This window comes from Neophocaena asiaeorientalis, unplaced genomic scaffold, assembly GCF_003031525.2.
Source record: "Neophocaena asiaeorientalis asiaeorientalis breed wild unplaced genomic scaffold, Neophocaena_asiaeorientalis_V1.1 scaffold336, whole genome shotgun sequence".
Taxonomy (NCBI): domain Eukaryota; kingdom Metazoa; phylum Chordata; class Mammalia; order Artiodactyla; family Phocoenidae; genus Neophocaena; species Neophocaena asiaeorientalis.
In genome coordinates, this window is record NW_020174788.1 from 1998302 (window position 1) to 2070390 (window position 72089).

Consider the following 72089-nt stretch of genomic DNA (forward strand, 5'->3'; position numbering starts at 1 on the left):
TGCTGTGTTTTGGTAGATTTTGAGAAGTATGGGTGTTTGCTCTTCTCTAAATGTTTGATGGAATTCACCTGTGAAGCCATCTGGTCCTGGGCTTTTGTTTTGGAAGATTTTAAATCACAGATTCAATTTCAGTGCTTGTGATTGTTCTGTTTATATTTTCTGTTTCTTCCTGGCTCAGTCTCGGAAGGTTGTGCTTTTCTAAGAATGTGTCCAATTCTTCCAGGTTATCCATTTTATTTGCACATAGTTACTTGTAGTAATCTCTCATGATCCTTTGTATTTCTGCAGTGTCAGTTGTTACTTCTTTTTCGTTTCTAATTCTGTTGATTTGAGTCTTCTCTCTTTTTTTCTTGATGAGTCTGGCTAATGGTTTATTAATTTTTTTATCTTCTCAAAGAACCAGCTTTTAGTTTTATTTATCTTTGCTGTTGTTTCCCACATTTCTTTTGTCACTTATTTCTGATCTGATCTTTTTGATTTCTTTCCTTCTGCTAACTTTGGGTTTTTTTTGTTCTTCTTTCTCTAATTACCTTAGGTTAGGTTGTTTGAGATTTTCTTGTTTCCTGAGGTAGGAATGTACTGCTATAAACTTCCTTCTTAGAACTGCTTTTGCTGCATCCCATAGGTTTTTGGTCATCGTGTTTTCATTGTCATTTGTTTCTAGGTATTTTTTGATTTCCTCTTTGATTTTTGCAGGGATCTCTTGGTTATTTATTAGTGTATTGTTTAGCCTCCATGTTTTTGTGTTTTTTACATTTTTCCCTGTAATTGATATCTATTCACATAGTGTTTGTTCTGAAAAGATACTTGATATGATTTTAATTTTCTTAAATTTGCCAAGGCTCGATTTGTGACCCAAGATATGATCTATCCTAGAGAATGTTCCATGAGCACTTGAGAAGAAAGTGTATTCTGTTGTTTTGGATGGAATATCCTATAAATATCAGTTAAGTCTTTCTGGTCTAGTGTGTCATTTAAAGCTTGTGTTTCCTTATTTATTTTCATTTTGGATGATCTGTCCATTGGTGAAAGTGGGAGCTAACTTTGGGTTTTTTTTGTTCTTCTTTCTCTAATTACCTTAGGTTAGGTTGTTTGAGATTTTCTTGTTTCCTGAGGTAGGAATGTACTGCTATAAACTTCCTTCTTAGAACTGCTTTTGCTGCATCCCATAGGTTTTTGGTCATCGTGTTTTCATTGTCATTTGTTTCTAGGTATTTTTTGATTTCCTCTTTGATTTTTGCAGGGATCTCTTGGTTATTTATTAGTGTATTGTTTAGCCTCCATGTTTTTGTGTTTTTTACATTTTTCCCTGTAATTGATATCTATTCACATAGTGTTTGTTCTGAAAAGATACTTGATATGATTTTAATTTTCTTAAATTTGCCAAGGCTCGATTTGTGACCCAAGATATGATCTATCCTAGAGAATGTTCCATGAGCACTTGAGAAGAAAGTGTATTCTGTTGTTTTGGATGGAATATCCTATAAATATCAGTTAAGTCTTTCTGGTCTAGTGTGTCATTTAAAGCTTGTGTTTCCTTATTTATTTTCATTTTGGATGATCTGTCCATTGGTGAAAGTGGGGCATTAAAGTCCCCTACTATTATGTTGGTCCTGTTGATTTCCCCTTATATGGCTGTTAGGTTTTACCTTATGTACTTTGTTGCTCCTATGTTGGGTCCATAAATATATACAATTGTTTTATCTTCTTCTTGGATTGATCCCTTGATTATTATGTAGTGTCCATCTTTATCTCTTGTCATTGTGTTTATTTTCAAGTCTATTTTGTCTGATATGAGAATTGCTACTCCAGGTTTCTTTTGATTTCCATTTGCATGGAATATCTTTTTTCAACCCCTCACTTTCAGTCTGTATGTGTCCCTAGGTCTGAAGTAGGTCTCTTGTAGACAGCATATATACTGGTCTTGCTTTGGGATCCATTCAGCCAGTCTATGTTTTTTGGTTGTAAAATTTAATCCATTTATATTTAAGGTAATTATTGAAATGTATGTTCCTATTACCACTTTCCTAAATGTTTTTTTGTGTGTGTTATTGTAGGTCTTTTCCTTCTCTTATATTTCCTGCGTAGAGAAGTTCCTTTAGCATTTGTTTAAAAGCTGGTTTGGTGGTGCTGAATTCTCTTAGCTTTTGCTTGTGTGTAAAGGTTTTAATTTCTCCATTGAATCTGAATGAGATCCTTGTTGGGTACAGTAATCTTGGTTGTAGGTTTTCCCTTTCATCACTATAAATATGTCCTGCCACTCCCTTCTGGCTTGCAGAGTTTCTGCTGAAAGATCAGCTGTTAACATTATGGGGAGTCCCTTGCATGTTATTTTTCCCTTGCTGCTTTTAATATTTTTCTTTGTATTTAATTTTTGATAGTTTGACTGATATGTGTCTTGTCATGTTGCTCCTTGGGTTTATCCTGCCTGGGACTCTCTGTGCTTCCTGGACTTGCCTGACTATTTCTTTCCCATGTTTGGGAAATTTCAACTGTAATCTGTTCAAATACTTTCTCAGACACTTTCTTTTTCTCTTCTTCTTCTGGGACCCATATAATTCAAATGTTGATGTGTATAATGTTGTCCCAGAAGTCTCTGAGACTGTCCTCAATTCTTTTCATTCTTTTTTCTTTATTTCGCTGTGCGGTAGTTATTTCCACTCTTTTATCTTCCAGGTCATTTATCTGTTCTTCTGCTTCAGTTATTCTGCTATTGATTCCTTCTAGAGAATTTTTAATTTCATTTATTGTGTTGTTCATCATTGCTTGTTTGCTCTTTAGTTCTTCTAGGTCCCTGTTAAACCTTTCTTGTATTTCTCCATTCCATTTCCAAGATTTTGTTTCATCTTTACTTTCATTACTCTGAATTCTGTTTCAGGTAGACTGCCTATTTCCTCTTCATTTGCTTGGTCTGGGGAGTTTTTACCTTTCCCCTTCATCTGCTGCATAATTCTCTGTCTTCTCATTCCGTTTAACTTGATGTGTTTGGTGTCTCCTTTAAGCAGGCTGCAGGTTCCTAGTTCCCATTGTTTTTGGTGTCTGCCCCCAGTTGTTGAGGTTGGTTCAGTGGCTTGTGTAGGCTTCCTGGGCGAGGGGACTGGTGCCTGTGTTCTGGTGGGTGGGGCTGAATCTTGTCTTTCTGGTGGGCAGGGCTACATCCAGTGGTGTCTTTTGGGGTGTCTGTGAACTTAGTATGATTTTAGGCAGCCTCTCTGCTAGTTAGCGGGGTTGTGTTCCTGTCTCGCTAATTGTTTAGCATGGGGCATCCAGCACTGGAGCTTGCTGGCCGTTGGGTGGAGCTCGTCTTAGCGTTTAGATGGAGATCTCTGAGAGAGCTCTCACTGATTGATATTACATGGAGCCAGAAGGTGTCTGGTGATCCAATGTTCTGAACTCAGCTCTCCCACCTCGAAGGCTCAAGCTGGAGCACCAAGACCCTGTCAGCCACACAGCTCAGAAGGAAAGGGAGAAAAAAGAAGGAAAAAAATGAGTTAGAAAAAAATTTTTTTTATTTATTAAAAAAAAATTAAAAAGAGAGCAACCAAACCAATAAACAAATCCACCAATGGTAACACATGCTAAAAACCAAACTAGGAGAGACCTAAAAATCAGAAAGAAATCAGTCACAGAGAGCAAACCCAAGTCTACTGTTGCTCCCAAAGTCCAGTGCGTCGATATTGGGATGATTCGTTGTCTATTCAGGTATTCCTCAGATGCAGGGTACATCAAGTTGACTGTGGAGATTTAATCTGCTGCTCCTGAGGCTGCTGGGAGAGACTTCCCTTTCTTGTCTTTGTTCACACGGCTCCTGAGGTTCAGCTTTGGTTTTGGCCCCGCCTCTGCATGTAGGTCTCCCACAGACGTGTGTTCCCCACCTAGACAAGAAGGGGTTAAAGCAGTGGCTGATTCGGGCACTCTTGCTCACTCAGGCCATGGGAAGGGAGGGGTACCGTAGTGATAATTCTCTATAGTGTTTCTGAGTGTATCTCTTTGTATAGCGTTTTAGTGGTTTCTCTATGTATTGCATTATGCGTGCATAACTTATCACAGTCTACTTGTGTCATTATTTTACCAGTTTGAGTGAAGTGTACAAACTTGAACTTCCTTAACCTTCTTCTTTTCTAATATAATTGTCTGAAATATTTCCTCTATGTAAGTTAAGAACAACAGCAGATAGTGTTATACATTTTGTTCAACCTTAAACATGATTTGTAAAACAACAGAAGAAGTGAAGCCTGTTGTATTCACCAGTATTTTTGCTTATCATCTTTCCTTTCTCTGATATTCTAATATACCTTCATTTATTACTTCCTTTTTGTTTAGACAACTTTGTAAGTTATCCTTTTAGGGTAGGTCTCCTAGCAACAGATTCTCTTTCATCTGAGACTGTCTTTATTTTCCCCCTTGGTCCTGGAAGTATTTTTGGCAGACACAGAATTCATGTTTGACAGCTGTTTTCTTTTATCACTTCAAAATATTGTACCACTTTTTTGGGCCTCCATGCTGTCAGATGATAAATTTTGTCACTAAAATTGGTGTTTCTCCATAAATAAACATCATACCTCTCTAGCTGCTTTCAAGATTTTTTTCTTTGTAATTTCAGAAATTTGACCATGATTTTTCTTGGTGTGGAATTACTTTTTAATTTCCCTTGTTTGAGGCTTTCTCAGATTCTTAGAGAATTATTTTTCAATCTATTTTCTCTCTGTTACTCAGATTGGGTAAATTAATCTGTCATCAAGTTCTCTCCTTCTCTCCTCTGTTATCTCCACTCTAATATTGAGCCCATCCATCTAGGTTTTATTTCAGTTATTTTATTTGTCATATTTTTCAATCCCCTGATTGACATTTGACTCATTTTTGTAATTTCCATTTCTTTGCTCTTAGTTCTAGACATTTTTAGGGACAAGGATACTTTTTAAAATGATGACCATTTACTTATTAAGTATTTCAGTGTACATCTCTAAAATATAAAATAAACTTTGTGTGTAATTACCATTATTGCACCTAAGATATTAGTGGTAACTCTTTAAAATCAGTGCATATTTCTTTAATGATCTCTCTCAAGTACCTGTTTATAATTGAGTGATTCAAACCAATATATATTCAAGTAAGACCCTTAGGTTACATTTTGTTGTTTTGTCTTTTAAGTTTCTTGTCATCTAGAACAGTGACTTCTCCCTTTTTCATGCCTCTGACCTGTTGAAAAACTAGATGGCTTGTTCTGTGAGATGTCTCACATTGTGGGCTTTTCAGATTGTTTCATTCCCTATAAACTGGAAGTTAGAGCCAAATGCTTGATTAGATCCAATTTCAATATTTTTCTTAAAAAATAGGAAGGCAAATTGTATTATTTTGAGGGGCGTTTGAAGAAAATGGTAACTTTAACATTGCCATGGAAGACTATGTATGTAAATAGTACAAATAATTATTCTATTTATTAAAGTAAAAAATATACTTCATAAATCATGTTCTTAAAGTGCTATTTCTCATAGCTAAAAATTTGGAGGGATTACCTAACTATCCAGTAAAGGAGACTTATTTAAATGAATTATGACATATCCTTACAGTGTACAGCCAATCCTGAAGACATTAAAAAATATGCATAAAAGAGGGCTTAAATTAAAATTTGAGACTATGAAACATGTTCATGGTGTGGTAACTGATAAAAGCTGGTCACCAGGGCATATATATGCTCTGGGTGATTATGATTGGCAGGATCTACAGCACAACACTATCAGTTAGTGGTGGGATCATAAGCTACTTGTCCTGTTCTCCTTTGTAGGAAATAAAGGAAAGAGAGATACCTAATGATCACGCATTGCTTTGTAATAATGCTAATATTAAATTAACGCAAATTATCTTCAAAAAGCATCCCAGAAATAGAATGGTATAAAGAGGATGTAAAACTCTGTGGCTTCCTCAGCTCCTTCATACCACCTTCTTCATAGATGGAGCGCCTGGCTGGGTTCAGTGTGTTTTTATATTAGAAGCCCAGAAACCTGGGAAAGGAGGCAAAAGGCACATTAGATACAACATGTAAAACAGCGTGTATCTGCTTCTTTTCAACCCAGAGATTCAGGGAGCCCTCAGCACATGAATGCCCACCCCGTGACTGAGACACACTGGACGGTCACCCTAGGCACAGTCCAGACTGTGTCATGAGGGTACCCTTCCCCCATGCCATGGTAAGGGGCATCAGAGGCCAGCTAGGCCACAGCTGTGAAAGAGGATGTGACTTCCAGCACCTTGCTATTTCCCCTTTGGGCTTCTTGTCCTTATGTAGCCACCCCACCTTTCCCACTTCTTATTTCCAAAGAACTTCCTCCTCCCAGACCTCTCACCATTCCCGCGTTGGCTCTTACTGTATTTTTATTGGGAGCGTTTGTTTGAGGTGAGGTGGTAACCCGGTGTCCAGGCTCTAACCCGCCAGTAAAGTCTAGCTCTACCACCTGTTGGCATGTGTCTTTAGGCAAGGAATGAACAATTCTCAGACTTAGTTTCTCCAAAGTATCATTAGAAACGCAAAGTGTGGACTTGAAGGTTTTCCAAATATTTAATATAGCTGTTTTGCTAGGTTTCCAATGGCAGGATTTGGGGCTGAAGCTGAGGAAGTTTTTTCCTACTCTCCTTTCTTCCCTCTACTTTCCAACTATGTATTTAGCAGAGAACAGTATTAAAGTAATTTATAGGATATATGTTTTCCCTTGAACTGTTATGTAAAGTTTAACACAGCTAAAAGAAATCAAAGGAACAGATAGCAATTCTTTTTTCTCTTTGCTTATACACACTCCGCCGTTTATCAAAGGGAAATTTTCATCAGCTGAATGCATTCCAACGTGTTTCTTTGTACTTTGTTTAGTTTTAATAGAAGTGCCGTTACGAAAAATTCCTTTATTTCTATAGAGGTTTACATTTCACAATAGATTTTCACATACTTTATTGGATAGTGTTTTTTCTTAAGTTCTGCTGTGTGCTTTATTGAGGTGTAATTTACATACAATAAGATGCACTCATCTTAAGCATATATCATATTGGCAACTGCATACAATTACGTAAACACCACCACATTCAAGATGCAGACACTTCCATCACACCAGTGAGTTCCCCTGTACCTCTGTGCAGGCAATACCTGTCCCCTCCCCATACTTCCAGCCTCAACTGATCAATTACTGATCTACTGATCTGCTGTCTCTGCTGTCTGTCACATGGTTTTTCTTTTTTTTCAGTCTAGATTTTTCACCGGGCATAATATTTTTGAGATTCATGTTGCACGTATTGGTAGTTTATTCTTTTTTATTTTATTGATGATTAGCATTTTAGAATTTTAGAATATATGAATAGTTCAGTTTTTGGCTACTGAGAATAATGCTGTGGGCATTTATGCATAAGTCTTTGTGTGGACGTGTTTTCATTTCTCTTGGGTAAATACCTAAGAGTGGAATTGCTGAGCCTCACAGCAAACGTATGTTTAACTTATTACTAATTGTTTGTGGGAGGATGTTTTGATATCACAAAAACTCTGTGCCAGAGGAAGACAGCTCTTCCTACTTTACAGGTAAGGACTGAGGCATGAACAAAGTTTGGTGATTTACTCTGACTTTTCTATTAGGCTTGTGACATGCTAAGACTGGGCCATGTGTCTCCAGTACTCACTTGTCTTTGGTTTGTTTTCTTTCTTTTTGAATCTTTTGCTTTAATACAAGAATATAAGCTAATTGTTACACAAAATTTGAAAATATAGATTATGAAGGGAAAAGGAACCAAAAATCGCCTGTTCCCTCTGCTCAGAGGAGGGCATTGTTAACATCTTTTATATCACTTCAGGCTTGTGTCTGTGTATGTGTGTGTTTCTTCTTAGAAAATGGGTTAAGACTGTGCATAACCATTTGTATCTCCATTGTCACACTCAATCATGAGTCATTTTCCTCACTTCTATCATGGAGATCATTTTACATCAATAAGGATACACCTGTAACATTCCTGTAAATGGTTGCTGAATCTTTATGTGGATGATTCAGTCTAACTCTTCATTTCAATGGCATGTTCCACTCAGGTTATTTTCAGTTTTGTGTTATTACTAGCAATAGTCTTGCATTTGTTTTTAATAATTTATTTGTATCTCCACCTATTTCTAAACCATATTTTTGCATTTTGAGATGGTCATTTGATTTAAGATTTACTGTTCTTCAAAAGCATAACTTTGGTTTTTTTCCAAGTTACACTGGAGATGTTGGTAAGGGTATTGGACCTGCTGTATCGGTGGAGGCATGGAGCTCATCTAAGTGAAAAAATATACCTGTTATTCAAGATACTCCAGTGATGGGTTTTGTATTTTGTCACAAATATTTTTTTATTTGAATATGAAGGAAAAAAAAGTCTTACCTCACAAAAGAGGAACGTTGAGTAAAATTTTGGCAGGAAAGGGTCTGAAAGAACAAGCTTTCTTCAACAATGCAACTCCAGAGGTTTCACTTCTCCATCTGCCTCTTCTCTTCCCAAGCTAGAAAACTCTTAAAATACATAGACCCTGTTGAAAAGCGCTTCAGTATTAGAGTGGGGGTAGAGCTGATGAAAGGGAAGGAGCCAGTTCAGTAACCAGCCTCAATGACAGCAATAAAAATAATCCAGTTCTCTCCCCAAGCATCCATTCTCAAATTGTCTCTGTGCAGTCACATGTACTAAACTTATTCCTCTTGAGTTTCCCATAAAGAATAACTCTTCTCAAAGGGAACCCTCTTGCACTGTTGGTGGGAATGTAAATTGATACAGCCACTATGGAGAACAGTATGGAGGTTCCTTAAAAAACTAAAAATAGAATTACCATATGATCCAGCAATCCCACTACTGGGCATATACCCAGAGAAAACCATAATTCAAAAAGACACATGTTGGGACTTCCCTGGTGGCCCAGGGGTTAAGGATCCACCTGCCAATGCAGGGGACATGGTTTCAAGCCCTAGTCTGGGAAGATCCCACATGCCACGGAGCAACTAAGCCTGTGTGCCACAACTACTGAAGCCCATGCACCTAGAGCCCGTACTCCGCAACAAGAGAAACCACTGCAACGAGAAGCCCACGCACCACAACGAAGACCCAACACAGCCAAAAATAAAAAAGGACACATGCACCCTAATGTTCATTGCAGCGCTACAATAGCCAGGTCGTGGAAGCAACCTAAATGCCCATCGACAGATGAATGGATAAAGAAGATGTGGTACATATATACAATGGAATATTACTCAGCCATAAAAAAGAACGAAATTGGGTCATTTGTTGAGACATGGATGGATCTAGAGACTGTCATACAGAGTGAAGTAAGTCAGAAAGAGAAAAACAGATATCATATATTAACACATATATGTGGAACCTAGAAAAATGGTACAGAGAAACCAGTTTGCAGGGCAGAAATTGAGACACAGATGTAGAGAACAAACGTATGGACACCAAAGGGGGAAAGTGGCGGGGGGGTGGGGGTGGGGGTGTGATGAATTGGGTGATTAGGATTGACATGTATACACTGATGTGTATAAAATTGATGACTAGTGAGAACCTGCTGTATAAAAAAAGAAATAAAATTAAATTAAAAAAAAGAAAGAATAACTCTTCTCAAAGTCTCTTTGCCAGAAAAAACAATAGAATAGGAAAGTCAATTGAGGAGATTAATTTGCACTTAAAATTATTTTTTCACTCCCAAGTTTCATTTTCTGAAAGGAATATTTTCAGAGACTTGAAGTAGAAGGAAGTTTGGATATCATTTAGTACAGTCTCCTCGTTTTATAGATGAGGAGGTAGGTGAAGATGTATTGTTTAGGTTTCATTCTGATCTTAGTTTTCTTTTTTGCTCTAAAGTTTCAGTTGTTCAGTTCTTGTATTATGCAACTCTTCTTGAAAAGGGTTGTTGCCCCAGTAACTCCTTGATACACAATGACTGACCTGGGTTTTTCTAACAAAAAGGTATTTTCTTTCTTCAAGGGATGAAGTTCGAACCCATCAGGATTATTTCTATTTGAGGAATGAACTAATCAACTTCCCTCAATTAATCCACTACATTTCCCTATTTCTTTGACCTTTCTTGTGTCACTCTTCCTGATATAGAAGAAGAAATAGCCTTATTCCTACAAAGCCATACTTTTCATGTGTGTTCTTTTTCCCCCTTTTGTTTCATAAATTAAAAAAAAAGTAAACCATGTTAATTGAATGCAAAATAGAAAGTAGCTAAGATGCCAACAGCAATTCCTATCTCAGCAATAATTGTCTAGAAAATATAAGATATAAATCACATTAGGTATATAAAGTATAATGTAGTCATTAACCTAATCAAGGATGCACAAAACCTGTATGAAGAAAAATTTTAAACTCTGTCGTGGAACACAAGAAAACCTGATGTACTACGTTCATGGACTGAATGACTTAATATTTATTAAGATATCATTTCTTCCTTAATCAATCAGGTCATTCAAGCTTATCAATAAAACTCTAACAGGATCTTTTTTTCCTCCAATTTTATTGGGATACAATTAACAGATAGTATTGTATTCGTTTTAAATGTACAACATGATGATTAGATATTTGTATATATCGTGAAATGATTACCACAATAAGTTAAGTTAATATGCATCACCTTACATTGTTAGAATTTATTTCTTGTGATGAGAACTCTTAAGATTTACTCTTTTAGCAACTTTCAGCTATACAATATTGTTAAATTTGGTCACCATGTTGTACATTACATCCTCAGAACTGATTTATCTTATACCTGGAAGTTTGGACTTCTGACCACTTTTACCCATTTTGCCCACCACCCACCTTAACAGGATCATTTTTAGTACTCAACCATTGAATCTAGAATTTTCATGGAAGTATAAAATATAAAATAGTTTAAAAAAAATTTTTAATAAGACCGAAGGAAGTGGGAGAGTTTAGAGTCACCCTTCTTAATATTAAGTCCTGATACAAAGCTGATATAAAAAAGAATGTACAACACCACCAACAACAAGAACAAGAAACCCAAGTGCATCAGAGTAAACAGCATAGAACACAAACACATTCACACATATTTACCTATTTGTCTAATATTCTACATAGCTTATGATAGAGATGGCATCACCAATCATTGAAGAAAGAATGGACATTTAGCAGAAGTAGTGAGAAAACTAGCTTACTATATAGAAAAGATACTGTTGAATCCCTACCTCATACCATATATATGGTGAACTCCAGAGGAATTAAAGACCAATTTCAAACGTAAAACTATACAGTTAATAGAAAAAATATATAGGCAAATATTATAGTAATTTTAGAGTGGAAAAAGAACTCTTAAATAAGACCTTCTCAAGGTAGAAGCCATGAGGATAAAGCTTGATGGGTTTTAATATATCATTATTAAGGTTTTCAGTTCAATGACATATTCAGTCGACAAAGTTGGCAGAGGGATGATGGAGCAGAAGGAATCACTTGTAATGTTCAAAGATGACAATGCGCGCGCGCGCGCGCACACACACACACACACACACACACACACACACTGAGAGAGAGAGAGGAAACAATTAGAAAAATGGGCAAAGATAAGAGAAGTCAGCACACTGAAGGGGAAACACAGTTACAGTAAGTGAAGAGATGGTTAAACTCACTAGTAATCAAAGAAATCCAAAGGGAACAAAGTAGCACATTACATCTATCAGCATGGAAAAAATATAGAAGGATTGTATTGTTAGCACAGATGTGGGGAAACAAAATTCACATGCACATCTGGTAGGAGTAAAACTGCAGTTGTGCTGGAGAGAGGTTTGGCAGTATGTGTTGAAATTAAGTGTGCGACTAGCCTATAATTTAACAATCCCTTGTCTGGATACCTACCCCTAAAAAACTCTTTCTCAGGTCCATGTCAGGACATGTATGAGGTTGTTCATTGAAATGTTTTTAGTGTTAGCCGGGAGTTGGAGGTAAACTAGGTGTTCATCATTAAGAGAACGGATGACTATAATAGGGGATATGCCTACAGTGGTATATGATGCAGCAGTTAGAAACTATAAGATAAATGTACATATGGTAACACAGAGCTCAAGAATACAGGGTTGAGTAAACAAGGAAGCAGAATGAGATCTATAACAAAACATTTTGTGAGTTTGAAACAAAGTATACAAAGCAATACTATGCATCTTTCAAGGATACTTATATATCCAATGACACACAATACATTAAAGAAAAATTGGGGTAAATGTGGAGATATAAGGGAAAATATGAGAAGGCTTAACAGACCTGAGATGATATTGTGCCTTAAACTGTACAATGAACTCAACTCTGCACCTGTGAAAAAATCTACATATTCACTCACACAGAGAAGTACCTATTGAGCACCTGCTGGAAGAGAAAAAAGTATCACCCAAACCTCACCACATAGAAATAACCATTTTTGCCATTTTGTAGACCTGTGCTCTTTTCTCCTCCTCCTTCTCATATTTCTGAATCCTTGACTAACAAAAATTATACTTTTCTGTTGAAACACACTTTTCCTTTTAAAATATATCATTCCCAATGCTACAAAATTGGCTTTTTCCCCTTCCTAAAAGTGACCCATTCTCTTGACCACCATCATCTGCCTTTCTATTTCTCTTGACAAGACAACATCATCAAATAACTTTTAACATTCACTTCTCAATTTAGAATGGTTGTCATTTCTTCCAAATTCTATTAAAGCTGTTTTCTCAGAGGTTGCCATTCGTTTCTTAGTTTTAATCAAGTGGTATTTTCTCTGTTTAAATAAATAAGCATTTATTGCATATATACCTTGATATATAGCATGATGCCAGGATCTAGGTGTTGGGGCTACAGGAAGATTTTAGTACAGTCCCTGTGTTCTTGGAGGTCATACTCTGTTTGGAAAGTAGATGTGGAAATGGATAATCTTATGTGATGTTCTAATTACAGAGATCACATGTGCCCAGGTTGCTACTGGAGCTCAAGTGGGAACTTTGGATTCAGGAAGACTTTTTGGAGAAGATTCAGTCTGAGTGTTAAAGGGTGAACCAGTTAAATAACATTAAGGAATTCTAGACAAGTAGCTCTCTAACCTAGCTGTGCATTTGGCTTAAAAAAATACCAATGCTTAGCCACCCCCCCCACCCCAGACCAATGAAATCACAATGTCTGGTGTAGAACCTGGATATGTATTTGAAATTCCTCCTGTGATTTGAAGGTGCAGCCAGATCTGAGAACCACCAATCTAGGCTGATAGACGAACGTGAGCAAGGCTAAGGGGGTGTAGAGAGTTAGGCCATGGGACTAGTAAGTGTCAGTGCCTCCAATCCTGGACTGGCTCACTTCAAAGAATGTTTTTAACCCCTCCTTGTTGCTGTTTCCATACCACTGCGGTGGCCTTAGGGTACATGACATTATGCTGCAGTGAGACAATTTAGTGGTTTAGAACAATACCGTCTTGTTTCTGCTTGCTTCCATGGAGGGTCATTGGGGGAGGGGTTCCTGCTTGATGTGATTCTCGCCCTGGGACTCAGGCTTGTGGAGCTTTCACTGTTTGGAGCCAGTTGCCCTTTCAGGCGAGGGAAAGTAGTGAATTGTACACCAATTCTTATAGGCTTCCACCTGCAGGTGACCCATGACACTTCTGCCCACACACACTGGCCAAATCAAGTCTGGTGGCGGAATCTGACACCATGAGGTGGGGCGTGCTCCTTCAGCATGTGCCTGAAGTTAGCTGAAATATTTGTGAAAACAACTACCTCTAAGCTCTATGGAATCAAATGGAGCTCAGTTGCCACAGGCAGCCAGCTATATGCATCTGTGGTTCCACAACGCAGTGTAACCTGGAAGTAGTGATTTCACTAGATTTGGACCAACTAGGAAATCCCCGGGGGAGCTGGATGCTGTACTTTTTCTTTCTTACATCTAATGTGCCCACTTTCAATTTCTCAACCCAAGTTCTGGACTCGCCAGAAAATAAGCGTTGGGTTTCCAACATACAAGCACTTCCCATATTATTCAGATGGAAACCATCTTTCATCTTCAGAGGGCAAAATCAATGTAACAATGACTTTTTGAAGTGATCAGAATGAGTACCCAGCCAGGCTCCATTTCTCCTTTTCTATTTGTGGAGGTCTCCCTTGTAAGAATGATTTCTAAGTCCTGTTGACTCGGGCCAGTTTCCTCCTATCTTTGTTTCCGTTGCTTGTAAGTTGAAACAATATTTCCTAATTCTTTATGATTTCAAGCAACGTACCCATAAGTAGTCTCATTTCATCCGCAAATCAACTTTATGGTGAATGGATTATTCAATCTTATTTTACAGATGAAGAAGTTGAGGTTCAGAGAGGTGAGACAAGGTCTCACAGAGATTTTTGAAATATTTGTATCTCCTGACAGCCACTATGGTCTTCTTTCTACTTTGTATGAGTTTCTCTCTTTCATGAGTCAAAATATTCATTCATTCATTCATTCATTTATTCATTGACTCAAAAAGAACATGTTATCTACTGGAAGCAATGGGCCAGCTGCAGGGGCTGCATATACAGGTCTCTTGTCATGGAGGAGTGTTCTGTTAGAGAAGTTGCTGTTCGTTGCTCAACTAACAGCCTTTCCTTTTCCTAATAGAACTCTACTACTTTTTCAGGAAACGAGCATACTGTGTCCCTTGATCTCAGAGACCCTAAGTCCCTACCCCAGGCTCAGGGGATGTCCCTGATTTGTCTAAACCAGTCATACACTTCTCATAGGTTGGATTTGAGAACTGGTTGGTAGCCTTGTTCTGGATAATAAGTTATAAGAGGAAGACTGCTTAGAAGATCTTTCCTTCCTCAATGAAAGTCACGGAACAATGACGTGAGAACCCTCTGACTCTCCTTTCCCCTTCCCAAAAATGAACCTGACGTTCAGCGGTACGTCAACTCTACTGTGACCATGTTGTGACAGATGAATAAGAGAGAACAGAAAGAAAAGAGCCTGGGTCCTTGACAATTTTGAATCTGTGGGTTGCCTACACCCAGATGTCTTGTTATGAGAGGAAAAAACAAACCCTTTAAGTTTAGGCTTCTGTGAATTGGATTCTCTGTTGCCCACATTTGAATGAATTCCTAAGTGATTCAGCTGACTATTTTGGTGACAAACATACGAATTCTTATCTGTGTTAGAGTTCTTAGTCATTGCTGCTTCACCCCAGCCAGTTCTGAGGGACTGTACCCCATTCATAGCCCTCATCGCTCAAATTGCAAATGGAATGATTGTATTCTGCACAGTGGGGTCTTTCTTCTCATGATCCTAGGGTGCCAACCACAGACCTGCCAGTGAACTACAACCTAAGGCCTGTCATGGGAAATGAGAAATGGAGGAACTGGAGTTCTCTTTCAGGGCTGTGGAATTTATAACGGAGAGAATGAGTCAACCAACTCAGAGAGCTGAACTGAGGGTCGCAGAGAGGGCTTGGGTCTGGGGTGTGTGATGTGGACCAGGAACAAGCTGAAGTCATGAGGAAACTGGTCATGGGGAGAGGTTCAGAGTTGAGCAGAAAGAGACACCTGAGAGAAGAGCAGAGCAGGTGATGTCTTGGAGGTTCTTGATAGGGTAGGCATTCCAGACCATGAGTGCCCTTGTCAGGAGTCCCCTCTTCTCTGGGGTAATATGAGTGACCCTCTGTCCTTGTCCTCAAAGAAGCTCTAGCTAATATACTAGACAACAAAAGCTATATTGTGAGTTAATTTTTTAACGTTTCCTATCTCTCTTTCCTTGCATAAGTAGTGTAAAAGATAATACTTCTTTACAGGTTTGTGGTTGGGGATATATGTGAACAACGCAGTACTTAGCACATAGCTGCAGTTTAATGAATGTTAATTCCTTTCCATTTTCCTAATAACTAGGGCTGTATGGAGGTAGAATGGACTACTTGGAAGCAAGTAGGCAAGCAGACGCTTGGCCACATGTATCAGGCTTTGAAAGGATGGTAAATTAGTGATCTTTCGCTTGCCTTTCTTTTCCAAGATTCATGAATCTCCACATCTCTGATTGAATTAGCTTCTCAAGGTAAACTGGTCTATTTTCTTTGCCTTGTACTAGTCCCTACAAAGGAGTGGGTTAAAATGATTGGCTATACCCACCCACTCAGATGCTGGACTGGATCCACACAAATTGAGGAATGGTTGGTTCCGCAAAGGAAGGGTTGATTCCACAAAGGAAGGGATGATTCTACAAAGGAAGGGATGTTGAGCAGGCAATGACAAGATATCCACTGCAACAGGTCATTCTGCCTTCTGTGTTCCTTCAACACTACCTGAATAGCAGCTACTTGTATAATTAACATTTGTTGGGTGTTCATTATTTGCCTGGTACGCTGCTAAATGCTTTCCATGGACCATCTCATTTAGTACTCAACAGCAATCCAACATGTAGGTACTATTAACTCCATTTTATAGAGGGGTAATTGTGCACAGAGAGGTTAAGTAAATTGCTCATAGCCACACAGCTGGTATGTGGTCAAGATGGAATCCAGGCAGCCTGATTTCCCATCCCACAGGAAATCATAGATAGTAAGGAAGCTGATGCAAGGGTCACTGGGTGAGAGGAAGCTTGCTGAGTGGATCCTCCTGGTTGACAATAAGCAGGAGAGGCTACCCTTCTCCTACTAAGAGAACCCATAAAATAGTCCCCTTCTCAGGCTAAAGCCATTTCCTGATCTCAAGAATCATAAGCTGTACAAGCTGGAGGAGATTTAAAGATCTTACAACTAGTCAGTTCTTGAAAATGCTCCCAATTGTGAAATTCTTTTTTTTAATAAGTTTTACTTTCAGGTTCAATTATCATACACAAAAGATAGCAATCAGCTATACTTCAATTTAAAAGAAAAAAAGAGAAAAAGATGTGTTCCTTTTTGCCCTCAGGATGGTGCCCATACTCCTTCATGTGGCTTTTCAGGCCCTTGGTGATCTGACCCCAGCCTGTGTTCCAGCCTCCTCACTTGGCACTTCCATTTCTTCCTCCTGATTTCAAGTCCAGCCATATTGAAATCCACACACACACACACACACACACACACACACACACGCACCAATCAAAATCCTTGGATCCCTACAAGGTCTCATTGTTAGTCTACACATAGCCCTGTTTTATTTTTTTAACTTTTTTTTTTGGAGAGAACATTTAAGTTCTGCTTTTATTTTTAAATACTATAATATACACTTTAAAATAGTTTTAATAATGTAATAAACACCTGAAAAGCTGAAATTCTTCAGTTAGTCTGAAATGCCTTGCGGCTATCACCAATGAATTTTATAGGCTCCTCCCTCTGCCTGAAATTCTTTCTACCCCACCCCAATCCTCTCCAATGTCCTTTAGGTCTAGACTTAGAGAGTGTCCTTGACTCTTTTCTTCCACCTTTAAGACTGGGCTAGGAATCTTTTCCTAACACTCCCATAGTGTTCCATCCTTTCCCTGTCACATCTTATCAAAATGTGCTTTATTGCCTGTTAACTTGCTTGTCTCTCACTAGGAAACACTAGCCCATGAGCTTATTGAGGACAAGAATGGCTGGTGTAACACTGCAGCCTGGCACATTGCAAGAACTCAATATATAGTTCAGAGGCTGACAATATTTTATTGTTAAGACCAGATGGTAAACATTTTTGGCTGTGTGGACCATACAGTATCTGTTGCATTTACTCAACTCTGCCGTTGCTGTGTGAAAGCAGCCATAGACAAGAAGTAAACAAATGGGCATGGCTGTGTTGCCATAAGACTTTATTTATAAAAATGGATAATGGGCCGTAGTTTGCTGACCCCTGCTATAATGATGACGAAATGAAGAAATAATAATGAATGAGTGGGATTATAGTTAACCAGAGAGGAATTACTGGCTACCAAAAAGACCCCTTTATCAGGAAACATGTATTCTATTTTCTTTCTATTACTTAAAAGACTTTTATCCTCTGTGGTCTTATCTGTAGAAGGGGACCTGATAATAGCGCCTCTGCCTAAAGATGAACCTATCAGGTCCTTAAGGGTAAAATCTATGAACCTATCAGGTCCTTAAGGGTAAAATCTATGAACCTATCAGGTCCTTAAGGGTAAGACAAATCTTATTTGTCTTTACTCCCAGAGCCCATAGCCTAGCAGAGTTCCCACATGCCTAGGGTATAATAGGTGGCAGACACTAGCTGGGGTGAAGTGATTGGTGAGGCACGTGGTTGGATCAGATAATAGTGTAAACTCTTAAGACTGGGAAAACTTTAGTCATCCAGCCAAATTACCACTATGTAGAGGTCCTTCTAGGTTTAGACTTGGGGTCTTTTGATTCCAAATGACAAAAGACTCAACACAAATTGCTGAAGCCCTAAAGGGAATTTACTGGCACATTGATGTGCCTTGATTAAGGGACTCAAATCATGGTTTCTCTATGTCTCCACTTGCCTTCTGCCTGATTGGTTCTCTTATCAGGCAGCCTTCACCCATTGGCTGTACGATGAGTAACATTGGCTTCAGGCTCATGTCCTCACAGTTCAAAGACCAGCGGAAAACAGGGAGAGTCCCTATTTCTCAAAAGTTCTAGTAAATGTGACAAGACTGTGTATCCTTGGCTTTGTTTGGGTCACCTGTCCATCCTTGAGCCAATCACCACAAATAAAATCAATGCCAACTGCACTTTGTTGACTGGGAAAGAGGGAGAGCAGCTTCTCCAGAGGCAAACGCCATACATAGAAAAAAAAGGTGGCAACCACATGGAGAATCTAGGAATGCTATTGCCCCTCCCTGAAGAATACTATGCTTTAATACAATGATACAAATTAACCATCCAATATTAGGGTGTTTGTGAATTCCCTGAAGCCTGTCCACTGATCCCATCTTAGGAAGAGAAGACAGCAAAGCTTAGTCTCTTTTTTCCAGTGTGTAACCCCTTCCAGATACCAAATTACTAGTAGCATTTTCATTTCTAAAATAAACATATATGTACTTCTTTAATAATAAACTTTATGTATTTTAGAACAGGCTTAGATTTATAGAAAAATTGTTTTGCTAATACAGAGAGTTCCCATATAACCAATACCTAGTTTTCCCCATTGTTAACATCTTCCATTAGTGTGGTGTATTTGTTACAATTAGTGAATGAACATTGATAATTATTATTAACCAAAGTCCAAAAGTTTCCTTAGTTTTTACCTAATGGCCTTTTTGTCTTCCAGGATCCCATTCAGGATACCACATTGCATTTAGTTACCATGGCTCCATAGGCTCCTCTTAGCTGTAAGTTTTTTAGATCTTTCTTATTTTTGATGACCTTGAAGTTTTGAGAAAACACTCGGCAGATACTTTGTAGAACGCCCCTCAGTTGGGCTGTGTCTGATGTTTTTCTCATAAGTAGACTTAGGTTGTGTGTTCTTGGGAGGAGACTGTAGAGGTAAAGCGCCGTTTATCTCACATCTTGCATCCTATCAACATGACTTATCTCTGTTGACGATGATCTTGATTGCCTGCCTGAGGCAGTGTTTGCCAGGGTTCTCCACTGTTAAGTTCGTCTTTTTTTCTCCCTCTCCGTACTGTATTTTTTTGGGAGAAAATCACTGTGTCCAGCCCACACTTGAGGAAGGGAGTTTTGCTTCACCTCCTTGAGGAGGGTGTACCTACATACATGACTTGGAATTCTTCTGTGAAGAAGATTTGTCTCTTCTCCCCCACATATGTATTGATTCCATTATGTATTATATCAGTATGGAGTCATAGATACCTTATCTACTTTGGGTTATAATCCGGTACTACTTTATTTATGTTGTTGTTAAGATTGTTCTAGCTCCGGTCATTAGGAACTCTTTCAGTTGTCTCCTTTGTCCCTTTAACAGCTTTAAATTGTAGATTGCCCCCCCCCCCACTCCCGTCCCCAGCACTTCCCTACTTCCTAGCACTGCAAGATGCTCCAGACAAATCTTAAATATTTCCTGCCTCAGTCCTAGAATCGGTCATTTTCCCAAGGAGCTGTAGTTCCTTTTGTTGGAGAGTAGTGTTGGAAACTAAGATCTGAGTGCTAGGTGTGCTCAGTATGTGCATTTAAAAAATAAATGTAAATAACAAATAAATTCTTCTAAGTTATTTAAAATAATCTAGTTATTTTAAAAAGCTTCTTACTAAAAATATAGTGAATTCCTTTCCTACTTCTTTCCATAAAATTCGAACCCCATGGGGTTTTCTTCAGTTTTTTACATCCATATTACTAATAATGGGCTTCTGCTGGTATTGTTTGATCAGTTTGGACATTCACTATCGACCTCCTGTAATGGCAAGTAGGGTTTGACTCTAGCGCCACCACCCTACTTTCTGTCTGCGCATCTTCCCAAGGAAGTTGTATTTCAATTTTGTGTTAAACCAGTAGCCAGAGTTCCTATTATTATGATATGACCATCATTTTCCCCTGTGAGTTTTGAAAGCATTCCTGCATTATTTTCTAGCTTGGCTATTTAGAAGACCAATGCAATTCTGATCCTAAATCCTTTCAATGCAATATGTTTTTGCTTGTTTTCCCTCTGGAGCTTTTTAATATCTTCTCCGTATGCCTAATATTCTTATATTTCATGATAATATACTATTTCTGTGGGGATCTTTTTATTCATGAAGTTTAGCCTTTGGCCCTACCAATCTGGAGACTCATGTTTTTGAGTTATGAGAATTTAGAAAAATATTTCTTTAATAATTTCCTCCTCTCAATTTTCTGTTTTAATATTCTGAAACACCCCTAGCTATTAGACTTCATAGATAGGTTATATTTTCTAGAAAATTTCCTTAACTTTATTTTTCAAATCTTCCATAAAATTTGGGGGTAAGTATAATCTTTTAAATTTCTAGGAGCTCTTTCTTTTTTCTCTGATTTTTCTTTTTTATAGTTTCTCTGTTTCTTTTTTTCTTGGAAGATATTAGTTTTGGGGGTTTTGTTTGTTTGTTTATTTGTTTGCTTGTTTTATTCTGCTCTCTCTGTTGTCTTTCCATCTTTTTCGTACAGAAGACTTTCCTGAAATGTCGAGATTCTTGGTTGTTTATTCATATCTTAAAGTGACACCCTAAAAACTGATCAGCAGTGCTGCACGCATGACTGAGACTCATGCACTGGTGACTTTATTGAAGGGGGATTGGGTGATATTGTTGGGGGACACCCAAATATCAGTATCTTTGAGTGTTTCATTTGGGCCATCAGTTTATTGAGAGATTAAATCACCCAGTTTCCTGGGAATAGGGTGGGAAAAGGATTCACAGTTTAGTGAACATACAGTGGAAAAACTTTCTTTGAATGCCTCTATTTTCATCCCTTCCCCCCTGTTTTCTGGGTTCTCTGATTCCAGAGCCTCAACCAAGATTTGTATTTTCACTAATCCTTCAGTGTGAGAAATTTGAAGGTTTAAGGTTCATTTGGCTGGTGACAATCAAATGAAAATTTCTAAAACAATCTAGAACATCTGTGCATCCTTAAATTCCCTCTCTGGGGCTAGGTAGGAGTTGGCCACTGGTATGCTTGGTCTCATGGTGCAATGCCATAAGCGTCACAGATCAAAGGAGGGTGTAGTGATTAAGATCACGGACTTTGGGATCAATCAGAAAGTCTTGGCTTAAGTTCTGTTTCTACAGTATTTTTGCTGTGAATGTCATTTACTTAGCTCCCTTAAGCTTCAGTTTCCTCATCCGTTAAAATAGAAAAAAATTTTCTATTTCTTAGGGTGTGAGAATTCAATAATACAGCTCTATTATGTAGCAGAGTGCCTGGCATATAATTAAGCACTCAATAACTAATGATGATGATTTAGAAAACACATCTGGTTGGTGAGCATTGATTTGATTCCTCCTCTAAATGATTCTGTGGTTCTGGATATACTGTTGAATCCATAGCGTGCAGAGGGGCCATAAGTATCATCTAGTTCAAGCCCTGAAATCTAGTTCATGAATTGTCTTGCGTGCTCCTCTCCATCAAGTGGTTTCACTAGCAAGTGGTAGAATTGGGCCCAGACCTTGAGCCTGTTTCTTACCTGAGCCTGTCTGGTAACTGTCACCATATGCTTCCTCTAGTGAACCTCTTTCCTTGCCCAGTAAACTCTAATGGTGTTTTTGGCTTATGTGATAGTTGATGGCAGCCCTGCTTTTGTTTCTCTATTATCAGGGCAAGGGGTACAGGGGCTGGGTGAGGGAGAACCCAGAATGGAAGCAGAGCCAAATTCCCATCTAACTTGCCTCTGGCTCACATGAGGAGTCTGTGTGTAAACCACCGCCAGAGGGGAGAGTTAACTGCATTTTATTGTAAGCTGCATGGTAGCTAGGAGGATGAGTGCACATACACACAAGCATAGATGCTCATGTACGTGTAGGAAATCCCCCTATATGAGTGGACAGTGGAGTACATGCATGCCCACACCATCACTCCACGTGTTTGCACACACACTAATGGGCAGGAGAAACGTGCTCAGCACATTTTATTATACATCGCAGATTGAGGAAGACCATTCAGGAGGGGGAAAGGGAAGATTATGAGGCAAAACGAGAAATGAAACCCAAAGATCCCGCCCTGTCAGCATTAACTGGAGTATAAGAAATGGAATTTGGACAGACAGACAGACTCCTGGGGCCTGCCAACAACCAAAATGTCCAAAGGGCCTCTGATTCTCTGGCTGGTGATTGAGCTCGAGCGGCTTTATCTGAGTAAGTGTTCTCAGACCTTCCATCCAGGAGTCCCTGGAGGCTTGGCACCTCCCAGATTTCCATGGCTGATCTATAAAGGTGAAGTCCATTTCATTCCTGCATCCACTCAGCTTCTCTTGTTTGGAAGGTCTCTCCCTTTCTTTGTGACACAGGGTTTATCTTGAGAGTGGTTTGGGAGTTTTAGGGTGGGGGTATTTATGTTCATACCAGGAATGGTGATTTAAGAAGAGACACAGAGATAAGGGGTCAGATAACATGGGGAAAAGAAATGTCCTTTGCAGGTTTTACTAGCACAATCAGAGCCAGGGGAATTTGTTCTGCTAAGACGCCTTATTATAATCCTTATTTTTCTCTTTATTTTTAGGAGTTTTTGTTTGCTTCTTGGTTTGTTTTATTTTGCTGGGGGTCAGGCGTCCAGGTGAGGTTTACCTTTTCTGCATATTGTTTCCAGGTTTCGGATGCAAATGTACACACACTAGGTGTGGACCAGTATAGACCTTCACATCCTGCTGCTATACAGGTGGAATGCACTGGGCTGAGCTGAAGTTGTATCTTGGTCATTAACTTTTGACACTGGCGAGTATGGCCCTTCCATGGAAGAAATGAGGGACTTGGAAAAGACCAGTTTTAACAATCCATGATTCTAGAACTAGACAATATCTAATGTCCCTTGCAGTTTTAACAGTTCATAGTTTCTGCACGTGAATCTTTCAAATGTGCTGCGTGAGAAAACACCTACATTCCATGAAAAACAAGCCTTTGTCATACTGTTCTTTGTGCCTTTCTTTCCTCTAGAACTCCATAAACCCTCAGGTCTCCACCTAAGTCAAGCTTTTCCTGACTACCCATAGCCTCCAAACTGGTTTAAGTGTTTCTGCTGTGAGTTCCTGTCCTCCCTGGAGTCCCACCATTAGAGAACTTGTCGCCCTGTAGTAGTTGCTCATTTAACTGTCTCTCTCCCCAGATACCCTGTGGGAGTTAGTGGAATGAAAGCAGTTCCTTTCCCTTTCTTTATCATTGTTTTTGCCTGGTCTTTACCTTGTCCTGGGACCTGGAGGTGTGGAGGGTTTGGTGATGCTGAAAGTTGCTCTGACCACCTTTCCGGCTACTGGCTGGACACTGACTGAGTGGGCTTCTCCAACCCTACCTGAAGAAGGCAGCACCTGGTGGATGATCTCTTTGTTTTTCATTTGTGCCTTTTCTAAAATGACCACTTTAGAAGGCAGTGACTGCTCAGACTCATTGGTGATCAGAACTGAATGTGCTCTTAAAAGATGCCAGATCAAACCCTTCACTCTGTAGATGATGAAATTGAGACCCAGACTGGGGAAAGGCCTTGTTTAAGGTCACCAGCTAGAGAAGAAACCAAGCTGGCACCAGAACCTAGGTTGTACCCACCGTCCTGGGTAATCCCCCAAAAGAGAAATTGCTTTAATACCAATGATTCCTTTGCTTCAGATAATTTTGCAGCTGGAAAGAAACAGTTTCTTATCCTATCTCTAAGATTAGAAATGCTTCGTTATTTGTACTAATAATTTATTAATTTCATGTGGCATTTAATACTCCATCTCTTGTGAACTTGAGAACTATTTTTTTTTTTTTTTTGCGGTACGCGGGCCTGTCACTGTTGTGGCCTCTCCCGTTGCGGAGCACAGGCTCCGGATGCGCAGGCTCAGCGGCCATGGCTCACGGGCCCAGCCGCTCTGCGGCACGTGGGATCTTCCCGGAATAGGGCATGAACCCGTGTCCCCTGCATCGGCAGGCGGACTCTCAACCACTGCGCCACCAGGGAAGCCCTTGAGAACTATTTCTGAGGCGAGTATTATCTTCCCCCTTTGCCTTATGAGGATAATGAGGTCAGGATTAGTGTGGCTTTCCTCCAAAGAACACAAAAGCAGTAACTGGCAGAATGAGGTTCTCAATGTAAGCCTGATGGGTGTTTTTCTGTCACACCTGCTTCCTTTTTTTTAACATTAATTTTTAATCCAATAAGTAATACAGAGACACCTTTGGTGGAACAATTAAAATGTTATAAAGTTAAATCCCTTTTGATTACTGCCCTCAACCCCAGTCCCTTTCCTCTGATCATGGAGCTGCTGACACAGTGAGTTGGGTGTATGTCCCACCAGCCACTTTTCTCTACGTTTACTTTCATATGTCTGTGCCCACAAAACCTGCCAACTGGTTTATTTATTTTTTAAAATGGTTTTGTATTTTATGTGTCATTTTGAAACTTCTCCTTTTCATACGTTGATAAGGCTTGGAGTTTTCATGCCGATGGATATACATCTGTCTAATTCTATTAATCTTGTACATTGTGGTTCCACGGAAGGACTGTGCCATAGGTTAGCCACTCCCCATACACACACTGTTCATTTCATTCACACACATATGACACTGCAGTAAACATTTGCAAATAGGCTTCCTTGTGCACCTGTGCTTTTCTAGAGCAAATAACAAACCATGAAATTGCCCAGGCTTAGCTAGGTCACTTGCATGTTGAGTATTAACCGAAACTGCCGAATTTCCCCAGAGTGTGGCTGTACCAATTCACACCCCATTTCACTCCAGTTTACTCCAGTAGGCTAAGTCATTTCCCAGCTCCCAGTCTAGCCAACACTTCATATCATCAGCATTCTAATTTTTGCCAGTCTAATAGTTGAAGTTTACTGATCACTCATATTTCCTTGTCTATGAATTGCCTGTTTTGTCCTTTGCCAGTTTTTCTTTTCTTTTTTTTTATTGGAGTATACTTGCTTTACAATGGTGTGTTAGTTTCTGCTTTATAACAAAATGAATCAGTTATACATATATCCCCATATCTCTTCCCTCTTGAGTCTCCTTCCCTCCCACCCTTCTAGCTGGTCACAAAGCACCGAGCTGATCTCCCTGTGCTATGTGACTGCTTCCAACTAGCTATACATTTTATGTTTGGTAGTGTATATATGTCCATGCCACTCTCTCGCTTTGTCACAGCTTACCCTTCCCCCTCCCCGTGTCCTCAAGTCCATTCTCTAGTAGGTCTGTGTCTTTATTCCTGTCTTGCCCCTAGGTTCTTCATAACCATTTCTTTTTTTTTTTTTAGATTCCATATATATGTGTTAGCATACGGTATTTGTCTTTCTGACTTACTTCACTCTGTATGACAGACTCTAGGTCCATCCACTTTACTACAAATAACTCAATTTCATTTCTTTTTATGGCTGAGTAATATTTCATTGTATATATGTGCCACATCTTCTTTATCCATTCATCTGTTGATGGACACTTAGGTTGCTTCCATGTCCTGGCTATTGTAAATAGAGCTGCAATGAACATTGTGGTACATGACTCTTTTTGAATTATGGTTTTCTCAGGATATATGCCCAGTAGTGGGATTGCTGGGTCGTATGGTAGTTCTATTTTCAGTTTTGTAAGGAACCTCCATACTGTTCTCCATAGTGGCTGTACCAATGTACATTCCCACCAACAGTGTATGAGGGTTGACTTTTCTCCACACCCCCTCCAGCATTTATTGTTTGTAATGATGGCCATTCTGACCGATGTGAGATGATATCGCATTGTAGTTTTGATTTGCATTTCTCTAATGATTAATGATGTCGAGCATCCTTTCACGTGTTTTTTGCCTTTGCCGGTTTTTCTATCTAGTCTTTCCGTATTGAGTGGTAGGATGCCTCTTTCTATACTGCGATACTTGGGATAATAAACTGCTGGATCTCCAGTAGAAATAATTCTGTCCCACACTTTTTATTAATTTACCAAATATTCATAGGAACAAGCTCATATTTAGAAGTCATTGATTTTTGGTGCATGTGTTCTGCATTGCTATCACAGCTGAGGTTGAAGACAATTTTATTTTTTTCCCTGGCTTCATGGGAGGCAAAATGGGCTTCCACAGCATGTACAATCTGTGAAACATCTCCATTGTGGCAAAGTAAAGAGACGATGAGTTTAGGGAAGGCTCCAGGCGGGTCTGAATTTGGAATGACCTTTCATCATGAGAGCAAACTTTGCAAAACCCAGCAAGTACCTCATCTGGCTTACTACCTGGGCAACTGCTAGGGCTCAAGCTCACCTTCTCCCAGAGAAGGATAGCTGGAAGTTGCTGCCGCCTAGGGTCAGGGAGGAATACGGTGCTACTGGCCATGTCTTACACAACTTAGCCAACGGGGTTAACAGAGTTAGTGAACGGAGAGTCTTACAGGAGGGTACCTTGAAGAAAACAATGAGCAAAGAGATATGGGGATATATGTATATGTATAGCTGATTCACTTTGTTATACAGCAGAAACTAACACACCATTGTAAAGCAATTATACTCCAATAAAGATGTTAAAAAAATTAAAAAAATATAAAAGGGATCTAGGTACTCAAGAAGGAGCAGGATGTCATCCTGACACTGGAGCTATAGCCTGCCTGGCTCTCCTGTCAATAGTATGGTTTGATTGAGAACAATCACTGATGCTCAATTAAATCAGAGGGCTTAACATTTGCAGCAGTGAAAAACTTTCATGGACTCTCAGAGATGGAAGTTATCTTAGAAGAGGCTGTCCAGTGGTCCTCAAACAGAGTGGGTGGTCAGTGACATCAGAAGGACCTGGAGGCCTCGGTTATGTACATTTCCATGGGCTTTGGCCTCTAAGATTCTGACTCAGGGTTGGGTAAGAAACTAGATATTTTTAGCAAGCTCCCCAGGCCATGCTGGTGAGCAGCTGAAGTTGGGAAACACAGATACTTCATTTTAAAAATGGTGCTATGTTCTATTTCATATAGCTAACATGGTCAACCTCATCACCACCATCTTTATGTCACAGCTGCCATTCCAAAGAATTCCTGTGATTCCTTTCCAGTTCTAACATTAAAAAAAAAAAATCCACAAACTCCACCTAAGTTCACGTTCTCTAACAACAAACAAATGGTCCAGAGCAATTAATTTCTACCTCCAGTACTAAAAGGAGAAGAGGACAATGGGATATAGTTCAACAGCCTGTCTCCCTGCCATAGCAACACTCTGGGGTGGAAGACAGACAGAGACCCATTTGAGGCATTCAGGTCAGTGGTAGGTGATCACTGCCTATTAAGATACACTGGGTAGACTGCAGTTTTGGACCTGTTTATATGAGTTAGTGGCATTGGATTAAAGGGTCAGGATTTTCCATGGAGAATTTATTGTTTTATTGAATGGTACTTAAGGTCACAGTTTTTTTGTTGTTGTTTGTTTATTTGTTTTGCGTTACGCGGGCCTTTCACTGTTGTGGCCTCTCCCGTTGCGGACGCACAGGCTCAGGGGCCATGGCTCATGGGCCCAGCCGCTCCGCGGCATGTGGGATCCTCCCGGACCGGGGCACAAACCCGCGTCCCCTGCATCGGCAGGCGGACTCTCAACCACTGCGCCACCAGAGAAGCGCCGGTCAGGGTTTTTTTAATCAGCAAATCTGCTGTGGAGATGTGAGCAGACTCAGGCGGTCAGCTGTTTCCACTTGAGGGATGGAGGGGTGTGGAGTTAGGAGCTTAGCAGCAGCTAAGGGCAGGCCAGAATTTGGGCTAAAGAAACATATACACTACGACCCTCTTCATCTTCCCGGAAGCATCTATCTGCACAATCCCTGTAGAGCATATTTGAGAGATTTCAGTACCTTACAGCCTAGTTTTCTCATCTTTCCTCACAGCTCCAGCTGCATCAGAGAGTGTCGTGAGAGCATTTTGGGGTCAGTCGGTGACTTTGCCCTGTACGTACTCATCCTGGTCTCCTAAGAGCAACAGCATGTGCTGGGGCAAAGGCCAGTGTCCCAACTCCAAATGCAATGATGAGCTTCTCTACACCGATGGGACAAGGGTGGTCTCGAGGAAGTTGCCAAAATACCAACTTCTGGGGAATATCCGGAGAGGGGATGTCTCCTTGACCATCTTCAACACCAACGAAGGTGACAGTGGTGTGTACTGCTGCCGCATAGAGGTGCCTGGCTGGTTCAACGATGTGAAGAGGAACATCCGTCTGGAGCTGAGAGGTGAGAACACAGGGGCTGTGTCTGTGGATGGAGAGGCTCACGAGTCATGGGTCATAGAGTCAGTGCATGGTGGTGGAGAGGCCGAAGCTGCTTAAGCAATGAGTGGGCAGATTAAATCTGAGACATGTTGATGACTAGAGGAGCCACAGTCTGGAGCAGATGCCTGTGGGAGCCAAAAATCCCACAGAAATGAGTGAGGGGTAGAGGGTGGGAGGTAGGGAACCAGTGAAACTCAGGGTCACTCTGAAGAGGGCAGCTGCTTCTTCTCTAGGGAATTGCAGAAATTTGGGCCCAGTGCTTTCAGATCTCCCACTTATCATGTGAAGTATATTGAATTTTGCACGTTGGCAAAGATTTCACAATTAAAAAAAATATTGGATGAATGAGATAAAATGTGTTGTTCATGGATCAGCTTCAGCCCATAAGCCCAACTTCCAGCAGAGGGGAAATTGCAGGGGATTTGGAGATAGTCATAGCAGTTTTCAGGTGATCTTTCCTTCTGTTACCGTCAGTTGCTTTCGATGAAATTTGAAATACGGTGGAACTCGTAACGATTTGAGCTGCATGGAGTACAGCCTATGGTTGAATTATGTGAACAATAACCACTGGTCCTGCTGGTCTGGAATGGAGCCTCTCAAATTCAGCTCTGTGTTCAGCCTGCACCGAGGACTGAGGATTCTTGGGCTCTGTTCCTAACTGGACTGGCGTCTTGGAAGGCAGGTTCTGGCTAGCCATGCAAGTAATAAGCTTCTCCGATGACTCTCATGTGCTCTAAAATTGAGAACAACTGATGGGGATGCTTCTAATTAGGGAACTTTCACAAGCATATATGAAAGTATACTTTTTATATACTGAAAATATATATCTAGTATATTTTTCTCTCAAAGCAACTTTGTGAGATAGAGGTATCATTAGGATTTGTTGAAGTTAAATGATGCCAATCCAAGTCTTTGCTTTTCAAGCCTGATATAACCAGCTCTTACTCTATAAAATATTGGTTGACATCAGCACCCTATGAGGACATTTCTAAGTTCACTTGAAACTAATGATGTCTTTCTGGTCCATTAGAGTTAGTGGAAATTTGGCACATTTAAGAGAGGGTGGTATCTGTAGAATAACTGTTGCTAATGAACTCAGATTCAGATGTTTAGTGGGTGAGTGGTTTGGGCATGAACCAATCTTTAATATCTGAAAGAGACTACATTTTCACCCTATGTTACACTCTTTGGACTCGCTCTTTTTAGATTTTAATTTTTATTGTAGAAAGAACACCTAGCATGAGTTCTACCCTCTTCATGAATCTTCAAGTGTACAATATACTATTGTTAACTATGGGTACAATGTGTGCAGCAACTTTCTAGAGTTTATTCATCTTGCTTGACTGAAATGTTATGTTTGGGCTCACTTTTGGTGGGATCATTCATTTACTCATTCATGCATGTTTTTGGAACACCTACTATGTACCAGACATTGTGGTAGGTATTAGATTTGTAGCAGAGAACAAAATAAATACCAGCCATTCCCTCGTGGAGCTTACAGTGTACTAGGAGAAACAGACATTCCATGACAATCAACAAATAAATGTGTAGTTAGGAAATGCAACAAATGCTATGAAGGTCAAGTATGAGTGTGCAAAAAACATTGTTATTGTCGAATGCGGATGACCTCCTTGCAGAAGCGTCCTTTTAGCTGAGACATGAGGGTTAAGGAGGAGTCCATCTAAGGAAGAGAGAGTCTAGGAAGCAGTAGGTACAAAGTCCCTCAGATGGAAGGTCACTAATACTGTGGAAGAACTGAAGAAAGGCCAGTGGGCTGGGGAAAAGTGAGGACAATAGAGTGGAGGCCCGAGATGGGAAAGAAAGAGCAGATCAGGTGGGGCCCTGAGGGTGAGGTTGGGGGTTGGGTCTTCATCTTAAGGGCAAGGAGAACCCAGTAAAAAAGTGTAGGTAGGGGACTGACATAATTAGATTTGTCATTTTCAAAGATTACTCTGGCCACTGTGTGAAGAACAGGTTGGAAAGGCCAGGACTAGAGTTAAGACACCCAGTTTTCATGGGCATTTTAGTGGTCCAGGCTCGTGGGCCGGCTGAGGCAGCAGAAAGGCAGAGAAATGGACGGATGCCGGCTACATCTGTAGTGTTTCTGTCTTCCTCCGTCTCCACTTGGCACCAGACGTATCTTCTATTGGGTACAGGTCCCACGACCACGCGCTCAACAACCACCCATCGCCCAACCACCGCCACCACCGCCGCCGTGACGACAACCACAGCTGTGCTTCCAACAACCACAGTCGTGCCTACACCTGACCTGCCAGGCACACCACCGCTTCAGATGAGAACCGCTGCTGCACTCACCACCACGGCAGCCACATGCCCTCTGACAACACGGGAGTCCCTTCGTGAGGAAGACACGATACTTCTGACCCTTGAGCCTTCCACAGAAGGGCCCATCCTCACTGCAGGTGCCTGGTTCAACGGGCCATTCTTTCCCTTCTTCTGGTCAGATGTACCTTGGATCCCTTGGAAGAGGGTTCTCCTGCTGAATGGAGCAGCCCAGCAACTTGCTCTTAGGTCTATGTGTGTGTGTGTCTGTGTATGAGTTTGCCAGGGCTGTCATAACAAATTCCACAGACTGGGTGGCTTAAACAACAAAAGTTTACTTTCTCACAATTCCGGAGGCTAGAAGTCTGAGATCAAGGTGTCAGCAGGGTTGGTTTCTTCCAAGGCCTTTCTCCTTGACTTCTAGATGGCCGTCCTCTCCCTGTGTCCTCACATGGTCTTCCTCCTTTGTGTGTTTGTGTTCTAATGTCCTCTTTTTGTAAGAACACCAGTGATATTCTATCAGGACCCATCCATGTAACATCATTTTTACCTTAATTACCACTTTAAAGGCACTAGCTCCAAATACAGTCACATTCCAAGCTACTTGGGCTTAGGGCTTCAATGTATGAATTTTCGAGTAGGGCTGGGGCGGGGGTGGGAGGGGACCACACAATTCATCCCAAAACTGTGTGTGTGTGTATAGTTTCATTAAATTGTTCCTTTTCATTGTTTTATGATTTCCTTTTTTGTTGCTTTTTTTTTTCCTTTGTGCTTTTGAAAAGTCAGCATTTTTGGTTCTCCAGTTGACCTCCCAGGAGTCTTGGGGACACTTAGTAAAGAACCAGGAAATGTGAACCTGGGTCAGACACCAGTTCCATCCTGCCGGGGCTTAAGTCCCTATTCAGGCATTAGAGATTGGCTGAGGAAAGGCCTCCGGATGCCTTAAAATATCCCTTGATGAACTGGTTCTACCTTTTCTTTCTTCCTTTCTTTTCTTTCTTTCTTTCTTTCTTTCTTTCTTTCTTTCTTTCTTTCTTTCTTTCTTTCTCTCTCTCTCTCTCTCTCTCTCTCTCTCTCTCTCCCTCCCTTCCCTCCCTCCCTCCCTTCCTTCCTTCCTTCCTTCCTTTCTCTCTCTTTCTCTCTCTCTCTAGCTCCCTCCCTCCTTTCCTTCCTTCCTTCATCCTGAATCCTTCTTGATCCTACATCTTGGAACTCTCACTGAACTACTAGCTCCACTAATTATGGGGGCTTATCAAAGCTCCCACCACGTTTCAACCTCTGATTCTGAGGTAAGAATATTAGAAAAGAATCATGAGATAGCTTGAAAGCTTAGGCGTTTCAGCTGCCTCAATAAGGCCTGGATTAATTTAAACAACTTTACAGTATCGAATTGGCTAATTCCATTATACTCTGTGTAGTCGCCTAAGGTCCATGAACCCTAAGCCAATTTTTATATGTAACTTTTTATTCATTTGGTCTTTAAAATAATCATCTTAGAATACTACGTTTGCAGTTTTTCCCCTAGATTCTAAAAATTACTTACAATCCTTGGAAGAAAAACTGGAATAAACATAGAAAAGTACAAAGACAACTATAAAAATAGCCCCAAATCCCACCACTCAGCACAAACACCTATTTTTAGCTGCCTTTTACCAAACGTTTTTTCTCTTCCAGACTCAGAAACTGTCCTCCCTAGGACCTCTCAGAGAAGCACTGAGGCGACTTCTGCAGATACTGCCTTACTCACATCCAAAGGTATGTGGCCAGGGTTCTCTCTTTTTCTTTCCTCACCGCTTAGCCTGAGGGAAATACTGAATAGCGTGTCACCAAGTCAGATGACTAGAGATGACTGTTGGGTCCTGTGTGCCATGAAGTCCACCTGGGACAAATTGGTATCAATACCGCATTTGTGGCTCATTCCTCCCTATGGATTTGAGAGTGTGAGAGAGACCCATTGACCTTGATTTGTTTGTGCAGTTCTCCACGGTAGCACATCTCTAGAATATCTGCCTTTCCACTCTAGGTTGGGTGGCACTCGGCTATCTCATCCCCCAATTCCAAGCATACTGGTCTTCTGTGTTGAAACCCCGGAGGGTGTTACTCACTTGACTCCTTGGCTGTTTATAGTGGAGGGAGAGTTCTTTCATTCATTTGTCCTTTCATCCATCCAGCCAGACTTCTTTAGGTATTTACTAGTGCCCAGGGGCAGAGAACACCCTGAAAATAATTCACAGCCTTGCAGGTGCTAGAGGGGCCTACCTGGGCTTGGTTATCAGTTGTACTACTTTCCCCTGGGGGTCTCTGCCCTCCATTGTGTAACTTCATGCATATAAAATTTGGATGAGTGCCTGGCCTGTTAGTAAGCGTGCAAAAGGTAGCTGTTACCTTAGTGGAGTTTATAATCAAGCAGAGGAAAACAGACATCTATGAGGTAAATAAATCAACGCTTGTGATAATAGAGTATAGGGGGGCCGTAAAATAGAGTGGTTCATGTGTGCGTTCTGGTGTCACACTGCCTGGGTACAAATCGTGCCTCTTCTCTGCTGTGTGACTTTGGGAATGTTCCTTAATCTCTCTGGGCCTTGGCTTCCTAACTGGTCAAATGGGAATAATGAAGCACTTACCCTGTGTCTCTTTCTGAGGATTAAGTGAGAGAATGCAGGTAGGTGACTTAGAACAGCATCTGGAATGTACTAAATGCTCAGTAAACATTAGCCCTTTTTTTTTTTTTTTCCTTGCGGTACGCGGGCCTCTCACTGTTGTGGCCCCTCCCGCTGCGGAGCACAGGCTCCGGACGCGCAGGCTCAGCGGCCATGGCTCACGGGCCCAGCCGCTCCGCGGCACGTGGGATCTTCCCGGACCCGGGCACGAACCCGTGCCCACTGCATCGGCAGGCGGACTCTCAACCCCTGCGCCACCAGGGAAGCCCCAGCCCTTTTTTTTAATGACAGAAGTCAGTTTAGGGGAAGAGTGCCCCCCCACCCCACCACCTCCCAACAAAATGGGAAGACAGGCATCTACCTAAGTTTGTTTTCTCCTTTCCTTTGTATATTTTCCAGGGTCTAAAAGTTGGGTTCTCCAGTCAACACGCCAGGCATTGATGCGGGAAGCGAGTGACTCGGTGGTTTCTCAGCCAAGAGGTAGGGGGGTTGTTCTCCTGTGAGTGGTTTGCCTTTGGACTTGGGAACAATCTGACATCATCTGCCTGCTTGTCTTGGAATTCTGCTCTTTTGATTGCACTGTCGTCACATCCTACATCCTCCCGCCAGCTGGGATGAAAGTGAAACTTGCTAAAAGCATCAGTGTTGGCTCCATCCCTTCTCTGCCTCATTTCTGAAAACCCTCTGTTGGGATCTGAAGCTAGGAATGCTAGTAGGAAAAGCAACCATTCATCTTTCAAAACATTACTAATTTATTTTAAATTATGCAAATTGTACACCAGTGTAGTTTTGTTAGGGATACATTTTTTTAAAGCTATTTAGTTATTTATTTTTATTTATTATTTGGTTGCTCTGGGTCTTAGGTGCAGCAGGTATACTCCTTAGTTGCAGCTCACCGGCTCCTTAGTTGCGGCATGCATGTAGGATCTAGTTCCCTGACAAGGGATGGAACCCAGGCTCTCTGCACTGGGACCGTGGAGTCTTAACCACTGTGCCGCCAGGGAAGTCCCTAGGGATACATTGTTTTGTAATATCACTGATATTAGTTGAAGCTGATCATTCTTCAGACCTTTTTCTATTCCCTTATGAGTGGGTATAGATATAGAAATATACAGTTGTGTTTTGTGTGTGGATTTAAAAAAAATGCAATCCTATTGTGTGCTGCCTTCTGCATTTTTATTCACCTAACATTACACATTGGACCACTTTCTTTTTTGGTCCATGTTGATCTCCATCACTGTGTTAAATTGCTGTATAGTATTTTCTACTATGGGTACTTATAGTATCCATTCCGCATTGAGGGGCACTAAGGTTGTTCCAAAGCGTCACATCATAAATATTCTGCAGTGAGGATCCTTATAGGTGTCTCCTTAGTGTTCATGCAAGCGTTTCTTTAGCTAGGGTGGTGACCAAGAAGGAGAAATGCTAGGTTCAAAGAACTGTGTGCTTTAATTTTTTTTTTTAATTTATTTATATTTTATTTTTGGCTACGTTGGGTCTTCATTGCTGCACACGAGCTTTCTCTAGTCGCGGTGAGCAGGGTCTACTCTTTGTAGCGGTGCGCAGGCTTCTCATTGCGGTGGCTACTCTGGTTGCAGAGCACATGCTCTAGGCACGCAGGCTTCAGTAGTTGTGGCACGTGGGCTCAGTAGCTGTGGCTCGCGGGCTCTAGAGTGCAGGCTCAGTAGTTGTGGCATACGGGCTTATTTGCTCTGCGGCACGTGGGATCTTCCCAGACCGGGGCTTGAACCTGTATCCCCTGCATTGGCAGGTGGATTCTTAACCACTGCGCCACCAGGGAACTCTGAAATGTGTGCTTCTAAGTTTTATAGCTATTACAAAATTGTCCTCTGGAAAGGCTGTGCTAATTTATCTTCCCACCCACAGAGTATCTGCTTTCCCATATCCTCCCCACACTCAATATAACCATTTGTTTAATTTTTTTCAATCTCCCGAGAAGAAAATGTCATCTCATTCTTCTGTTGTTCTGATTAACAGAGAGTTGGAGTGTCTTCCTCTATGTTTATTAGCCAGAAAACAGCCATCCTTTAACTCTGTGAAGGAGGCAACGTAGCATCACTGACAAAGGCTCGGAAGATGGAATTGGAGGGTCCTGACAAGAGTGAGCGGAAGGGAGATAGGTTTTGAAGGAAGACTCTAAATCAAGATGAAATGCAAGGGCGATCTCATGTTGAAAAGCTTTGGCATGCACTAACTCACACAGTGGGACGACGGGAAACCTGGACTGGTTGTTGATAACAAGGTGCCAGTGATCCAAACCTTCTTTGTCCATGGGATGTGGTAGGGTGGGGGCCTATTTTCTGGCAGAAGAGAAGGTAGCAACTAGAAAAGTGACAAAGGATGGTCAACAAGTTTGCAAAATGTTTCATTTATTCCACTTAAATCTTGGACTATTTTACACTGAATTGCAAGGGAACAGAAGGTCATCTGATGTTTTGCTATCTTTTATAATATCCCTGATCATTTCATTTCACTGCTGCTTGATAAATCCTGGGAGAGAGAACACTTGTGCCCATACCCATAGGCGGCACTGCTGAAGAGGAGCTGGTTATAGGAAGGTCTGTCAGTCTCTGTGTAACATCTGTTCGTTGTGGAAGAAGCCAGGGTTTATTGAGCACATATCATGTGCCGGCATGGGGTCAACTGTTCTCCTGGGCCACTTAATTCAATCCCTCTTACCAGATGCTCCAATCTCTATTTGTCATAGCTTTTGCAAGCCCACACAGCTGTTGGGTGCCAGATCCAGGAAGTCTAGCTCGGATTCCATACTCTTAGGTATTAGTTTATTTTGCCTTACCTTCCAGTCTGAAATAAAATATCATGTTCTTGTCATCTACCATCCTTTTTTTCCATCGGTTTTTGTAATGAAACATTTATAATACATACTGAGGATTTAGCTAGGTGTTAGGTGCTGTATAAGGGTTTTAACTTATATTGTTTTATTTAAATCTAACAATGACCTTCTAGCCAGGTATAGGTATTATCCCCATTTTACAGTTAAAGAAATGGAGGGTCAGGGCGTTTATTATAGAAGCTAACACCTACTGAGGTCTGTCTTTGTTTCAACGCTCTGCATTTTACATGCATTGCCTCATTTGATTTTTCACAAAATCCTATGAGATAGATACCATTATCACCTCCATTTTAGAGTCCATGAATGTTATATATCTTGTCTGGTAGATGATGGACCTGGACTTAACCCTTCTCTGCTCAACTCTGATGCCATTCTGACCCCATGGTAGGCTGCCCCCGCCCCATCTACCCTCTGGAAGCACTTAGAGAATAAAACTACTTCTTCATTTGCATAAAAATGCTTTCAACCCATTTCAGAGAACCTACATGCTTCTGTGGGCTTTTTCTTACCTTGGCTAAATATTCCCAATTCCTTCCTCATGTCTTCATGTAATTTTTGGATGGCCAGGCTTCCATGGTTGAGGACTGCTTTAAATTGTTCAGGTGGATATTGCTACAATTATTATTCCCTAAAATTAGCATTACCTGGAATGGCAATTCTTTACTTCCTCTCTTTGGCTGCCTGGAACAGAGTTCAGAGATGTGGAGTGATTTGCCCAAGATCACACAACACAGTAGTGCAGAGAGAGAGGTGGGATCACACCCAGTTTCCAGGGGTATTATTAAAATGTGTACATGGACTCCTAAATGGAGTTGTCTGTGGATGAACTTGGCAGGGGGACAAGAACCCCCCTGCCATTTTATATATATATAGTTGTGTTTGTATATGTACACACACATTTTCCTGGGGAAAAAAGTATAGAACTTTTATTAGATTCTCCAAGAATTCTGCAAAGCTCCAAATGATTAGGAGCCGTAATTCAAACAAACAACAGTAAAAATTCTCATAGGTTTCTTCCCCCCAGCTGAAGGCAGCCTGTTAGGGGAATACGAACTCTTATGCCTCTAGGTAGCTGGAAACTCAAGTCAGTCCCTCTAGCCTGAGGATTAATTTCATTTCTTGCTTGGCCACAGGAATGTGTGAAATGGTCCCAAATTGCTCCATAGTGACCCAACATCTCTATTGGTAAGGACTCTGAAGCTAAGGTGAGGAGACCCACATCACCATGTCATTTCCTAAATAAAATCGGGTGGCTTGGGATTAAATCCTCTGCAGATTATGCCTCAGCCTCACTTTTAGTGCCTCAATAACATCCCAAATCCTTTTTTTCTAGTCCTTTCTCCTCACATTCTTCTCGGTAGCCTGAGGTGGGGGTTAAAAGACCTCATTTGGGGAATGTGAAGGCTCAGGGTTATATACCAGCTCTAACGTTTTATGCTTTATTTTTTTCTTTTAGAATATCAGGTTCTTGTTCTAGGCTTTTTGAAATCTCAGTTTCCTCAAAATGTACAATGGAGATAATAGTACATGGTTCATAGGGCTGTTAAGTGAGGAAATGCATGAGAAAAATGTCTGTTCCATAATTACTGACTAGTAAATGACAGTCCTCGTGACAGATTCTGATGCCCTCTGCTCACTGGATCTCTGCTGATCTTCCTACTCACACATCTTCATTCTCTGGCCAGGCCAGCTGGGGAGCAAGAGGCCACATCTACCAGCTCCCAGCTGACTCACTTCCTTCCAAATACAGAGACACTTTTTTTTTCCCCTGATTTCAAAACATATTAAAGAGCTACAGTAATCAAAACAGTATGGCACTGGCACAAAGACAGACATACAGACCAATGAATACAGTAGAGAATAAACCCTCACATACACGGCAGAGACACTTTTTAGTTTTATGATTTTTTTAACTGCTAATTGCTCCAGGAAAACAGCTGATGAGTGGCAAAATTGCAAACTTGGGGAAGTGACGAAAGCTTTTTTAAAAATCTCATGGCAGTCATTCTCGACTCACTATTAAAATAAATCTGATTCTGAAAGCTTTTCACTGGCTGCTTATTACATGGCTCTATGGAACTATCAGTTATGGGTTTTGTTCCTCTAGTGCACATCTTTAATCTTCTGATGCCTCTCAGTTGTTTTGTCCTTCTCACATCACTCAATCTAGGGAGGCTTCACTCTATAATTTAGGCTCAGAAATCAAGTTTTGCTTGAAAAAGAGCTGTGGTCAAGTTTGCCATGCAAGGGCTTCCTGATTTGTATTATTTATTTGATTAGACACCTCCAAGTATGTATCTCCTGCTCCGGTGCCTTCCTCTGCATTGAAGGTGTTTGGTCTGCAGACATCATCTGAAGAAGCCCTAGTCAGGGTGTCAAATCCTCACCTCCACTCTGTGGCTGCCTAGAAATAGAGTTCAGAGATGTGAAATGACTTTCCTGAGATCACACAGTGAGGCAGAGGGAGAGCTGAGACTCTTACCCAGGTTTCGGAGGTTTGAAATTTGGGCCCACGAACTCCTCGGGAGGTGTTGTCAGTGGAAAACAGATGGGAAATTGAGGCCCAGCAAAGGCCAGTGAGTTGAGAGAGGGCTTGCAGTGATAGGGAGGCTGCTGACACCAGAGGCCAGTTCTCCTGATCCCACATACAGTTAACCTTTGTCCCAAGACTGGCAGCCACTGTCTCTCAACAGAGCTTCCCTGAGGGCAGATTTTCCTATTTGCTCCTCAAGTATTAGGAGTCACTTTTTCTCAGCCCCCAGGTAGATCATTATACTCATCAACAGTATGAAGTCCAAGCTGTGAAATAATTTCAAATTTAATGCCCCCAAATATGCATGAGGGCTTGGCTGTCAACCCAGGAAAACTGGGGAAAAATGAACATTCCTCTGGCAATAGTCATAACTTCCTTTTCTGAGATTCTTACAGTAGTGTTTTCTCCATCCCAGGTTTGGATGGTGGGGGAGTGGGGATGGGGTGCTTTTAGGAGTTCTTGTTCTCTTACTGTATCTTTCTGTTTTACAAAACCAGCCCAAGCTTCATGGTCCAGGGCAAGCTGGCCTTGCCATGGAATCAAAGGATTCTCAGAGGGAAAAGTGGTTAGAGATGAGATTTTATATCTTTACCTTGGCATTTGGTTTGGATATATGGAAATAGGTCACGTGATATTTGGTAAAGGCCTTTCAAATCTGTCATTCATTAAGCATGGCTTCCCTGGGCGCTTCCCTGTGCAGGACCCAGAACATATAAAAATGAGGAAGTCTTGACCTCTGTTCTTAAAGGGGTGGGACAGACAGGCTTGTGTAGAGCAAACAATTATCCAGTGAGCTTGGTTTTGGGATAGAAGTATGAAAAGGTGCCCTGGGGACCCAAAGAAGGGAGAGAAGGATTCTAACTTGGAAAGAAAGGCCAGGATGATTTCACTCAGTGATCCTTGAATTGGTTCTTTATGGATGAGAACATCTCATTGAGCAGAGAAGGGTGAACAGGCAGGGAGAACAGCATAAGCAGAAATAGGGGGACTTATAATAGCACGAAATCTTTGGCGATTGTTTAAGAGTCTAGTTTAATCTAATGGAGACAGGAAGCTAGGAGTGGCCTGGGTTCTTAAAGGACTTGATTGATGGGCTGAAGAATTTAGATTTCGTTCCGGGGTCACACAGGTCCAGTCATGTTTTTGGAGTCGGGAATGGCATTTTCAGCTCCGTTTTAGGAAAAATTGCTCTGGCAAGAGTGTGGAAGATGTATTCGAGGGGAGTAAGGCTGGAGGCAGAGAGCCTCCTGCAATAACTCGCAGGAGGTGAGTGTCTCGACTAGGATGTTGACAGCAGTGACAGCAGCGAAGGGACAGAGTCAGAGCCATTTAGGACTTTGAACTGAGAGGACTTGGTGACTGGAGTAAGAAGGAAGGATGACTGATTCTCCGCACTTGGGAGATCAGCTTGATGTGATGGATTCACTGGTAAAGGAACCCCAGGAGGAAGAGTGAAATTTATTTGGGCGATCTTGACTTTGAAGTGCCCCTGGGAAATGTCTAACAGGCCGTTGGAAACGTGGGGCTGGGCGGACTTACGGATACCTCGGTGGGGATTGGGTGTCTGATGATTGGCACCTCCTGTGATCAAAGAATCATTACTGTGCTGAATAAGGAGTTGCCCCTATGTCAAAACTTTCATACGTACTATCTCTTGAGGGAGAGTTCAGGCCTATCGATATGATATGACAGTTACTGAGTGCTTGTCATAGGACAGGGCTGGGCTCCATGCTTTCAGTGCACTATCTCATCACGAGGCATCGTCCAGATCTGTGAGGAAGATTCTATTATTGCATTCATTGTAAAGGAGAAGAAACAGGTTTGCAGAGGTGAAGACATTTGCCAGAGTTGGAACCCCAGGTCTCTTTACTCTTGAAAATTAGCTCTTAAATACTTGATTCTATTGTCTCATTAACAGAGGGCGTCATTGAAGCTCCTGTGGCATTGTCTGAAGATATTGTGGGAGAGGAAGGGTGGGATGAAGGCAGACACCCCACCTCCTTACAGGAACGACTCCATTGGGAGAGGGTGTAGTAGAGGCAGAAAAGCTGGCCCAGGCAGCCAGTTAGAGAGACAGCAGAGGTAGGAAGTGGTCCAGGAGACAAAGATTATGGGGTGTGTACTTAAATATGAGGGAATTCTAAATACTGGTCAGGTGTGGCATCTAGACAGGTGGCTGTGAGCTGTGGCAGGAGGACCGCTAAGCGAACAGGGTGAGCGTTGTGGATGGACACCCTGAAGTCCAACGCTGAGCCATTGTGAGAGAATAAATGCTAGGCGTTCTTTCAAGGAGTTGGAGGGTGAATATTTAGAGGGGAGGCAGGGTAGAGGGAGGAGGCTTGTACTGTTATAGGAGGAGGGGAGGCCATCAAAAATGGGAGATGAAGGGTTTGGTCTAGAAATGGAGATAGGAGACAGAGGAGTTAGGTTGGCATTAATGAAGGTGAGAGAGCAATCAGATCTCATGCAGACCTCCCAGGGAGGTAGGAGACGACTGGGGAACCAAGACCTTGAATTCTGAGATCATCCAGCCTGTCTATGCCAGACCTGGCCATGGTCTGGAACCACAGAGAGCTTAGTCAAAGTGTAGATGGCCCTACTCTATCCAAGACTTGCAGAATGAGGACCTCTTGGGTGGGTCCAAGAAACTGAAGCCCAGCCCTAGCCCCAAGAAGGCATTTAGGATTTGCTGGTGTAGTCGACTCTCCTTATTCTACACGGAAGGAAACTGAAGCACAGAAGCATGAAAAAATTTCAAGGAAATAAGTCCTACGTAGGACTCTCTTCTGGGTCCCAAATCAGAGCTCTTTCCTCTGCGCTGCACTATTTCAATGACTATTTCATTGAAGTCAAAGTTGAGTCCTGTCAGAACTTGACACTTCCTGGATCCTCAGTTGATCAAGGGCCTAAGGAACTTGTAGGAGGAGTTGCCATTCTCAGTGCAAGTTCAGCAGAAGGAACACAGGAAGGCAGGGGAATGAAGCAAAGCTCATTTTCACTCACAAATGCCGTTGTTAGGAGGAAAGAAATTGGATGCAGTAGATTTCAAAGTCAACATCTTTCGCGAGGCAGTAGCCTGTTTGTGTTATCTTTCGTGCCCAGTGCTGTTCGCAGGCTGGAATCAGTTGGTAGGCTGGCAGTCTGGGGATGAAGGAAAAGGACAAAAAGTGGATTCTTATGATGCTTCTCACAATAGTCTTACATCTATCAACCGTACAAATGTTTTTTTTTTTTTTTCCATTAAAGTTGGGATTGAATCTGTGTAATTCTAGCATCTAACAGCTCACCTTCAGAAAGGTCAACCAAATAAGACGAAAGAAAGTTGCCAGGCTTTAGGAGAGGCATGTCCATGGTAAGGTGAACAGAAAGTGAAAGTGAAGTAAGGTACTACCCATCCACTGAAAATAGAACTCGGAGCTGGCCCTAAGATGGGTCCTCACTAACAGTTACCCAGGTGAGCTGGGTGACCGCTCTGCAGACCAAAATGTCCCTCGGACACCAAGTCAGGTGCTGGAGACATCTCCAGTTTCACAGGAGGGTAGGATCAATAGATAAACCTCAGTGAGCTCTGTGACGAGGTGAGGTAGCTGTTCTCCCCACTACGAACAAATCAATGAATAAAGGTAGCAATGCCCTTTGGCAAGAACCTACCCACACTTGTGGACTATTAACTCCTGTGATGCCCAGAAGCAGAAGAGGGAAACAGAAGTGAAATTTGGAATCTGACATCATTGCTCTACCATTTACTAGCAATCAGCACCAGCTTTGCAGCCTTGGGCAAGACACGAGACCTCTCTGGGCTTCAGTTTCCTCCCCTCTCAATCATTCTGCCCAAGTTTATTTACCTCATAGATTCATTTTGAAGTTCAAATGTGATAATAAATGTGAAAGTACTCTGTGCATTTTTAGCTGCTTCCATTATGCTTAACATTGTCATCAATAATAATAATTTTCAGAATGTCTTTTCAGAAACTGCACCCACCTAGGCAGTGGAGGGCTAGGGTTCCATTCCAACAGGACCACTTCCCACTGTGCCATGAAACAGCATGGTCATGCACCCTCCAGCACTGATCTTTTCAGAGCAAGTGTAGGTGAGCTCTTGCTACACTTCCCAAAGGCCATAGAGCCCAGAGGATAAGAGCTTGGGCTCTACCGATAGGTAATCCCGCCTCTGGGGTTTGCTCTCTCCCTTGCTAGCTATGTCACTTGGGCCAGTTGCCTGACATCTCTAGGCCACAGGACTCCCGCTGTGAGATGAGGACAGTAATGGTACCTAGTGCAGAATGCTCGGAGATCAAACATGGAGAACACTTTGCACTGTGCTGGGCATGGAGTAAGTGCTCGGTACATGGTATCCATTTATTATTGTTGTCGATAATCCAGAGGTTCTTTGTGAAATGTGCACCTTGCCCCCTCCCTCAATTAAAACGCAGGGATCGGCTGGTGTGTGCAGAGCAGTGCTAGGCATTGCCCCTCAGAGAGGAGTCCAGTGGGGAAGGATTAGGGATGAGGTCGTGTCTGTGCTTCACCGAGACGCGCAGAGATTGGCACGCGGGAGAAGTAGCCTGAGGTGGTGACTCTGAGCTCTCACAATGATGAGGACATTTGTGCTGCTGGGCATCCTTGGAGGCAGTGGAAGGCTGAGACACAGTTTAGAACTGGGTGACTCTCAAACAATGGTGTTCTGAGTCTGTGGTTTCCTTCTGTTACCTCACCTGTGTAAGACTGCAGTCATCGCATCATTCCTCCCCCTTTATGAACCACTTTGGGTGCCAACACAATTTGCTCTCTGGTTCCTTTCAAAATTAAATGGACCCTACCCAATTTTCTCTTGGAGCTAAGGAACACCTGATTCGTGTATGTAATGCTCTCTTGATTGATTGATTGAAGTGCATCGTACTCTTTTTTTTTAAAAAAAACTTTTTTTTAAAATATATGATCCAATTTATTTTTATTTAACTTTATTTATTTATTTATTTTTGGCTGTGTTGGGTCTTTGTTTCTGTGCGTGGGCTTTCTCTAGTTGCAGCGAGCAGGGGCCACTCTTCATCGCGGTGCGCGGGCCTCTCACTGTCACAGCTTCTCTCGTTGCAGAGCACAGGCTCCAGATGCGCAGGCTCAGTAGTTGTGGCTCACGGGCCCGGTTGCTCTGCGGCATGTGGGATCTTCCCAGACCAGGGCTCAAACCCGTGTCCCCTGCATTGGCAGGCAGATTCTTAACCACTGCGCCACCAGGGAAGCCCCATCGTACTCTTTTCGATCGTTCCGCATATCAAAAACATGCAGGGGTCTCCAAAATTTAAAGGAAGTATGTGAATTCAGTAAATGCCTGTTTCTATTTTCAAAAGGTATTTTGAAGTTCCAGAACTTGCGTTAGTGCTGCTAGGTGAGGTCAGGAAGTATGGGTTCTGGTCACTTCCTTTGTTACTTATTACTGTGAAACCTTGAGCAAATGAAACTGTCTCTCTAGATTTTAATTTTTCTCTTGATTAAAAAAAGGGCATCAGAGGAGATAATTTCGAATTCCTTTCAAATCTAAAACATTCAGACTTTTGGATCCTTTTTCTGTTCTTTGGATTTTTAAGACCATACCACAAGTAAGCCACAAGGGGACAGCATAAGCCAACTGCTACCTAGGAAAGGAAAGAAACTTCTCTGAAGTCTCGAAGTTCTGACTTTTAAAATTCTAGGTTGTGTTAAGATTGTATCATTGAATTGACTTATTTCAAAACTAAATTTGTTTTAGAAGTAGAGACCGATGAGTCCCAGTGTCTATGAATTCAGTGATGAGTCAACATATGTAATATGAGTGTTTAAATGTACCCACTGAGAAGACAGTGCTCTTATTTCCAGGTGATTTCTGGCATGAAACCCATTGGTTAGAGAGTTAACGTTTTCAAACAGGAGTTTAATATGCTCTTTTTCTTTTCTCTCGGAGAGGTTACCATCATGATTTTTTGAGTCATTCCGAGTTGAGCTGAGTTCAAATTTCCTTTTATTGTCTGTGTTACCCTGGATGAGTGATTTAAACTTTCAGCCTCAGTTTATACATCTGTAAAATGGGTTTTGTAAGCATTAAAGTGAAATAATTTACACGAAGTGCTCATCACTATGCTAGGCACGTGATAATGCTCAGTAAACTGATTCTGAGAGGGAGGTTCTAGGAGTTTTGAAGCACGTTTCTGTTAATGGGCTGGAAACGGGCAATATTCAAAACAGATTCTTAAAAGATTTTCTACCCTAAAAATTCAGTGCCATTCCAGAATTGCACAAAGCACATGGTTTTATTTGGGTAAGAGAATGAGGTCCAGTCTACTCCCTCATCACCCTAGGGTGTGAAGGTCTGAAGGTTTTCAAAATTGTACTCAGATAGAACACATTTAATTCCCTGACTCCATGGGCATTGTTTCTGCATGTAGACTCACTTACCAGTAGTCAGCAAACGTTTTCTGTGAAGGGCCAGATAATACATCTTCAGGCCTTACAAGCTGTGCTGTCTCTGTCATAGCTACTCAACCCTGCCCTAACACTGCAGGAGCAGCCAGAGATAACACACATGCAAATGGTGTCTCTAGGCTTCAATAACACTGTACTGATGGACAATGAAATATAAAGTACCTGCAGTTTTTATGTGTTATGAGTTCTGCTTCTTTTGATTTTTTCCCAACCATTTAAAAATCTAAAAAGGATTCTTGGCTCTGAGGCTGTGCAAAAACAGGCCAAGGCTGGATTTGGCCCCTAGGCTGTCATTTGCAGCCCTTGATCTATACCATCCAGATACTGGATGCGTTCCTTAGAAAGGGCAGGTGTGAATTTATTTGGATAGGTTTGTTTTCCTGAGTGTACACTGAACATTGCCCCCTACCCTACTAGATGAGAAGTCCTCTGAAGGGAAAGATGGTGTTTTCATGCCGTGCTGTTAACATTTAAACTTTAGTTTTCATGTTATGAAATAAATAGATGCTCTTGTAAAATAAAAAGTTAAAACACTATAAAGTTGAAGTTCCTTGTATTCCAAACATTCCACCCTGCCCCCGCCCCAGATGATTGAGGTGAAGAGATAATACTGTAACAGTTTGGGCTATATCCTCTCAGGTCATTTTTTGTTGTTAATAGCATAGTCACATCTATTATTATTTTACATAAAAATGTTCAAATTGTTTACAAAATCATTCTCTCTATAGTCTTTTAAAACTTGCTTTAAAGTTCATTCAACATTTTTGTTCAACAAGTCTTTACTGCAAAGCTACTACGTGTCATGCATAGATTAGATTGAACTATATGAAATGGCTGATATTTAAACTAATTTTTAAAAACTTTCTATTTTGAAATAATTGTAGACGTCCCCAAACTTGCAAAAATAGTACAGAGAGAGCTACACATTCCTCCAGCTTCCCTCAGTGGCAACATCTTACACTATTACCGTACATTATCAAAATGAAGAAATTTACATCAGTACAATACAATTAACTAGACTACAAATTCTACTTGGATTTCACCAGTTTTTATATGCACTCATTATATTAAAAAAAAAACGGTTTTGACCTTTAAAAATGACTAATATATATATCCTGTTACATCATTATACCTCAGTACTCTTAGATCATAGGAGGTGCCTTTTTCTAATAGCACCACAAAACCCTTCTTTGGCTGTGGGTTAATGAGTTTCTAACAGCTATCTTCACAGTTTCACTTAGAATGTCACTGTGGCCTTGCTTCAGAGAAATGACACACCCTTAACAGTTTGCCCTTGACTAAGTCATCCTGCAGAGTTTTCAGTAATTAACACATGATACACGGAATATTTTACAGTTAAAGTTTTCACATTTGAGAAAATTAGACATCATGCAAAAGTATTAATAAAAAAAAATTGAATTGCCTACAATATTTCCACTCAAAGTCAGGTGCATTTAGCCTGGATTTCTTTTTAATTTTCTTTGGGGAACAAGAGGTATGCATGTGTTTGTATATATAGTTTGAAGTATTTACATGTTCATTCCCTACACTAAGTATAGCTTTATATCCTTAAAAAATTACTATGTAATGATAATTTTCTCAGGTCCTTCAAATACTTTGTAAAAAGTTATCCAGAGATATAAAGGTTAAAAAAGACATAGGAGATCAGCTGGTGAAATAACAGCATTTTCAGACGAATAAACTGTGGCTCAGAGAGAGGAAATGTCTTGCCCAAGGTCACAGAGCCAGGAAGTCTGGGGGAAATACTTAGTGGTGGTAAAGCATGAGGGAGGCCGACTGGCAGCCTCACTGTGCTCTGAGGTCTGAGGTTAATTTTTTCCAGAAATTCCATTTTTCAGAGTACCCATGTATACCCAGAACTCAAGAGCCTAAAATTAAACCAGCAAGCCAATTTACTAATTTACAGTGTGAACCCTAACTGCTAAGGTGTCCCTATTTTGGTTTTTTTTTTTTTTTAATGTAAATACATTCTCACCTTGTAGGAAAATCTGATATTCATCAGAAGCATTGGTGAGTACGTGGACCTGGGAAAAGCATGGTTAATCTTAAGATTCTTTTGTTGTTGTTCTTGCAATTTAACTAATTTTTAAAAGATAGATACTACACCTGCATGACAAAACTACAAAGCGTACAAAAAACTTTTAAATAGAAAGTCAATCTGCCTTTCATCCCATGTGCCCATCCCCAGAGCCACTGTTGTCTTGGAGGCTAGTGTCTCTGTGTTAGTTTTCTGTTGCTGTTATTACAAATTACCTGAATGGTAGTGTCTTAAAATAGCACAGATTAATCTTATAGTTCTGGAGGTCAGAAGTCCTAAAATCAAGGGGTTGGTGGGGCTGTATTCCTTCCGAATTGTCTGGGGGGGAATCAATTTCCTTGCCTTTTCCAGCGTTTCCGTGTCACTTGCTTTCTTTGGTTTTCAGCCCATTACCTCCATCTGTAAGTCAGCAATATAAGATCTTCAAATCTCTCTTTCTCTCTGGCCTCTTCTTCCATCCTCACCTATCCCAGCTTTGACATTTTGGCCTCCCTCTTATAAGGATCCTTGTGATTGCATTGGGCCCACTGGGTAATGCAGGATAATCTTCCCATCTCAAGAGCCTTCACTTGATCACATTGCAAAGTCTCTTTTGCCATACATATACATATCACAAATTCTGAAGATTAGACACAGACACCTTTGGGTTTCATTAATTTGTCTACCATAGTCTCCAAGTGACTCATTCTTCCTCTCTTGACCAGGCCAAAAATGTATTATTAGTGGTAAAACGCTTATTGGTAATTTGTTCAAATACACCTCCATACTAACATGTATATGTTGGAATATATCCCTCCCGAATAAATGTTGCAAGGATTCAATTTAATTAAATGTAAACAGAAGCTCTCGTTTTCCCCACTCCCAGTGGATGGCCTTGCACAGTCAAGGTGAGCGCTGAGCCCTCTCTGGAGACCACGGCTCTGGACCATCACTTTTCTAGATTCAATGCAAATCATTATACCCATTTAGTCATCTTATGTGTGCTCAGCACCCATTTCCTTTTTCTTTCTTAGGCTGGTTTCCTCCATGGAAGGCCACTCTCATTCTTCATATGTCAATTTCCTTTAATACCTATATCTGTTTCCCAGGGCTGCGGTAACAATTATCACAAACAAGGTGGCTTAAAACAACAGAAAGTTATTCTCTCACAGTTCTGGAGGCTAGCAGTCTGAAATCCAGGTATCAGCACAGCCTTACTCTCTCTGAAGGCTCTAGAGGAGAATATTTCCTTGCCTCTTCCAGCTTCTGGTGCCGCAGGGATTCCTTGATTTATGGCAGCAGCACTCTCATCTCTGCCTGCGTGTTCACATGACCTTCTCTGTGTGTGGCTCTGTGTGTCCTCTTCTCTTCCTGTAAAGGTAACGGCCATTGGATTTAGGGCCTATCCTAAATCTAGGATGATTTCATCTTAAGATCCTTAACTAATTACATCTGTAAAGACCCTATTTCTAAATAAGGTTGCAATCTGAGGTTCTACTTGGACATGATTTGCGGCGGGTGGGCATGGGGACGATCTTCAACCCACTACAATTCCTCTCTCACAGAATTGCTTTTCTTGCAAGTTCTGGGAGTCTCTGCCTCTGCCTGAACGTGCTCGTGGCAGCGTTCAGGGCCTTGAGAATGTAATGGCCAGCGGAACACAGAGGACACGAAAACCAATAGCCTGGACTTGTGTAACTCCTATCCCCCAGCCGCAGACATTGCTACTCTTCACAAGGAAGAAAAGCCAACCACCAGTGTGCACTTCTTGTTGCTCTTTGCTGTGTAACACTGCAGCCCTATGAGTACTTCCATTTGGGCTTCTGGCATGTTCAGAAGGGAGAAGGAGAAGAAGGAGGAGAAACAGTCCTGTCTGGTATCACTCAGCAGTGTTTGTGTTTGCAAAATGTGTCTCCCTTTAGACACCTCCAATTTAAAATACAGATTAGCTCTGACAAAAATGACCCAGGCTGGCTTTTCTCTTTGATGGTTTCAATTTCAGGCTTACCCATCACAAATGATTTCAGCAGGATTTTGACAGAACAGGGTAGGAATTTTGAATACTTACATGCAGTTTCCGGCTCTAGGGGATAATAGCTGAGAGAAAAACAACATTAACTAAGTTGTAGGATATGAAAACATGCTGAATATCCCCCTCTGAGTTTTATGCTCCTAGGCATTCAACAAGTCACTTTCCCTGTTGAACGAATAAGCTCTCTTGTACCAGATTATGAACCTTACAAAACCTGTCACGTTTCTCCTTTTGCCTTGAGTGCAGAGAAGCTTGGGGGAAACAGCGATCAATTTCAATAATTATTACCCTATTGTTACATTCGGGCCTCCTCTGTGTGTGGCTTTGTGTTCTGCTTCTATGGGAAGGTTTTATTGCAGGTACGACTTTGCAGCCCTCCTGGACATTCTCCCCTGCCCTGGCCCCGGGACACTGCTCTCACTCGCTGGCCCCTGCCCCCTGTTTCTTCTTCCTTCTCCTCCACCTCCTCTCCCTACCCTTTTTTTTTTTTTTTTTTTTTTGCGGTAGGCGGGCCTCTCACTGTTGTGGCCTCTCCCGTTGTGGAGCACAGGCTCCGGACGCGCAGGCTCAGTGGCCATGGCTCACAGGCCCAGGCGCTCCGCGGCATGTGGGATCTTCCCGGACCGGGGCCCGAACCCGTGTCCCCTGCATCGGCAGGCGAACTCTCAACAACTACACCACCAGCGAAGCCCCTCCTCTGCCTACCTTTTAAGTGCTAGGATTTCTCAGGAATCCTGCTCCCCTGTTTTTCTGGACATGTAGCCCTTGGGTTTCTTATACACTCTGAGGTTCTTATCTGCTGCCTGGATCCTGATGTCTCCTAAATCAGTATCTCCGGCTCCAACCTTTTCCCGACTTTGATTCAGATTCAAATCAGTCAACTGCTTATTATGCAAATAGTGTTTGCAGTGTCCCTCTGGTAGCTTACACTCAGCGACTCTAAATCTGAGCTCCCTGCCTTTCTCCCACTGCCTTGCTGCTGCTTCTTTTCCCAATCCTAGGGGACAGTTCAGGCAATGGCCCACTTTCTCAAGGAGGAAACTTTGACTCAGCTCTTTCTCACCCCCCATTCAATGTCCGTATCCTCTTGATCTCCCTCCTAAGCACTTCTGGAATCTGTCTCTCTCCCTTCACCTCTAGCTCTGAATTTCAGACCTGGAAGCAGGTAGATAGTAATCTCTTGGCTGTTCTCTTATCCTCCTAACTGGATCATAACCTGCTTGAAACGTTTCTGTGGTTTCCCACTGCTTACAGAACTGAAGGGAGACTTAGCAGCATGAAACAAAAGGCCTTCCGTGACTGGTTCCTGCCCATCTCCATGCCATCCCCTGCCACCCCCGCACTTCTCATTTTACACCTGCACAGACGCTTGCCAGTTGAACGGGAACCATCCTGCTTCATGTTTCCATAGCTTTGCTGATGTTCTACCTAAAATGCCTTTACCATCTTGCTTTGTTAATTGTTACACAACCTTAACTCAGTTCAGGTGTTAACTCATTCAACAAACATTTATTGAGCACCAAGTATGTGTCAGGCAGTGTTGGAGTCCCACTGTTGAGCGGGCACAGAGGGACAGTGTCTTCACGGAGCTTAATTCTGATAGCACTCGCTGAACTACCATGGGGCTAAGTGCCTCTCCCTCTGCCCACCCTCCCCAGCGGCCTGTCCATCCTGCATCCTTACCTTTGGCCTGTTAGGCTGAAATAAGCTTCTGGTCTCCCTCCTCTAGTGTACTGTAAATTTCATGAGGGTGGGACCATGCCATATTCATCTCTGCATTCTTGGTGCCCAGAACTGTGCTTAGTACTTGGTAGATTCTCAGTATGGTTCCCTTGTTGAACTCAGCTATCAGTTATAAATCCATGACTCCGTGTCTCAGCTTAAATTTCACATTTTCAAGGATGTGACCCTCTAGAACCGGTCAGCCATCCTTCTGATATACCTCTGACACCTTATACTATTTCTTCCCAGAATTTTTTACAATTGCTTTTTTAGAACTATTGACATTACTTGTTTAAATTGGGTTTTCTGTACTAAGTTGTAAACTCCATCGAGAAGTACAGCTAGATGGTACAGCTAGAATAGTGCATGGCCTATAATAAATGCTTAGTAAATATTTGTTAACTGATAGACTGACAGGTTTTCTTGCTGGAGAAAAGTCCTGAATGCGTTACTGGGGCTTAAAGAAAATTTAGATTCAATTGCCTCCTGGCCTAATGCCTCACTCTACCCATCTATAAAATGAAGATGCCTCTAGTGGGATAATACTGGACAGCAGATGAGCTTTAGATAAAAACATACCAAAACAAATGTGCATAAATAAATTTTGCAAAAAAAGGAAAGTTGGGATTGAAAGATTAAACACATCACCTGAAGGGTCTATTTCAGGGTGTTGCATTTTATTCTCCCACAGGAAATATAAACATTATCTTCTCTTTCTCCTTCCCAGCATCTGAGACGCCATTTCTTGTGCAAAATGGATTTGAATCAGAACAGGTAAAAATTTTTGTGAAGTATTTTGAAGTATATGACCTACAGTTTTAAAATCCACGATAAAGTTTTGTGGAAATGGACTGGGAGAGCAGATCTATCTAAGGGCAAAATACATTGCAACTGTTATGAAACAGTGAAGGAATTTGTAGACTTGTACTCTTGGCAGAAATAATGTTGATATCGTTACTTCTATATGTGCAGACGCTTTGAAAAGAAAAAAGAAGTATAAACAAAAACATTGAAATTATTATGTGGTCCCTCTGCTGCCCCAGAATTAGTGACATTCTACAGAATCAACACCTGTCTCCAGCGTTCCTCTTATTTTCTGAGCTTATCCTTCATTCATTTGTATTATTGTGAAAGTGATTCATGCTGCTTCATGTAAAACCTTCAGGGAGTATAGACAACCTATAAGGGAAACGTGAAGGTCTCATTCATTCTTCCTTCTTCCCCTTCTCTCTCCTCAGAGAGAGATTATTGCCCTGCCTCTGCTGCCTTGTAAGAGAAGGCACAGGAAGCTGAGGGGATGGAGCCTGGCCTGGCCAATGGGAGATGGTGTAGCCCCCAGGGAACTAGATGCTGCCTGTAGAGCGGTGATTCTCAGACTGTTTGGTGTCAGGACCCCTTTATATTCATAAAAATTAAAACTGAGAAGTTAAAAACAATATGAATTCATTTAAAAAAGTATAACAAACCCATTACATGTTAACATAAATAATACTTTATGAAAAATAACTACATTTTCCTGAATGAAAAAATATTAGGGAGAAAAGTGGCATTGGTTTACATTTTGCAAGTCTCATTAATGTCTGGCTCGTTAGAAGATAGAGGTTCTCGTATCTTGCATATTATGTTATCAGAGCACTGACACCTTCACATCAAATGTCACATAACTGTAACCTCTGGGAAACTTCACTGTACATCTCATGAAAGAATGACAGTAAAAATGGCGAATAATGTGTCCTGAAAATCATTTTGATCTCATGGGGGGGGTCCCCTGGCTACACTTCGCGAACCACCAATGCAGAAAATTTGAAATTGAGTTCCACCTTCTCTTTCATCTTATTGCCTCTAAAAGTCTAAGTCAGCCAGGAAAAGAACTAACACACAGGTGTAGGTAGAGCTGAAAGGATATAGGCGATGGCCAGTAAAGAGATCTGACAGTGGAGGGCACAGCTTACAGGACAGTTATTTTTTTAATCTTCACACCCCACAACCCAACTGCCTGGTGTTTAAGACTTAGGAAAATTTGAGGGAAGGGTCTGGGTAAAATGTTTCAGATTTTCCACTTTTTAAAAAAATTTTTTTAAAGTCTAATTCATAAGGCTGGCTTTGTTTTGATCTTGAGACACATTGGGCAAAAGGTGGTGAGCTGCAGTGAAGCTGCCGGTCACTGGATGGTGTGCTAGTGATGGGAAACTCACGGGAGGATGCTGTTCGGAAATGAGTGACCCAATCGCCTTCCCTGTGTCTCACCAGATAAAAATGACCAACAACTACAACCTGCTCATGATCGTTGCTCCCTCCCTGGGATTTGTGCTGTTGGCGTTGCTTCTGGCATATTTCCTTCGAGGTAAGGAGGGCAGGACCAGGTGAGATGAAGCCCTTCAGAGCTTTGGAAACTCCAGGGGGATCTGGGAGTGGATGGATTCTGCTTCCTGCCTGTTTTCCCCATTCCTTAGAGTCCCACTTCTATCATTGCCCTCATCCTCCCCGTCAAGGAGGCTAGAGGTAAACTCATGTTCCCCAAGATGCTAAAGGCTTTGAGCATCATGCCCCTGATAGAGTTTACATTTGGGGAAAGAACAGCATTTATTGGACACTTATTCTGTGCCAGTCCTGATGCTATATTCTTGACATACCTAACTCGTTTCATGCTCCTGACTGCCTTAAGTGGGAAGTACTATTCTTATCACTGTCTTGGGGTGGAGGAAACCCTGACCCAGCCTCTTCCTCTGGCTAGGAATGCCCCAGGAAGAGAGCCGTGAATCACCCTGGTCTTCTTATTTGTTCCCTTAAAGTAAAACTTCTTAACCTAGGGTCCACAGATGGACCTCAGGGGACCAGTGAATCCCTTAAAATCGTGTGGAAAAGCACTTGTACATTCATATCTGCATTTTTCAGAGGACAGGGTCCGTAGCTGTCATTAGATTCTTGAGCTGGTCCATGACCTTGTGGCTGCCCTCCCCTGCTTTCAAAAAAAAAAAGTTTTAAAACATTGCAAAATGAAATCATGAACCGGGGTTTAAAGTTTTCATGCCAAGTATAGGCACGTAGCACCTGGTCCTGTAAAAATGGGGAAAAAATTGTTCTGTAGTCATTAACAGAAACTGGTAGTAAGTGAGGAGCTCTGACTAGTAGTAACCATCTCAGCCTGTTTGAGCAACAACAGGGAAACTCGTGTGTCTCCACGTCTATCCCTAGTGAACACTACAAAAGGAAATGTGGAGCTTAGTGGAAGTTTGTCATTAACCTTCATACAAAGGCATGTTACAGTTTGGGAAATTATGGGTACATGTCCTAAGGAAGTGTTTTAAAACCCAAGTGAGTACTTGAATTCAAATAACTCAAGAATAAAGCAGCTTAGGGAATTCCCTGGCCCTCCAGTCGCCCTCCCTTTCACTGCCGGGGCCTGGGTTCAATCCCTGGTCGGGGAACTAAGATTCCTCAAGCCTCATAGCCCAGCCAAAAACAAAAGAATAAAGCAGCTTAGGGAATTCCCTGGCCCTCCAGTCGCCCTCCCTTTCACTGCCGGGGCCTGGGTTCAATCCCTGGTCGGGGAACTAAGATTCCTCAAGCCTCATAGCCCAGCCAAAAACAAAAGAATAAAGCAGCTTAACACCATTGCCCACAATGTTGGAACAACTCTGTGATTGATGAGCAGTAACTAGGGGCCTAAAGAAGCAATCATCTGATCTGGGGAAAGGAGTGGCTTTCTCTACCAAATCCAGTTCCTAAGTTCCCACCTTTGGACCACCTCAGCTCTTCATAATGTTGCTCTGTCCCTCCCCCAGCATTTCACATAAGCACATCTACTCTGCTTCTAACCTGGCCTTGTCTTTTCAGGGAAAGTCATGAAAACCAATTGTGTCCAGAAACACACCAGGTAATTCATCTTGCACGACTGGCTGTTGTAATGATTGTACAAGCTGTTACAAATGATTAGATACTACTCAGTGGTTTAATGACTTGTGTTTGTATTCGGATTAAATACACGGTTGGAGAGATGTGGCATTAGAGGTGGAAAAGATGTGGGGATTCAGCTCACGTTAACCTCTGTCTTGGTTAACACTGTGATATTTGTCCAAAATGCAAATACAGTGGCAGGTTGCATTAACAGAAGTATGACATGCAAAAGAATGAAGGTGATATGTCATTCTACCCATTAGTTGTTCCACTCTGGGTGACTCACTTTAAAAGGTCATTGTTAAACTGGAGCTCACTGAGAGGAGAGTTGGCAGTGTGGAAAATGAAAAAACATGTATAGTATCATTCCTGGGATTTCATTCCTCTGGCAAATTAGACCATGGGAGCAGTTTTTTGCTTTGTTTTTTAAATAATTTGAAGAGTCTCTGGAAAGGGATTTTGGATATCTGTCCTGTTAAATAGCTTTTTGGTAAAGAAATGAAAAGATTTGGTGTAAACTGTGATGAAGACCTTGCTTTCACTTAATAGTTGCATCAATACCACAATATCTATATTAACAAGTAAATATTAACAAGCAGGGAAACTAAAGGTTAGCAAGGTAACTTTTCAAAGTCATACTTGGAGATCTTCTTGGTAAATAAACACATTTAGATCATGATTTTATACTTTGCTAATACAGAAACTTTAAATCCCCTTATTATAATAGATTGGCAAAAGCCCTTTATCCCCTGTGGCCTCAGTTTTCCCATCTGTGAAATGTGAGGCTTGGACTGGATGGACTCTGAGCCCTTTTAACTCTAACAGCCCTTGATTAGGTGTTTTATAATCTACCAGCATCCATTCATTCCTGGTCTTGGTGTTTCTCATCATCAGCCTCTCTTCTCTCTTTACAGGCTAGACAGTGTTGGAGAAAGTAAAAATGTACTCGACGAAAGAGAAAATGAAGATGGTCTTTTCACACTCTAACGTGCCCCTTTCTCTTAGGATTGAGGATGAGGATATGATGTGTGAATTATCAAAATAAGTCTTAGAATTTTTTTTTTTTAAAAACCATCTGTTGCCTTGGTGTCACTGATCCAGTCTTGCCTTCGTTTCACAAGTGAAAGTTACCTTAGAGACCACACCTTCTCATGGTTTAATCTCTGTAGCATCACTGCTAAGTGATCTTCCACAGTATAATTGAACACCTTCAGTGATGGTGAACTCACTATCACACCCAAGGAAGTCCATTCAATCTCAGGGCACTTCTGAGACTTGGAAACATTTAGAACAAAGTCTGTGTCCAGATAGCATCTGCCTGCTGGTCCTAGTTGAACTCGTGCTTACACAGAACAGGTCTAAACTCTCTTCTACCTGGTAGCAGTGCTCCAGATACTGAAAGGAGAACCTCATGTTTCTCTAAATTGCCTTGTTCCTGGAGCATGATTTCTGGTCCCTTCCCTACCCTAGTTGCCTTTGCCTTGCATGCATTTGTATCTCTCCTTTTACGCCCAGCTTTAAGAATTCAGGGCCCCACTCTGGGTATGGTATGAACATCCTTGCATTATTGATTGTCATCAATAACATATTGATGATATATTATGTATTGATTGTCATCAATAATGCAGGAAACGACATGGAATCACACCATCATCTTGACTCCCCTCTAAAATGTCTAGGTTTTCTATTATTTTCTGTTCACACCTGAGTATCTTTAGAGGTGACCATAGTGTCACATCTTAATTCTTGCTTGGGGAATTTAATGTTGGAAACAGCCAAGAGTTCATCAGAGTAAACTGTGGTGAATGACATGGATGTTCAAGCAGGGCGGGCACATGGATGTGACAGTGGGTTGGTCCAGATCAGTTTCTCTAAATAAAGTTCATGGGAATTGACTCCTCAATAAGAATAGGTTTATTTAAACCTACTTTGAGAGCTAGTAGCATGAGGAACCATGGGAGAGAGGTTAAAACAAGCAGTTGATGACTGTATGGAAAGAATGTGCACCTGAGTGAGAGGCCTCTGGTTGGGCAGGAATGTGGAGCGTCAGCCAGAGCTGAAAGAAATTTGTCTGAAATACTTCCTGGTATGTTTGGGGCAGTAACCGCCTTAATGAAATAAGTGCACAGTCTTTCCAGGTAACCATACTTTATATTTCGACTCTCTTGACATTACTTTTAAGAAAGGGGGAAAAAAGCAGTCTTATGACTTGACTGCTACAGCCTCTAGATTCCTCGAACTGTTAGTTCACACGGATCCAGCAGTTAATAAAAACATCCCCCTCTTACCTGAGCACTTGGAGAACGACCTGCCCAGGGCAGCAGGCCTTCTGCCTCACTCTTTCGGTGCCGAGGTGAGTGGCAGGTTTGGACTAAGTGAAGGAAATAATTAGCAGCACACTGGTTGCTTCTTTATTGAGCTTGACTTTCTCCTCTGTGTTAACTGAAAATACTGGAAATGACTTGACCAGCCTGTTACATTCAAATTTAGAAACTGGGGGTGGGGCAGTAGAGGCAGGTGCAGGGCTCCAGTGTCCCCATCTGGAAAATGGAGTGGGACTAGGTGACCTTGTACAAACAGGTTTTAATATTTCATGGGTCACCGAGACTCCCCATCCTAACTTAGCTCATGCTACCTACCCACCTTCCCAAACGACCACCCCCAGTGCCATGACCAACTCGGGTCTGCCTAGAAAAGCCGACAGCAAATACCATACCCCCCAAACAGAACATCTCAGCTCAATGAGTATCTTTGTGTTTTGCAAGGGGCCATCTTCAGTCTTTTCCCAACTTTATTTCTGCAGCTCCTTGGTCAGATTCAGAAACATTTAAATGAGTAGTTGTAGTATTTTACAACTGGTAATGGCCTCCAGGACCCTCTAGCCTAGTAGCTCTCAACCTTAGCTGAGCACTACAGTTATCTGGGGAATATTTTAAAATGCCAATTCCTGAGTCCTACCCTTTAGAAGATTCTTTTGTAATTGGTCTAGGGTGTGGCCTGGGCATCTGATTTTTTTTTTTTTTTTTTTAATGCTCCAAGGGGCTGTAATGTGCGGCCAGGGCTGAGAACCACTGCTGTTGCTGCCTGGTTCTCAAACGGGGCACGTCAGACCAGCAGCCTGAGTATCACCTGGACCTTGCTAGTCATACACATTCTCATCCCCACACCACACCTACTGACTCAGAAACTCCCAAGTGGAGCCCCGTGATCTGTAGTTGAACAAGTCTTCCAGGTGATTATGATACACCTTAGAGTTTGAGAACTATGGAAGCATAATAACCCCTAACAGGAGGATGGAGATTGTAAGAAAATACTCTCCTGTGACCAGGGCTCTGTGCTGGTGGGTGTGGCCATCGGCGGGGGGGCGGGGCGCGGGGCAGTGGGAGTTTCCAGCAGCCAGTGCCCAAGGTCTGGGTGGGCTCCTTGTCAGCCCTCGGTTAAGCTAGCATTACTTCCTGCCTGGACTCTTAGGGTAGCTTCTAACCACCCTCACCAACTTCACTCCTTTCCGTCTCCAATTTGTTCTCCATGCTGTGACAGAGGAATCTTCCCAATGCCGATGTGAGATTCCTATCTCCTGATTTCCACCCAAGGGGGCATAGAAGAAGCACCCTTAGGCTCTGCCCAAGGCTGGGGTGGCAAACTCAGGATGGGCAGCTGATGCGGAGGAGTGAAGCAGAGGGAAGTGATGTGGCCTCTACTGAAATGGAAGCTTGTGTGTCCACTTACAGGCACTAATGCTCACACTTAGTATTAAAATAATGTCCTAGGGCTTCCCTGGTGGCGCAGTGGTTGAGAGTCCGCTTGCCGATGCAGGGGACACGGGTTCGTGCCCCGGTCCGGGAGGATCCCACATGCCGCAGAGCGACTGGGCCCGTGAGCCATGGCCGCTGAGCCTGTGCATCCGGAGCCTGTGCTCTGCAACGGGAGAGGCCACAACAGTGAGAGGCCCGCGTACGGCAAAAAAATAAAAAATAATGTCCTAGGCAAGCAGAACATGGCCAGGAACTAGAACAAGGCAGCTAGTTTGAGACTCAGAGATTTAGGGGGTGGGGAGTGGAAGTCACAAAATGATGAATTAATAAATATATAATTCTTATACTGAGACTCTTTTTTACATCTTTATTGGAGTATAATTGCTTTACAATGGTGTGTTAGTTTCTGCTTTATAACAAAGTGAATCAGTCATACATATGTTCCCATATCTCTTCCCTCTTGCGTCTCCCTCCCTCCCACCCTCCCTATCCCACCCCTCCAGGTGGTCACAAAACATCGAACTGACCTCCCTGTGCTATGCAGCTGCTTCCCACTAGCTATCTACCTTACGTTTGGTAGTGTATATATGTCCATGCCTCTCTCTCACTTTGTCACAGCTTACCCTTCCCACTCCCCATATCAACTCCATTCTCTAGTAGGTCTGTGTCTTTATTCCTGTCTTACCCCTAAGTTCTTCATGACATTTTTTTCCTTAAATTCCATATATATGTGTTAGCATATGGTATTTGTCTTTCTCTTTCTGACTTACTTCACTCTGTATGACAGACTCTAGGTCTATCCACCTCATTACAAATAGCTCAATTTCGTTTCTTTTTATGGCTGAGTAATATTCCATTGTATATATGTGCCACATCTTCTTTATCCATTCATCCGATGATGGACACTTAGGTTGTTTCCATCTCCGGGCTATTGCAAATAGAGCTGCAATGAACATTTTGGTACATGACTCTTTTTGAATTATGGTTTTCTATACTGAGACTCCTTGATCCACGGAGTTTGCTGGGGCACTTGTTCCTCTTTCCCTCTCTGTGCAATCAGGATGAGTTGGTAGCAGTCTACAAACAACTCCCTAGTATCTATTGCGTAGGGGGCCCAGAAGAGAGAATCACTTCCCTTAAGGAGCCTAAAAATCTAAATGAGACAAAACCCACCAGGGGAATGCAGTAGAAGGGAATCAGAGTCGTGTTTTTATTACCACAAGGAAGGACTTTGATGGCCATAGGGCTCTTACAGTTGATGTTTACATGGTGGGACCACAGTCAAACCTTGAAGATTTAAAGCAACCTAATTCTGCAACCTCCACCTTGGCCTTTCTAGACTAAAAGAAATGGATAACATCCCATCCTTAAAGAACGTTTGCTGTGTTCTGGGTGCTCCTCTACCAAGTGCGTCAAGGCAGTTTCTCATTGAATCCTCACAGCTGCCCCATGAAACAATATATTACTCCCGAGAAAACAGAAGCAGAGAGGTGAAGAAATTTGCTCAAGGTCACATAGTCCCACCCGCTGTGACAGAGCCACGTCTGGAAACCAGGCCTGAAGGACTCCAGGCTCTTCACCACTACCCCATACTTCACAGGGATGGCCCTCGTTTAACACTTCAAGCATTTGAAACTGAGACGCTGACCCGTGTTGGTCCGAAATGGGTCTGAGTTTACTCAGGTCCATGGCAACCTGAGTGTTGAGATGCTTCTCCAATGCCAACCCCTTTATAGCTCAATCTTCCCTTGCCCCCCTGTATTAGTTATGCAGGATCTTATTTGCATTTGCGGAGGAAGCTGCTAGTAGAGAAGCTGGCAGGAACCTTAATGAAGCCAGGTGGACCCACTGAAATGGGAATGTGTTGAACTAAGTCATGAAGAGCTGAAGTCAGGTGTCAGCGGGCGTAATGAAAGGTTAACAGGAATCCGGCAGTGGGTGGCTGGCGAGGCTCTTTGTCTCTCTAAAGAAAAACGAAAAGTTAAGTGGGCTCCCTGCGTGGAGGGAGGAAACCACTTGTAACCAAAAGGCTGGATCTGAAATAGAGTTTCATTTAGATTTGTCCGCATGTTACGGTCTTAAGGAAAAAAAAAAAAAAAAAAAACAAGCACCGTGAGTTCTCGGCTCTCTGAGCACTAAAGGACAGCAAAGGGAAGTGTTCCCCTGTGGAGGAGCCTGGAGAGACCTGGAGATGGCTGCTCGGAAAACAGAAGGTGGGTTCACTTTCTAACTGCACTGAAAAGGTGTACTTCTGCTGTAGCTTTATCCGTGTTGCATAAGCAGTCGGGGGACGGGGAAACAGGAAAGACGCTACACACCCTTCGATTCAACTCTCATTTCTTAGTGGGTGAAACTGAGGCCCAGAGAGGGGGAATGAGTTACCCCAGGCTACACAGGGAACCAGTGCTAGAGCAGAGACCTAAACCATGTAACCCTAGATTGACCTCTACGGCCCTGGTATAACCTTGTTCTTGGAATTTTCTAATTTCACCTGCCTGATTAGTTACCCTTTGAAGTCACATTCTTTAAGTTCTTGTTGGGCATGCAACTCCGCATTTCTTTTCCATAAGCTATCTTTCCCAGCACACACTTGACCCTGAGGTGGACTTCTTTTCTCAGAAAGAGGAATCGGAACGCTGAAGTGCAAAGCTCGGCTGTTGCTCTCTTAGGGACGCCGCCATTAACTAGGGTGGCCAGCTTGTCCCAGTTTTTTGTTTTTTGTTTTGCGGTACACGGGCCTCTCACTGTTGTGGCCTCTCCCGTTGCAGAGCGCAGGCTCCGGACGCACAGGCTCAGCGGCCATGGCTCACGGGCCCAGCCGCTCCGCGGCATGTGGTATCTTCCCGGACCAGGGCACGAACCCGTGTCCCCTGCATTGGCAGGCGGACTCTCAACCACTGCACCACCAGGGAAGCCCTGTCCCAGTTTTAACACTCAAAATCCTTGCATGCGAGAACCTCCCCTCGGTCCCCGACAAACTGGGATGGTTTGTCAACCCAAGTCCATAACTAAATTAGAGATCAAAGACAACAACCCTCTGAGTTCTTTCATTCACTGCCCCAGCTCTTGACTTTATTGCAGGGATTATTTTTTTTCTGTGACTTTGCAATTGGACCCAAGGGGAATTTAATTTCAGATCCAGCATTAGAATAGACTGCAAAATCTAGTTTCTAGACTCTTGCCATGCAAACTGTGGGCCTCAGACAAATATTGTCATCACCTGGGAGCTAGTTAGTAATGCAGAATATCAGTCCCACCCCAGACCCTCAAAATCTGCATTTAAATAAGGCCTCTGTGTGATTCACATGCACATTAAAGATTGGGAAGTACTTGTCTAAACCACTGATTTTCAAACTTGGCTATACACTGGAATCTTGTGGGGAGCTTAAAGTCCTGAAGCTGGACTCCCCTCTGCACTCTTGGTTTAATTGGCATGGGGGAGACCTGGGCTTCAGGAGATTTTAAAGCACCTCAGGTACTCCTAATATACGGCCATGTTTGCAAACCACTATTTTAAAGGGAGGACAGCTTTGCACCAGAAAGTAATGATGCTAATTAATCAGGTTAACCCTTGGCCTAAATTATAGGTTTATGTGAGTCTAGTCCAAGAAACGATCAATAAAATTGTTCAAGAAGATCTGAGGAGACAAGATAATGACCTCAATGTCCCAATTACTGTGGACATGAGGCCCATTAAAGTAATTAAAAACCAAGATGTAATATTTGGTTTGTGGAAAGCGATAATGAGAAAACAGAAAAGATAAACAGAGAAGTAATGTCTGGGTGGGGGACAGGGTAGTGCTATGAATCTCTTCAGAGGTATCAGAAGCATAATGAGATGGCACCAAGGTGATAAGGGAAACATGGAGGATGGGTTAAGTGGAAACCTTTGTTGCAGAACAAGGAACTTGGTCAAAAGGCAACTCTCTGCCCTCCGGTACCTAAATATAATGGGAGACGCTGTATATATGTGAATTTGGTGAAGGGAGTATTTTCATCCAAGGGAGTACATTCACATCTCTGTAGAAGGTTGCTGCCGGTCACAAGGAACAGATAGGTAATGGTTTTAGTGCTTTTCTAAGTATGTGAAGATGCAAGAATCCAGGTTCATAAAAGTTTTCTTCTGAAAATATCTAACTGTCTGAAGGCCTGTTCTGCCTTTTCCCCCAGAGCACAGAGTTTCTCACTCCTGATCTCCACCCTGAACTTCTTTCAGGGTGTGTTGAAGGTCGGCAGCTACGGTGGCTCATCACTCAGTCCTTGTAGAGCCAGGTGGTTAGTGACATTCTTTCGTTGGCAATGAGATATTAGAGTCTCTGTGACTTCCCTTGACTCTTCCTGCATCCCAGGCAGGAAGGAAGAGGTAGATGGGAAATGGGACTTTTTCCCTAATATGACACTTACCTTTTGTCAAAAAAGGGAAATGTTTCATAGAGTTTACCAGAAGACCTCCACATATATTTCACGGGGTCACAGGCCCACCCTTAGGCAAGAGGGACTGAGGCTGTGCACATTGCCGTTCAGCCAAAACTTAGGATCAGTCAGCATGGAAGAAACTGGGAATGGCTGTTGGACAAAGTCTTGATTTCTACCACATTCACTCATCTAACAAAAGCGTATTGGGTGTCTCTTATGTGCCAAAGGGCCGTGTTGGGTGCTGGGGTATAACGATGAACTAGACAGACCTGCCTGGTCCCTGTTCCCAGACAGCTTACAGTCTACAAAGCCATTTCCGTCTTTATTATGCTAAATGCGTAGTACAGAAATTTAAATCATTTCTAATGTACCTGAGAGGCAAAAAGAAGGAAGAGAGAAAAAAGAATGAAAGTTTGGAATTCTGCATGCACACTTCCTGGAAGCTGTGGAACTGTGCCTTTGATGCAAGTGTCCGGCGTCAATGCAGGATGGGGGTAGAAACATTCTGCCCTAGGAGGTGATGGCCAATTAGAGCGAAAATTCTTAGCTACCGTGAAACTTTGTAAGCTCAGTAGAGGGCGCTCAGCTTGGTAAAAGTGCAGTGTTAGAGTAATGGAAATGACCACTTCTGTATTTCTGTGCTGTTTCATAATTTTCTAAGCATTTTCAAACACATAGCAGTCTGTGTCAGAGGAAGGGTGCATCTCCATTTTATAAAGGAGAAAAAGGGAAGCACAGAGAGGTCCAGTGACATTCCAGGTTCCCTCTATCGTGAATGAGAGCTAGAATCAAGCGCCCTCAATCCAGGAGTCAATATCATCTTCATGGGGTGCCTGCCATGTGCACCTAGCTTTGCACTTGGACCTACTCACAGGGCCAGCACCCAGCACCAACATGATTTCAGCACTTCTGTGTGCCAGGCACTACCCTAAGCACTTTATTTTTATTTTTATTTTCTTACATCTTTATTGGAGTATAATTGCTTTACAGTGGTGTGTTGGCTTCTGCTTTATAACAAAGTGAATCAGTTATACATATGTTCCCATATCTCTTCCCTCTTGCGTCTCCCTCCCTCCCACCCTCCCTATCCCACCCCTCTAGGTGGTCACAAAGCACTGAGCTGATCTCCCAGTGCTATGCGGCTGCTTCCCACTAGCTATCTGTTTTACATTTGGTAGTGTATATATGTCCATGCCACTCTCTCACTTTGTCACAGCTTACCCTTCCCCCTCCCCATATCCTCAAGTCCATTCTCTAGTAGGTCTGTGTCTTTATTCCTGTCTTACCCCTAGGTTCTTCATGACATTTTTTTTTCTTAAATTCCATCTATATGTGTTAATATACGGTATTTGTCTTTCTCTTTCTGACTTACTTCACTCTGTATGACAGACTCTAGGTCCAGCCACCTCATTACAAATAGCTCAATTTCGTTTCTTTTTATGGCTGAGTAATATTCCACTGTATATATGTGCCACATCTTCTTTATCCATTCATCTGATGATGGACACTTAGGTTGCTCCCATCTCCTGGACCCTAAGCACTTTAAATGCACTATTTTATTTAATCATAGCAATGTCTCTATGAGGGAGCTGCCACTTTTATCCGTTTGATAGATGAGGAAATGGAAGCTCAGATACAAAAAGTAGCTTGTCTGCAGTCGAGCTGGATTCAAATTCTGGAGCAGCTCCAAAGCCCAGGGCCTTAGCCCCTGTGCCCTGGCCCCTCCAGATACATAAAGTACCATGGTGATCTCTCAATGATTATACTAGTGTGTGAGGTGGAAAGGGCTATTCAGCTGGAAGTTGTAGGTTTCCCCCTAATAACTTCAGGAAAATCAGGTGTTCTCCCTGCCTACGTCTGTCTGAATACAACCAGACCTGGAAATGGGAGTAGGGGGAATGTAAAGGACATGAAGCCAGAGGGTCTTTGGGCCTGGGCCTCACGTTCTCGAAGAGACTAGAGTTTAGATTTACCACCAAATGAGGCTATGTTTTCAGGCATAGAGATTGAATGATCAGGATTGAACATTTAACATATGCTCCAAAATGGCCTCCTCCCTCCCTTTGAAGATATAACCTGAGAGACAGAAACAAAACAGAAAGAGAAAGGAAGTGGCCTGGAGAGCCTGCAGTCCTCCTCCCTGGCCTTGCCCCGTATGCCGCCTTTTATCTCTGTTCTCCACCCGGTTATCTCTCTTCCCTGGGCTCTGCTCTCTTTCATTCCCCCTGCTCTTCCCTCTGAGATGCCTTCAGCGTCTTATCTTCCTTCAGCAGCTCCATCAACAAAGTCCTATCATTTTTTTTCTCCTGATTCAGGATGCCTCTGCATCATTTTATTCTATTCCTCTGAGCTTTGGTTTTCAATCTCTTCCTAAACTTAATCTCAGATCCTTCTTCACTGAGATGAAAAACAAAAAACAAAAAAAAACCGAACGAGATTACACAACCTGACAATACCTTCTGACTGGGGGATCAAGATAATTAGAAAAGACAGCAGAGTCTTGCTTCCCCGTAACGCCCTGGACATGCCATGGTGAAATAAGTTTTTAATTAACCAAAGACTCACCAACAACTAATGCTACAATCTCCTCTTCATCCACCACCTTTTTAAAACAATGGTTGAAAAATTCTGTGACACGTTGGTATATGGAAAGAGCACAGGTCTTGGAGTCAACCTGGCCCAGAACCTAAAGCTGCTCTTGCCTGGCTGGGTGGCCCAGGACAAGTCGTTTGGTTTCTCTTAGTCTGAGTTTCATCACCTGTAAATTGGGAAGAATAATGGGACCCTCCTCATAAGTAAGCATTAAACGCAGCAATGCTAGGAAAGCACTGGCACAGGGTGGGTGCTCCATAAATAGTTGGTGCCGTTGTCCTAGTTCCCTCTCCAGCCCCAGCCAGTTCAGAGTCTATGTTTAGTAAAACTTGCTGGCAGGACCTGCATAGCCCCCAGTGAGGATAGATCCTGGGCAACATGTTGAACGTGGGGGCTTCCAGTCTATCTCAGAAGCTGTGTGAATGATTTGTGGTTCTCATACTTTAGAGAGCCTAAGAATCATCTGGGAACATGCTAGAATACGTATACCTGGGTCCAACCCCCAGGAGATGCTGATTCAGTGAGACTGGAATTGGGTCCTACTACTTGCGTTTTTATAACCTCGCTTGGTGGAGTTCTGAAGCAGGGGGCACAGACGCTTTGAAGGTGGCTCAGAAGCTCACGATCAAACAGCGCTCCTGTTAGCCATCCCGATTCCTGACCTCTCTGCCTTGCCACTCTTTTCTGAACTCTGACCCTGCTTTATCTTTGTCTGTGGGCCCTGTGCTCAGCTCTGATTTTGCTCTTTTGTGGTCAACTCTGGTTGACCCCAGGGCATTGCCCACTTCAGCTGTGGTTCTTACTCTCAGCTGTTGCTCCTGGTTCACAGCTAATTTTCATGAACACCTCTAAGTTTTGGCTTTTGGTTTAATCCTGTTTTCCATCCTAAATTCCTCTAAGGTGATGCTGGCACTCCTGTGGCTTCTGCACATCTGTTGACAGTTGTCATTTGCTGTCGTCTCCTGCCTCTCATTTGTGTCTTTGGTACCAGCCGCCCCTTTGGATTTCCAGTATGATGGAGAATCTTGGACCATGGCAAGGGCATCATTTCAAACTTGAGTCATGATTTAAAAACACCAGGAATATGGAATGTAGACAATGCATTGAATGTTTATGTTAAAGTAGGCTGGGTAATTTTCTATTTGAATTTTAAATCCATCTTATCTATATTGGTTCACTGTGGGGCTTTTCTACGCCCAGCAAATGATGAAGACTATAAGAAAATGCTCTGGTTTCTGCCTGGATTCTTACTTTAAAAAAAAAAAATTGTGGTAATACATATATACCATAAAAGTTGCCATTTTATCCATTTTTAACGTACAATTCAGTGGTAGTAATTACATTACAACGTTGTAGAAAATTATGTACGTTATCTATTTTCAAATCTTCTTCATCATCCAAAGAGAAAGTCAGTAACAGTTAAGCAATAACTCCCATTACCCCTTCCCTCAGCCCCTGGCAACCACCATTCTACTTTGTCTGAATTTGCCTATTCTAGATATTTCATATAAGTGGAATAATATGCTGATAAAGCCATGCTGATTCAGTGAGACTGGAATTGGCTTTGTATGGCTTTTTCATATAGTGTAATGTTTTTAAGTTTCACCCATGTTGTACCATGTATCAGAACTTCATTCCTTTTTATGGATGAATAACATTCCATTGTATGTATACACCACGTTTTGTTTATCCGTTCATCTGTTTATAGACACTTGGGGTGTTTCCACTGTTTGGCTATAATAGTGCAATGATCATGGGTGTACAAGTATCTGTTAAAGTCTCTGCTTAAGATTTTTGGGGTATATAACTAAGATGAAATTGCTGGGTCATATGGTAATTCTGTGTTTAGCTTTCTGAGGAACTACCATGCCGTTTGGCTCAGTGGGTTCACCATTTTATATTCCCACCCCCAATGTACAAGCGTTCCAATTGTTCTACAACCTCACCAACAATTTTTACTTTCCTTAAAAATGAAAAAAAAGAAACCAAAAAAAAAAAACACTTAGCCATTCTAGTAGGTGTGAGGTGGTATCTGCTGGCTAATGATGTTGAACCTATTTTCATAAGCTTGTTGGTCATTTGTGTATCTTCTTTGGAGAAATATCTATTTACGTCCTTTTCCTATTTTACAATTGTGTTTGTCTTTTTGTTGTTGAGTTGTAGGAATTCTTTACGTTCAATATATTCTGGATATTCATTTCTTACCAGGTACATGATTTGAAAATATTATCTCCCATTCTGTAGGTTGTCTTTTCACTTTCTTGATAATGTCCTTTGCACAAAAGTTTTTAATTTTGATAAAGTTCATTTCGTCAATTTTTTCTTCTGTTGCTTGTTATCTTCGTGTCATATTTAAGAATCCGTTTCCAAATCCAAGGTAATGAAAATATACCCGAATGTTTTCTTCTGAGAGTGTTTTGGCTTAGTCTTTTGCTGTTGTTGTGGAAGTATATTTGATTTACAACGTTGTGTCAGTTTCAGGTGTACAGCAAAGTGATTTAGTTACATATATATATTCCACTACTTGAGGTCTTTTCAGCTTTGTTTCTGTTGTCCCTTGTCTCCATAGGTTCTTACTCATGTTTTCTTAATTTCTTGTACGCCTGGCTATCTTGATTGTATGGAGATTATTGCATTTGGAAATTATTGGTATAAATAATTTGAGTCCCAGTATAATGTGATCTTCTCCAGAAAGAACCTTTTGAATTTGCTTCTGCCAGGCATTTTGTGTGTCACCAGTCTAGGACTACCATAATTCAAGTTCAATGCTTGAAGGTTTATGGATTACTTAGATCACTTGGTGTGAGGTTGCAAGCTCATATGACAACAGGTCCATCCTTATCCTGAAGGTATAGCCCTTTTTGTCCTAGCTTATACTGGATAGTGGTTTATCGAAGTCCCTAACTTTGGTGAATTCTAGACCTTGACACTTTTCCTCTAACATCATCTGGCAGCCCAAACCACAGTTTTGCAGATATCCCTTCCAGATTGGAAAATGCCTTTATGGCCAAAGAAACTTTGAGCCCTAGACTTACTTCTCTGGTTGAGCATATTCTTTACTTTTAGGCCTAGTGATTTTTCATTGTTTTGTTAGCCCTTTGGTAGTTGATGAAAGAATATTTTAAAATATTTTGTTCAGGTTTTTTGTGTCTTCAATTGGATGGTTGGCCTAAATTATCTAATCAATATTACCTAATCAACTGGTTGTCCTCGCAAATGTTTATTTCACCAATAGCCTTGCCAGTGCCAGTCATTGTCAAATTTATCATTTTCTTTGAAACAAAGATAAACAGAACAAAAAGTTATATTTAGTTCCACAATAAGACTCTAGTGTCTACTTAATAGCCTACCTTGATTTATTTTCAATCCAAAAAGTCTATTTCCAGGTATGTTGATATATTTAACCTGGAGGAGACTAGACCAAAGGGGATTTGATGTCTGTATACAAACAGTTGAAGGACTGCCATTGGGAAGAGGAAGCAGTCTTGTTCTGTGTGATTCTGGAATGCAAAGTTAGGACTGGGAATGGATATTCCAAAAATCAATTTATATCTAATGAAAGGAGTGCTTTACTAGAACAACTTACAATAATGATCAGTGGTGAATATTGTGGAGAGTAGGATTTTGGTCACCAAACATTCATTTGTTCTGCTTTTCCATTTGGACTGATTCCTTCGATATCTCTCTTCTTCCCTTTCATTATAGTTCCGCTGGAGCTGACTCATCCCCCTGCAACCATGGCACGTAAACCGAGCCTGAGGTATCAGAACACTGCGTAGACCTACCCCACCCCTCTCAATCCACTGAGCAGGGATGGATTGCTGCTGGGGTTTTTTTCCTTTCTTGGGTATTTGCACTATTTGTGGAGCAGGTTTTTCTATGCGGGAGCCACTTTTTTTTGTACAGGGGTAAGCTGGGGTTTTTCAGGGAGCCCTACTTGGTGTCTCCTTCCTCATTTTCTTTTCTCAATCTATGCAAGCGGCTCTGGCTTCCATCATCTCCTGAGAGGCCAGAGGGCTGCCAACCCAGCTCTTGGGCCCAGGGGTAATGCTTCCTAGAGGGAGGGCACACTAGTTCTCTGGTGTGGCCTGAGGCATGGGTGTGTGTGGGCAGGGGTAGGTGCAGGGGAGAGATGGCGAGGACTATTGTTGTCCTTTGGAGCTTGGTAAGGAAGGTGGGCCTAGGGCTTGGCAAGTGCCACTTCTGGCAGGTTTAGAAATTTCCAAATAAATCTTTGTTTATTGGTGGTTAAAAAAAAAAAAGAAAAAAAAAGTTCGAAGATGACGATTCCAACGAGAAGTTGTTTGATGACGATGCCAGTGACAAGTTGTTTGAAGATTCTCATGAGAGAGGGACTGTGGGTGATTTAGGGAATGTTAAGGAGGAAGGGCCCCTGTCCACAGGCAGCAGCTTTGTCCTCGGTGGTGACGATGACGATGACGACGCTGCTTAATCCCTTAAACTTGCTTTGTAGGGTGATTCCTCCATCTCCATTTTGCCTCTGCTCCAGGGTAATTACCAGTAGTGTTACGTGAACGTGTGCATAGAGGTAGGATGCCCTCAGATTAATGCAGTGAAGTGTTCATGGTTACCTATACTTAACGATTTTAAATATATGTGAACAGGTCGACTAGATTCTGATCTTTTGTCAGATTTGTTAAGCGCATGCAGAATAATATTTTTTAAAGTATTCTGATTGAAGTTTGTGATATTCAAAAATTCAAAAAGCCACAAGTTAGGCCAATTAGAGCCAAAAAGAAACAATTCTGAGTTTCCTTTGAGTTATCCGGGGTGATGATCTTTACCTGCTGGCCCTGAAGGACGGAATAGAAGGCTGCAGCTGCCATTGTGCCACCACAAGGAGAGTCTACTTGAGAGAAAGAGCAGCTAAGAATAAATATGGGAAAAAAGAACAAACCCTGCTGACATTGGTTAAGTCTTGATTATGCCAAGACTGAAAGTATGGACTTAGACCCTTCATGCTCCGAGATATGGGCAATAAATTCCCATTTTGCTTAAGCTAGTTTGGATTGGGTTTTCTGCCATTTGAAATGGAAAGATTTTTAACTAAAATGGGTAGTAAACCCCCCGTTTAAAGTAGTGTTTACACAGAAGAGGATGACCAGCCTTCAGAGTAGGGATGGAGGGGATACCCAGATTATGTGAAAGGTTGGCTTTGAGGACTTCCGGTTCTCAATTCTTGGCTTCTCCCAGACTCTCCTTTATTTGCTTTTGTTCTGCCCAGTGGGCTAGTAGTTTCAAAGAGACTCCAAGAAGACTGTGTTGGCTATCCCTCAGGACTGAGCAATATATAGAAGTAAATACATGCCCAGGCCTGGGATGCATATTTAATGGAGAAATACATAATGTTTAATCCTGAAATGAATGATTTATAGAAAGTTGGATTATTCACTTTGCACTTAATTTAGTTGTTTTGTTTAGCCAAAGCAAGGCTTCCTGACAGGAGTTTCATCATAGTCTTGGCTGAGTAATGAGTTTCTTTGCCAAGATGAATTATTGATTAGCCCTTTGTATCAGCTGCCTGGCAAATTAATGAAAACTGTTTCATTTTAAAGATGTACATAATCAGACATATGTGCACAAAAGAAGTTTTGAGTACTGTACTTTAACTCTGCATTGGTTAATCATCCCATGAGTATTTATGGATATGAGTTATGTCATGGTGTTGGGTTATTTTTAGACCCAAATAAATAATAGTTACCATCTGTGGATATAAATATTTTCTCTCCTTTTGTTGTTATAATTATATATATTTTAGGTCCAGATGTTTAATTTCTTTTAAAAAATTTCTTTTCAAATAAACTGAAATATCAAGTACTTAATGATGACTTAACATTTCTATGATGTGTTTAATTTTGTAAAATGTTTTATCTCAACTTCCCCAATGTATAATAGTTAATTAACACTTAGCATGTACCAAGCACTTTGCTAGGAACATTACATGGGTTATATTATTTAATTCTCACACCGCTCTACAAACTAGCTACTATTATTGTTCCCGTCTTATAGTTGAAGAAGTTAAAGTCTTGGGAGGGCAATTAGGTTACCCAGAACTACAAAGACTCACATAGACATAAACCAGGGCATAAACCCAGATGT

General features: G+C 41.9%; 1 protein-coding gene across 1 annotated transcript; it reads left to right on the plus strand.

Annotated features, from left to right (window-relative positions):
- Positions 1-22591: 22591 nt before the first annotated feature.
- Positions 22592-57101, plus strand: TIMD4 (T cell immunoglobulin and mucin domain containing 4). Its single transcript, XM_024760154.1, has 9 exons — positions 22592-22665; positions 28334-28672; positions 30867-31133; positions 32668-32748; positions 34053-34133; positions 52037-52083; positions 53560-53653; positions 55147-55186; positions 56121-57101. Exons 1-9 carry the CDS (start codon positions 22608-22610, stop codon positions 56191-56193), a joined length of 1080 nt encoding a protein of 359 aa, XP_024615922.1. The 5' UTR covers positions 22592-22607; the 3' UTR covers positions 56194-57101.
- The last annotated feature ends 14988 nt before the right edge of the window (positions 57102-72089 follow it).

Bases quoted from the DNA above. Each gene is read 5' to 3' on its own strand.
- TIMD4 (XM_024760154.1), top strand. From the start codon at position 22,608: ATGTCCAAAGGGCCTCTGATTCTCTGGCTGGTGATTGAGCTCGAGCGG. The intron at 52,084-53,559 runs GTAAAAATTTTT...GTGTCTCACCAG, and splicing joins ATGGATTTGAATCAGAACAG to ATAAAAATGACCAACAACTA. The intron at 53,654-55,146 runs GTAAGGAGGGCA...TTGTCTTTTCAG, and splicing joins TCTGGCATATTTCCTTCGAG to GGAAAGTCATGAAAACCAAT.